Below are 60,948 nucleotides of genomic sequence, written 5' to 3'. Positions count from 1 at the left end.
CGCTGGGGAAGCTCCTTCCCGCACACGGAGCCCGAAACGCTGGGGAAGCTCCGTCTCCTTCCCGCACACGGAGCCCGAAACGCTCCCCCAGCGCCGCTTCACTCTTGCGGCACCTTCCCAGTTCTCTCCAATGGCCGCTAAGGTTCGAGGTCGGGAGCGGCGAGCAGGCAGGGGTGTGCCATCCTCGAGATACTCACCAGTAGTGAGAGGGCCAAGAATGGAGGGACCAGCTCCCTAAAAAAACCCCAAATGCAAACCCAAACTGTTTACTATTCAGGAAATTTAGTAATTATTGTTTCCCCTCCCTGTAGTAAAATTACCTTTCTTTAGATATTAGATACTTGGAGAGGCCCTTACGTTCACACTGCAAGGAGGAGACAAAGATTAAGACATTTTCAAGTATTTTGCAGCACAACAAAGAGTATCAAGGTAGAAATCAACAGCATACAGATTTCTGCGAAGCACACAACTCGGATACTTTCACTAAATGCGTTATTTACTAGCCTATACTGAACTGTCTGCCCTTCGCCACTTTTCACTGTTTACTTGCACCATAAGCATCACCAAAAGAGCATTACAGGAAGAAATACTATAACTCAGTGCCAAGCAAGGGCATCTTGAATTAGAGGGCTGAAAATGCTTAGTAGATATTAGTTTAGCCTCCCAATATATGTGTAACTCCTATGTAACTCCAATATATGTGAAATCTCCTATGCCTCATTTATAGTGGGGAAACTGAGGCAAAGCATCCTGCTCCAAGTTAAGCATCCTGCTCAAAAGCAAAAGAGAAATAAAAGTAAAACATGCTTTTAGATTTTCTTTGCTTAACCAAAGAGCAAAACTCTTTTTCCAGAGAAAGAAATAAAAGGACAGAAAACTGCAAGGCAGACAACAAAGGCTCAAATCAGATTAAAAACGATACACCAAAATAGCCTTTATGATGCACATTTTGCTGTTTTCTATGAAGCTGTAGCAATACATTCAATAAAAAAAATAGGGAATATTCAATATTTTCTATTTACTAAATTCTCATTTGCAACTACATTATTTTTTTTTTTATTTTTATTTTTATTTTTTTAAACTGGAGAGAGGCAAAGCATTCTCCCCAAAACCTGGCAGCATCCATTAAATCTTCTCAGGCCACCCAGAGATCTCCCTTGATAAACCACTCCTCAGCTACTGAAATACCCTCATAAACCATAAAGACAACATTTACACTCAAGCTAATCCACCTCCTCAAAGGCAAGCAAAAAGTAGAGTGAAGCCCTTTGGGTCAGAACTTGGTTGGCTTGAGGAAGAAAAAAAGTGGAGTTTCTACTCCTGTCAGTGTGTGATGCTGGTAAGCAAAGTGGATTAAAACAGCAGCAAAGCTCATCACTTCAACTTTGTTGTTATGCTACACAGATATTTTGGAACTCTAAAGTTTATTTTAACAAATCTGTAGAAATTAGGCCTATTAGATATAAGTCACCCAAAAAAGCACATTTAATCTTCAGGGGAGCCAGAACAACTCACATACAAATCAAAAACACATCCTAATTTACAAAATCACAGAATGGGTCAGGTTGGCAGGGATCAGAGCAGGTCAGCTCCTCCAGTTTCCCTGCTGAAGCAGGTTCATTCCAGAGCACATGGCAAGGGAATGTGTCCAGACAGTTCTGGAATACCTCCATGAGAGGGACTCTACAATACCTCTGGGCAATCTGGGTTCCAGTGCACCTGAACAGTAAAGAAGTTTTTTCTTGTGTTCAGGTGGAACTTCCTGCGCATCAGTTTCTGTCCATTGCCTCTCATCCCAGTGCTGGGCACCACCAAGAATGGTGTGACTGGATGCCTGGCTCCATCCTCTTGACAGCCTCCCTGCAGATAGTTACAGACATGGATGAGGCCCCCTCTCAGACATCTCAAGGCTGAACAAGCTCAACTCTTTCAGCTTTTCCCCATAAGATATTTGAGATCTTCAGAATCCCAGCACATCCTTGGGCCATTCTGGCAATGGTTATTAAACACCAAAATGATACTTTCCTAACAGGTCACACCAATACTATGGAACCTGCAGCACTCATGCAGTGTACACAGTAAATTCATCCACTTCACAGCTTCCTTCTAGGGGGGTTCATGTTGGTAAACTTACGGTAGGAGTGTCACAGTTTGGATCAGTTGTCTCAATGGTGACAGCAGGAATCCTCTCCCAAGCAGCAAGGCCCTTCCTCCTTGGGTGCCAATGTTCATGCATAGCAAAGACAGTAGCTCTGAGACAGAAATGGGTGTAGTCATTCACATCCAGTGCTTCTTCCCCCTGAATATTCACACAATTTCAGCTTTGGGGGTGTGCAAACAGATATACCAGATTTAAGAGAAAGTTAAGGAGGACTGTCTAAAAATAATGGATGCCACACTGCCACACGCAGTTTACATTTGGCCTTCAACCCTAAGGAGAAAATTTCTTTTTCCCATTCTTGCTGTAGGAACATCTGCCAGGCAGGCCATGAAGGAGTAAGTGTGGGCAGAGCAAACCCCAACCGACTCATATTTATTTCTTGGCTTAAATACTCAAGAGGCACTTATTGAAATCTTTGTTATTCATTCAGCAAACAAAGAGACTCTTCAAATATATTTGACAAACTGTTTCCAGTCACAATAAAAAGTCAGTCTCACAACATTCAACATACAGGTTTTACTTTACTCAGAGAAAGATGTGGCTTAGGGGATGAAGCATGAAGGTAAACAAGGTGAATGAAGCCAGAAACCACTGACACCAGAAACTCTGGATAATGCTAGAAAGTAGCCTTGTTTTGCTAAGTTTCTTCTATCTGCCTTAATGATTTCTTTCTATAAATCCTGGGGCATCAGGAAAGAACTTTTCACCAAAGATAGTAGAGAACATACATCCAGTGTTTAAACCAAAGTTCCACTGATTTTCTCAGCATGTGAACATCATTTCACATTGATGGATGACAATAAAGTTACGCCAAACTGAAAGTGGAGGAATTGCAGAGTCATAGATACAACAGCACGTGGGACAAGTGACACTGTCCATGCAGCATCTTCTCCATGCTTTGTGTCCCCACCTGAGCTGTGAACATCTGGTTTCAGAATGGTTCAGGACACAAGAGAGATGTGGTACTACCTTGCTCTGCCATAAGCTATTATTTCCCACCTGTGAGGGTTAATCCAGTAACCCCTCAAATTAGACTCATACTGTCTTTACATTATTGTACTGAGGAAGCAGATGGCTTACCTTATGCCACCATCAAACTCAGCTGTGTGACTGCTCCTGTCAGCTCTCTGAGGCTAAGACCATGCTATCACAGGCTTTATAAGCCAAGCTTTACAAGCATGCTGTTACTTCCAAACATTTAATAACTTTTAAGGATTTTTGTTCTGCAACTCTTGTCTTGACATTTCATCTTGCACATACAGCAAATGCAGCACATCTGGAACTGATTGAGCCTTCTGGTGTGGCACAGATTTGCTCTGCTCCCGTCTCACAGCCATGCTGGAATGCTGAGAGCACAACAGCACAACAGACGTTAAGCTCAGTGCTTAATTTTATGTCCACAGGCAGCACGAGCCCACTCCTGCAGTGGATAATCTCATCTTCAGTCATGGTGTTCTGTGACAGCAATTTACAACAGTGGTAGAACATCCTCCCAGGTGTTAAACTGTTTACTTTACCTGTGCAGGAGGTTGGCATTTGGTTTTATATAAAATAAAAACCAAGGCAGCTGCCTACAGGTAAAATGATCAGTGAATCTTCCATTTCCATAACAATATGGGATTTTTGCAGGTAAAATGATTTTTTATTGACACACAATAAATACTTATATGTCAATCTTTCCACAATATGACCATTAGCACAGCCAACAGAATAACAGTAAAGACAGTGAGAATCAGAGCAGAATCTTTTGTGATAATAAAGAGAATTTTCCATTACTTCAGCTGTCATCTGGACAGGACTGTGTGATAAAAAGCTTCATTGGGAATTCAATATTTAGTAAGTCTTCTGTCACAGCTGAGTGAGCAAAAAAAAAAAATCCAAACCAAAACACCAAAGCTTTAAGCACATAAATTAATGTCACATATGACTACAGTTTTGCTGCAGCATTTTTCCCAAAACTGGCTGATGCTAACAGTAAAGCCCCACTATTTAAGAGACTTTAGAAAAGATGAGAGATGTATGGGTCCTTCCAAGGCTTTTGACTATACAATACATTGACATTCTTCTTGCAGCTACTGTCAAATTTACCTAGAAAGAATGAACAGATCAAATAATTAAAAGGAAATTAGACAGTGCAACACAGCAGAAAGAAGGGTTTTGTTTTCCTGTCAAGAAGACAATATATTTCCTGAACAAAACCCCTTTTCCACTAGGTTTCCTCCACCAACTTGCTAGACTATTTCTCTGTACAGCAGTCCACCAGTCATAAAAAAAAAAAAAAAAAAGGTAGGCAGCATCCAGAAGCTTAAATGCATAGATCAAAATGGTGAAAGATCCATCCCTTGTACTGAACGTAAATCTAACCAAGCTGGACTGCTGAAAGAACACACTTTCATCATCAGTATTTACTGCTACACTGTTGGCAGGATCATAATGGCCCTAACCAAGGATAAGAAAACATTTGCTTTGCTAAACCTACGGTTCCCAAAACATTTAGATGCAGGTCAGTCCCCAAGGATCCCATTTCACTGTCCTTCCTTAGACTGTCAGCTCATTTTGATGAATTCTCTAGCCTTTAATGGATGCAGCCATAATCCTGCAAAGGAGCTCTGCTTGAACTGGTTGTAGATAAACACACACCAAATCAGAACTGCAGAAAGCCTTCTGGGGAATCTGAGAAGCCAGGTCATGGTGTTTGAAAACTAAGTATCATCTTTAAGAGTTACAATTAAATTCCAGTATAATGTACAATATCCAGGCACTCCAGCTATTTGAGGCAGGGACGTATGCTGGAGCAGTCTCAGAGTTAATTTATGGGGTCAACCATCATTTGGAATCTCTGCTGCAGAAAACATTGTTCCTGAATCTAAAATTCTCAGTAAACCCTGTGCTCTAAACTGAAAGCACAGAGCTGAGACTCACTATGTGATATCATGACTTCCTAGGAACAACCAGCTGGAAAAATGAAGTCTCAAGTGTATAAATATTTTTGTTAGATTTTTGCAAGTAATTCACTGTGGAGTTGATGTTTGACCTCTAAAGGTGAGTGAATCTTACCAGGAGATGCTATGTCTGACACATATGTAGTAGTTGGGATCTGCAGTGGGCCAGGAGCACAAACATACAGGAATGCAAAAGAGGAGATTTTGAGTCTAAGGCACAAATTACTGATGCCTTCTAAATAAAGGATCATTGTTTCTGCTTCCTTTTATTCAATGAGCAACACAGCACAGGGTAAGGATACCTCTCCACCTTTTGACTCTTTTTACTTCAATTAGGAAAGATATATTTGGACCTTTTTCTCACTCTGTCCTGAAGAACACCTTACAGTGACTTCCACAACAACACAGGGCATGTCTCTACCACTCTGCAGCTGGGATGAGAAGTGTGCTTCTGCAGAAAGTCCCCATCAACTGCACTTCAGCTGACATCACAGAGAAGTCTTAGAGAATGTGATTCGGACAAAAACAAAGATGAAAATGTGTTTCAGGAGTGCACCTATTTTGTTGCAAACAAACATTAAATCCCCAGCACTAGAGTTTGTGTGAAACAAAAAACTATGTGAAACAAATTTTTGTGAAACAAATAATATGAAACATAAAGCATCAAGTCTTCTCCAAAAATTTTTCCCTAAACAGCTATTCCAACTTAACTGCACTCCTTAGTAAACATTGCCACAGAATCCTATACAGAATGGGTGTTTACTAAGACATTCCCAAAGGGAGATAGGGAGGTAGGAGAGAGTCACTTGGAATCAACTCTTTGCTTCAAGCTCAGCTAAACCACCTGAGTGCCAAGATGGTTAATTTTGCAGAAAAAAACATGCTCTAAGAAAACTTAAATAGGCAACAGATACCTGCAAACATCTACATTTGTTGTCTTCTCTCAAGGGATTCTAAAGATCATGGTTGTTAATGGAATCGAGATTATTTCACTGGGCAAACATATGTTGAGAATTCCTCCACAGGAGCAACTAAATGAAAAGCTTAGTCAACCATCGGAAGGTTAATATACTCATTTTACACAATTTAACATTTTAACTTTTCTGAAGATGAAAAAATATGTATATTTCCTTACTGGTAGGAAATAGGTCAGGCAAATAAGACTTGTTTGACTGATAGGGGAAAGGGAAGGAAAAACCCCCAATGTATTATTGAATTAAAAAGAGGCAAATTAGTGAATTTGCTTGAAACACAGCTAAGTATGTAATGCTTTAAATCCTCACCTCCAAGAAAAGGCTCTATTGAAGTTTTTTTTCTTGCTTTACTTACACGATTTTCTGAAAAAGAATCTAACAGTTTTGGAAAGATTGCTCAGAACAGTTTAAGTAACAAACCAAAATTACCTGTTGGTGTCAACCCCTCCCATGAGTGCTCCTATTTTCCTTCCACTGCAGAGAAGGTGTGTTGAATGGCAACTCTATATATTAGGTGATTTGAGTATCAGAAGTGTAAAGAGACCTTGAAACTCTGAGTTGTCTTTTGAATATATGCTTCTATCTTTGCTAGTGAAAAAGAGGTAGAGGTAGAAACTAGATAAGCAAGTATTAAAGATTTTCATAGTCTTCATGAGGACAGTGTTAGCTTTTCTCAAGGTACATACTGTGGGACCTTTGCAGAAATCAATCTATATTAAAAAGTGCCACAGCAAACATTATAGGCCAAGTCAGGAAGCAGCAGTAATTGTGTGCCTTAAGTTTTCATCTTAGTGCTCAAATGCAGCTGTTAAACACTGACAAAAGCTTTGTAAAACTACGTAAATATGTACAGTTATAACATGTTCTTTCCTTATCCACTACAGCTTATTTAAAACCAGGGACAATTTTTGAGTATACTTATTCTTTCCAGAGGACAATACCTTAGGCTTGTCTACACTGAGTTTGGTTCCAATCAGTCTGTCTCCATCCACTCTGCTTCTCTAGTCTTGACTAATTTTAGAAAATCTGTCATCATCAAGCTCTTGCATGGCAGTTCTCTTCTCCAGATCCCTAACAAATAAATACAGGTCTCAGCACAGATCTGGCAACGCTCAGTCCTCAGCTTTATGTTTTGGAAAATTAAATATTTTTTTCTGAATTAACTCCCTATAATTAACTAAATACTGCTTTTTAGAAAACCCCAAAACAACCAACCAACCAACCAACTGCACTATGTAGAACCCTCTCCCCACGTTTTACTAACTCAGTCATGTAAGACTGCAATCCTTCATGACCAATGCCACAGGCATAGCGTGGTTATGAGCTGCCAGAGCACAGGATTAAGTCAGTTTACAGTACAGCAATTTCATATACAGCACCATGAAGTGTAACGACACAGCTAAATACTCTGGCACAGGATCAGTAGGGCTTTCATTACCTTTTAACATGTACTACTACCCCTCTTCAGAACATGGTGTCTCCTTTTGGCAATTCCCCTTTGCCACACATTCCCCAACAGGTGCCACAATCCGTGGGTCCAAGTCTGTGGATCTTGGGAAGCCCAAGATCAGGGCAGGCTAATATTGCTCTCCCATCACTACAGTTTCTCAAGGCTCAGTAGTGAAGAGTCCGTAAATATCTATTTAACTCTATTCTGGCTCTGACCTTAGCACAGCTTTCTAAAGAAGCAATTTTGTGAACTTTTACAGAGAGTTCTCTGATTCTCAACTCAAGATTTCTTTGATTCAGGATTACATCTTCTCTTCTACACCTTTTTTTAAGCAGTTCTACACTTGATGCTGAACTGAAAATCCTGGAGCTGCCTGTTAAACAGAGCAGCAGGTGAAACAGGAGCAGCTGAAGCACCTGTCATTTCTCACTGAAGCACCTTAGACCTGACCAGCAGGATGGCACAAATGGCAGAAGTGAAATTCATTTCAAACAAACTACATAAAAAAAGCAGTAAGTTCCCTTGTCATCATCCTGAGCATTTATTTTTAAGTCTCTGATTTTATTCTGGTCATCCAAGAACATGTTCAATCACCATATCAAAGCTGAATAGCCCCCAGTAGGATTAACTGTCCATCTGTAACAACAGCATATACACAGCTAAGTATGTTCTTGAGGGGATTACAAAGCCTTCTGCTAGATTCTGATCACCTTACCTACACTTCAGCTTCCTGCAGTGGTCAATGGAAAATTCCAAAAACCCACACAGGCAACCTTATAATCTGCTTTTGCACAATTTCTTTGTGAATTGTGATTGCTTCTGTCCTCCCTCTTTGACTAGCCAGACAAGCTTAATGCTGGTCCCACAGGAAATACCTGGCTTCATGCACATTTTTAATGCAATCACCTTCAGTGTTATCCTTGGATCTTCCAGGAAAAAAAAGTTTTTGTTTCAAAACAAAATGATTAATAATTAATAAATGATTTGTTACAAATAACAAAATCTCTGTCCCATGATACAAAAGTCCTTGCAACTACTCAGCAGCTTCTATTGAAATCCCACCAGTCTCCTTATTTCTTGATAGATAGGAGCAGCCAGTTCTTTGGCTTTCTCTGCTCCATCCTCTAAAACCTTTATCAGATGAGACTTGTCTTCCTGGAGTTTCTTGATTTCATTCCTGATAGGTGCAAATTTTTGGATAACAGCCTCTGCTACCACCATTTTGTAGTGAGCAGTGTCGAGACCAGTGGCTTGGTGCAGCACCTCTTTGATGCTCAGCCCCGCCACTGCAGCGTGGATGGACACCAGGTTGGAGACACCGGGGCGGGCGGCGGGCTCGTAGGTCACCTCCGAGGTAAAGTCAGTCACAGCTTTGCGAAACTTCAGCACTATTTCATCTGGGCTGTCTGCTATGGTAACAGTGGCTAACTTCTGTGGGTCTGACTTGGACATCTTTGCCGATGGATCTCTGAGGGATTTTATTTTCTTTGTTGTACCTTAAAAAAAAAAGTTATGAGCACAGACAACGGTTTCTTATGACAATTGCTAGGAACAGTGTGCAGCTATATGATGAAGCTGTTTATCCTTGCTCAAAAATGAGCTGTGAGCACAATCATGTATGCTCTGTTTAGTCCTTGCATCCTTCCTGTCCTTCTAAGAAGCCACCTTTCTCCTCTCATAAACTGAATGAAGCCTGTTCCATCTCTCCCATCCTCACTAAGGAGGAACTTCTGCGGGGCTACTTCTAATATTTTATGTGGCTTACATGCTGATTTCCCCCCAGATTTCTCCCCCCTTCCATTACTGCACCTTACTGAATGGTTCTGAGCAGTGGAGAAACAGGTTAACTCCACTGATAAAAAAAAAGAATCCCATAACAGTTAAACTCCTTATTTCAGGAAACTCTTCCACTCAAAATCTCTTGGAAATTCTCCTAAATCTCAGTAAAAACAGTTTTTAAAATTCTCTAACTCAACACTGACCAGCTCTCTAGATGTAAAGCACTGTTTAGATAAGAAAGGTGTGGGTGTTGTACAAACTGCTAAGATACATGCATGTACATGAAACAGATAAGTGGCATTAGGAGAATATTGCAAAGTACTTTAACAGCATCAATCCACACTGCTTCAGTTTTTCACCAAGAAAAACTGAAGTACCTAAAGTATCACTCACTTCATGGAGTACCTAAAGTATCACTTATCTACGGAGTACTCATACCAGCTGTTTTTAGACACCTAATACAGCCAACAAAATTACCTGCATACTGCTCATAGATGGCCTATGTACTCAGTGAAAGAATAAGGGTTCTTCCAGCATACAATTCAGATTGCCCCAGAAAGTGCTTTGTTCTGAAATCACCTTTTGGAAGGTCTCTTCTGCAAATTTCAAAGAGTCCAGGTAATTCAATTGTCTACAGCTAGTCAGTCTGAATAGGTCCCCTACCTTCTCCATTCATCTAGGATGTTTTGTTGGTTTGCATACACTTGTGAACTTAAGAAGGAATGCTTTTTGGGAGCAAAATGAAATGTTTTTTCCTTTTTTTTTTTTCCCAAATTGAGCTTATTATTAAATGGTAAACAGTCTCACCTGCGTCAGAGGCTACACTCAGCTCCTCTTTATAGTGCTTAGTACTCCATTAGAAACTGTAGCATTTGCAATCCATAATATTCTCAAAACACCACTCCAGGTCTAACACCATTTTTGTCACTGAGACTTGAAAATTGAGAAAGGTTTATTACTGCCTGTCTTTTCTAAGGTGAGAGCTCCTTGCCCTTTTGGGGGCGAAGGTCTCTGCTGTGCATTCCTCTACATTACTTACAACAAAGATGCAACGCTTCATCCTTGCCCAATTCTTCACGTTTCTTAGCAAACATGCCATTTGCGCCATCTGACTCCTCCTCACCCCCCGGCCTATGACCTTACAGCTCAAAAATGGCTGAGAAGATTTTCCTTCTAAGTCTTCCTGAGACTAAGATCAAAAACGTTAAGTCTTAAGCTCTGTGACAGACACATATTGAAATACTCAAGCATATATTAAACACCCTTAAAAAAAATTGGAGCACTGTACATATAAACCAACAGGCTGTTCAGCATCCCTAAAGTAAACATCTCTGACTTGGACACTGAAGAATTCTGCTTGCTAGAGGTCTCTTGCCGTGCCATGTCTTCTGAATGAGAAACATGGAATAGAGACCCTACTCTAAAAAGTCCTGTGCTTGAAGAGCAAGGCTGACTGGCAGCAGAGTGCATCTGGCCCGCTGGACTAGAATACCAGATGTCACGTACATTCCTCAACCATGGATTTCTAAAGCCTTATATCTATCTTGGGAGTTCATTTTCACAGCCTCTAGGCTCTTTTTGCCAGGTTTTAATTTTCCACTCCCTTAATATCAGTTTGCCCCCTTTTCTTGGTCCCTGAAACTATTTCCACAATGTTTAAATCCATCTTCAACTTCGAAGCGCAGTTAAGGGAAAAAAAATAACCAACTCACTTAAAATGGCTTTGGGCACAGGAAAGAATTCTCCATATTTCTTGTTGAAATGTTGTGCTATATCTTGGGCTAGTTCCAGGTGCAGGACTTGATCTTCTCCAACAGGAACACGTGTTGACCTTTTAATAAAAGACAGATACAGGAAACTCAGCAAAGCTCTCTGGTTCTGCTGAAATGTTACTCAAGACTGTAACAGCTTCTGCCATGACTGAGGGCCAGACTGAGCCAAACACTCAGTCCCAGCTAGATAAAGGTGCTGTGGGAGCAAGATCCCAAACTGAACATATTCAAGGATGACCCTGCTTTTTGTGCTGAACTGAAGCACATAACCAAGGGCAAAACCAGCCCTTTGTGAAGACATATATGGCAAAGATACCTGTAAGAGCAACTCATTAAACTCAGCCCAAAGAAAGGTTTCTTTAGTATCTCCTGCTGCCTCTTCAGAGATCAAAGAGCGCATGCTATAGAGTAAAAAAAAAAAGTAAGAAAGATCTGCAAGGCATAAAGTGCAAGCAGCTTGTCATGTCAAGTCTCAGGAAAACATAACTGTTGTTGAAGAGTTAGTACTGAGGATGTATCAAGGGAAGGAAAGAAGAGAGTGTTTCTTCTTCATCACAATTGTATAAATCATGTGGTCCAGTGCCTCTATTGTCACAAGTGTTATTAGAGGATTAAAACTGCTGGATTCAAAGGATAATTTGATCTTCTGCATTGAACTCAATGGCTTGAATACACTTCTGGAGGGAAACACAATCTGCATCAGAGGACATGAGGAGGTGAAGAATCCATTACTTCCCCTGGTGATTCTTTCCCACAGTTAATCATACTTGCTAAAAATGTATGATTCTTTTAGATGAGGCAGACTTGAAATCTTGCCAGCTTTTGATTACTCTCCCATCCCCCAGCAGATTTTTTTCCTAAGGCTTACAGGGTATTCAGCTATGAATACTGGACATGTTCCAAAATAAGGAAGTTCACCATGCATCTTTTAAGTTCCCAGAAAATTTCAGATCAACATGGTACGCTTTCCTTCCGATTCTGAATTACTGGGCTTACATCCAGGAATCAATTTGTCCACCTTTATTCTCAACCAGCCAGTAAGGCAACCTAAAAACAGTTACAGTAGGAATCAATAGGAAATCACAGTGCCCTATAACTGAGAGAAAATCAGTTACCATAATCAATATACTTTAAGCAGGTCAAAAGAAATGTTTCCATATGCCAAAATGGTTCCATATTCACAAAGTTTGCCACTAAACAGAAAACATATTATCTCCATAAAAGTCTCTGCACGATACCTTGCCTTTTTCCTTGCTGGCTTTTAAATTTTTTTTTCTATTCTGGTGCTATTTTTACTTCTTTCTGTCGTGCATTTACCTTCTGTCCATTTTCCTGTCTCTTTGATCCTTGGTTCATCTGAGCTAGTACTGTTTCTCCCCCTCCTCCAGCTCTAAATTCTACTTCATGACTGCTGTTCCCTTCCTGTGTTTCTGTTTCTCACCAATTCTTGTTTCTCATATTATTTTGTTTACATTAAGACATTTCTTATTAAAGGTATTAAGTCAAGTTTCTTCAAAGAGATATTGTTTCTCTTTCAATTCCTTGTTTTGTGCTCTGGGTGGACAGCCTGCTGTTAATACAGATAGTAGCCAACAAACCACTGGCTTTGCTAAGGAAAGATGAAACACCTGATCTTATTAGAGATGGAAGTGACAGACATGGTTGAGCTCAATCAAAACAATGTGATTTCTGATAATGTTGTCTAAATTTCACCCTTAAATACTTGATGCTCAAATCACTCAAATATTTGACAATCAAATGGGACTCACTTCAAATAAAATCATTATGATATTCAAAATAATTCTGCCTTTTGCTGCTTCCTGTTATTTTTAGTTAAAATTAGGTAAATTAGAAATACCATCTCTTAGTCTTTTAACAGTCCCATGTTCCCTAGTATGATCAATTAACATGAAATTTCTCTAGATACATTTTTCTGAATTCACAACTGGTTAATCTTGGTTAGTCTGACCTGACATCCTTGTCCTCAGTTCTGTGTTAATTCTCTGTCCCAGTCAATACTCACAAGTTCCTTCAGAACAATGCTACAAAGTACATATGCTCTGAACATAAAAAAAAAAATTCATATATGGTGCACTGTCTTCAACATTTACTTACTGAGACAGTTTAAATCATATTATGAAATACAACCAGTAATGACAATGCACTACAAATTCTATTAGCCAGGCTACAGGCTTAGGCATGCTGAGTCCCCAGTCCCTCACTAGGGGCTGTTTCCACTGCAGCACTAGCCAGGTACTACAAGCTGCAGTCAATAAGTTACTCTTTTTCATCAGTATGAACTGGCCTACACAGAATCCCCCACTAATATTGGTATGCTACATACAGATAGTTTAAGTACCTCTACAGTACACTGCATAAAATAAAGCATAACTACTTAAAAAAAGTGTATCAGTGTGAATGTGCAATATGTATAATTAAAAATCAGTCTGTTATAATTGCCTAAGAATTATTCTCACATGACCAGATTTTGCTCTTTACAGCCCTGTCAGTAGCTTTTTAACCAGGCTAGATTTCAACCAGCCTCTTGAGAGTCTGTCATCCATTTCCAGTCTTCTGATCTAATCACACCCAGCTCCCCTGCTCAAAAAGTTAGCATGTTGACCTGACAGGCATTCATTCCAATGTAGCTGAACAGACATTGCCCATGGGCTCACATTCTGCCTCTTACTTGTACAGCAAAATATCTGCTGCTTGAAGCACAGGGTAAGTCAACAAACCAACAGTTCCTTCGCTATTCTGGCTGGCACGCTTCATCTGTTTGGAAAAGAAAAACAGAACAATCACACTTTGACTAATGGTATCAAGGTCTGTGATTTTAATTAATTAGAATTCTGAATAATTGAGTAATTTACTACATAGCTCTACAGAAGACAGTGTCATGTAAAATCCACTCCTTATGAATATATTCTGGTTTATGTCTTGTATTTATGAATTTCTCTACACTGTTCTAATATTCTAGTGAGAAAGGAACATAGGGTTTCTTTTGTTTTCTTTTTGTAACCATATTAATGGAAATGATTTCAAATGCAAAACCATAAGGCTAAGTTATTAAACTTGAATATTACACATAAATCCTACTTTTTAAATAGTGTCTTCAGCAATAAATTTTTGAAACACTTCATAATGGAGATACAAAAAGGTATTAATACCTGTGTTAGAGATCAAGACACAGTGATCACACACAGTCACCAGGACAGCCAGTGACAGCTGGGAGAAGCCAGAACTACAGAGGCAGAGTCCAGTGCTGTCTCCATCAGTTCTCACTGCTCCCCACAATCTACCCAATGCATTCAAGTCCTCTACTGCTCCCTGATATGGATCACCTAGATCAAGACAGGCTACAAACACTAATTCTGTTCTAGCAACGACATACCTGTGTTTTACTTTTAGCAATACTTAAATATACTAACCCCCTTGAAATCTGAATTATTTCATTAGGACTGATCAAATATATTTCGACTTGTCTCACACTCTCCAATAGATCCTGAATTCTGTCTCCATCCTAAGTGCCTAGGGTTCACGGAACCTAATTTGCAAAGCCTAGCACCTGTAACACCTATCTGTAGGTCTGGAAAGTCAATCCAGTCAAAGTAGGATTTAGGAGCTTAACTTTAGAACCTCAGGTTTGAAAAGGTTTGCTTTAATCTATGCCATGCATTAACACTGGTTGCTGTATTTAAGTTTTACTGGTTTTATTTAATTAAGAAGGAAAACAGGAAAAAAGAAAACATCTGGAGGTATTTAAGATTGCTCTGAACTCTGCAAGCCCAAACTGCTCTTAAGCTGTTGGGTTTTTTTTTCCCCTCTTTCAGATACTTCTCTCTCTTGTCTTTTTCTGCTTACTAAATGTCAAAATAAAATACAAGGAAATTAAATGTAAGAACTCTATTGATGCAGTCAGGCTAATGTAACACCAAGATTAAGAAGATGAACATTTGACACTCGTAAAGGCAAATGTTTAAGATACAATATCACTCAGCACATTTTTAATATTTATAATTTCTATACTCCTCTTCAAACATATGCCTCTTTTGAACACTCTTCCATAAAATCTACAGAGCAGCCACTCTTTATAGTGGAAAATAAAAAGCTGTTTATGGGACTCCTTAATCGGCAAGGCCCAAGGTTTCCACTGCGATATCTTCCATTACTTCTGCATTATTAAAAAAACACTGAAATAACACTGAATGTTCTAGCAAAATCAGTTTAATAACAGCAAACAAGCCTCCTTTTTAGCACAGTTTTTCTGCAAATCTCTGCCAAAACCACAATTCTATAGCTTCCAGCAGGAAAATGTTCACTAAGGGGAACAGACCTAGAGAGGTATGTTTTACCCCTTCCACCACAGGACTACAGAATTACTTAAACCTAAAGCAAGAACAACCAAGGTAAAGTTGCTACTTCATAGATGACAAGTATTTCCAGGATAACATTTCTACTCAATTCCCATTAATTTCTTTTAAATTTACCAAACTGTCCATACCTTCCACTGGGGCAAACGTAGCAGACGTGGCACATTAGTTAAGCACCCAAGAATCCAGGCAAGTTCTGCATGCTCAGGAACCTGAAAGTATGACATTAGAATCTATTTAAATCTTCCTCGTTTATATGCATATTTTCTCAAAGTCAGTAACAATAAATTACATCAAAGATGAGAAAACCATTTATTTCTGTATATTACTTTTTCAGTAAAGTCAAGTGACAAGCTAATGGAAAGTGTTGGACACTGCCAGGATTGAATGCTCTATATTAAAATAGTATAGCAAGGTTCTTGATCCTATCCACTCATATTCTAAACAAGGAAGAAAATGCTTTAGCAATAGCAGAGTTGAGCACACATGTAAACTCCTTTGCTTGAATACTTGATTCACTCTCTGCAATATTGGCAGATTTGAATCTTTAAGAGGATGCTAACTGTCTCAAAGATGTTCAAAGCTTCATGCCTGCAATATAATATAACAACCCATATAGAAGGCAATAAAAAGTGTTTCTTAACAAGTAAGAACTACTAGGATTATTAATTGCAATTCTTTTGTTGTCACATTTTAAATACAGTAATTTCCTAGCTAGCAGTCATTCAACTACTTTGGTGACCAATGTGTAAAAGTATCCAACCTCCAGACTACAGCTCAGTGGTTAGAAATATTTCAGGTTGATTCTTCCCTTCTTTCTGCCTTTCCCACAGATTCAGGGTTTTTATTAATTCCCTCATGCTTATTTGACCTGTAATCTTCTGTGCACAAGACGAAGTGCAACAAAATACTGGAGTAAAATGAACTTCACGGAAAATACTGAGCACAAGACTCCTATTTCATCTAGAAGGAATCACCATCTGGTTGAAAGTGGTTTCTCATTTCTTTCTTCTAGTCACGGACAGAGAGGAGATGGTGCTCTGTTGCACTTGTGTTGACAAGAACCCTTTTTAAAAGCTATGCAGTCATTGATTCAGCTCTGTCAGATGTTGCTTTCACAGCCAAGACTGCACGTGCGTTTCACTGGATCAGTGGATTTGACATTACATCAGTTACCAAAACACCCAGTGATCTAAACAGCATTTGTTGGGTTGAATACACAGTTCTTGGTCCTACCAAGTCATACTCACTTCCCATCTTCAAACACAGTCCTTTCCTAAATATTACTAAAGTGCTGAATATGCTGAAGAAAAAGCCTGATAAAATGGGGACAAAATATGTAGAAGTATACCAAAGGGTAGAGATTTCAGCTGGAATAAAATTCAGTACTGGAGGCTAATGAGTCAGCATTCATCATCCAAATTGAAGTAACTGACTGTGTATTGGTGTGTGAATCAGGAGGTTCTAGGCTTAAACCACAAATAATTTGTCAGACTAAATCACAGTTTAAGCTACCGTGTTTTACTTGGCAAGAGGGGCAGGTAATTTGGTTGGTCATGGTGCATCTGCTCAAATGTTACTCATTTAGCTATTTTAGTATTTCATCACACTGATTGCACAAACCTGATACAAAGAAACTGGAAGACGTATATGATGATGCATATGACACCAGAAGAATAATGGCTCAGTCTACTCTTCCTTTCACTGAATAATATCCATGGATCACAATCAGGAGAAGCCATTCTCCCAGACAAACTCCATCTGCTTCTTGCTGCAGGTCCATTTAAAACTGCAGGCAAATGTCTTCATTAAACAACCAAAACACAAGAATGTAAGAAATAACTGTACTGGATCACAACAAAGGCAATGCAGCCTTGTGCCCTATTTCCAGGAGTAGCATTTGGGGCAAACACAGGAGACTACTGCTTCCTACAGTATCTTCCCCTCATACTTCTCCAGCATCCATAATTGTTGCACTAGGGAATATCAGAAGGAATATTAGAATTATCCCTGACCCAGTCCTGGTAATGTACCCAGATTCCCCAGGAATATGTCTAATCGTTTTCTGAACCAGCTGAGAGTGCCCACTTCACAACCCCATGGAGCAGCAAGCTCCAGAGGCTTAAACCTAATGTGTAGAGAAATAATTTATCCACTAATGTATCCATGTTTATTTACTGGTTTTGAATACCACCTGTTTATTATATTGCACAATTTCGTGAACAATTCCACATCCAGCTTATTCAGTGTTTTTCTGATTTTGTAAACTGTGATTGCATATACGCCTCAGCCTTCTCCTCTTCAAACTGAAGCAACCCTGACTTCTGAATTTTTCCTTCTAAAGGCAGCTACTCTATCACCTGCTGCATGAATTCCTCTCCTTTGTATCATATCTAAATCATTAGTTCATTCTGGAGACTCTAAAACTTCACCCAGTATTCAAAAAATGGGCACATTAAGGTTTTGCATGGTGACAAAACATCATCTCTGTCTTATTCACAATACCCTTTCTGGTGATGTGGTGATGATGACATATCATTAGCTTTTTTGAAAATTGCTTGTGCTGAGCCAATGATTTCAGAGAACTGCCAATGGTGACTCCAGGACTTTCTTTCCTGCATTTTGGGAAGAAGGTTTAGAATACTTTTACCCAGATATTTTGAAATATTTAAAGATCTTCTACCCCTTATTTGCCTGTCCACTCTGTTTTATGAGTTCTTTTGAAATTCCTTTCCTTGGCATAGCATTTGGCTACACATAAGGACTTAGCACTGCCAGTGAACTTCTGTTCACTACTTTCTTCAGGTCTTGAAGGAAAATGTTGACTAGAACTGCTCCCAGCAAGAATCCCTGAAGAACATGACTGCTGACTGTGCCATTCAAAAAAAAAGAGTGAGCATTACAGCCTATGTGGCTTTCAACAGTGATATGAAAGGAAACAGAGAAGAGAGATCTCATATTTGCATACATCTACAAAATGCTTTTCAGTTGATTCCTATTGTGTTAGGCAGTGTTTATTGTGGCATCACAAGGAAAACCTTAGTCAGAGAAGCATCACTTTTCACACAACATTCATTAAAAAGAGTATGACTGTTAGAGAGGCGTTCTGCTTGCTTTTTTAATTTATTTTTTTAAAGGAGGTTACCCAATAATCCAACAAGGATTTCAAGAAATAAAAGTATAAAAAGCTCCAATTAATTCAGGCTATTCTGTTTACTCTTTAACCAATGAAAAACTCAATTTTGTTTGTATTTTAAAATCTGACAACAAACTACTGTCTAGAGCTACAACGTACTTCAGGACCACCCAGTTTTTCAAGACAACAGATAAGAATAAACTTAACTCTTTTCCAATGAAGACATAATTTTCTCAGTGTGCCCTCTCCTCCAAGTACATCAGTAAAAAGTAATACAAATGGTAGAAAACCAGAATTACATCTCCAATTAACAAAACTCACAACCAGTGACAGTTGCTGAACTGTATGTCAAACCAAACTCCAAGAATGTCACAATCACTGGTAATTCTGAAAATCAGCTATCAATTAAATCCTTCAGGTCAACATCAGCTACTTTTATGTCCTGAAAAAAATATAATAGTCTGTTTTCAGTATAAACATTATTTTCTTGGGAAATATTTCTTGCAGCCTTGCTGAAAATATTTCCAGGAATAACAGTTTTAAGTGCTCTATTTATTGTTTCCCTTAATAAAGTCAACTATTTCCCATTTAAAATTTTCCAAAACTTCTTACCCATATCCATATAGCAATCTCCCCTTTTCAGGCAGCCCAAATCCTACCCTTTGCTCTTCTTGGTAAATATAGCAAGTTTCTCTCTCTTTTCCTGCTCTGTGCTCTTGCTTATTTTAACAATTTTTGTTTTCTAATCTCAAACAAGTCTGTAAAAACTATCAACATTTCTCAAAGGGTTGAGATGGCCACCTCTATGCTACTACCAGGGACATATTTCCTCCTTCAATCTCCATTGCATTAAGCATCCCTCACAACCTGGCTTACTAATCAGTAATCAAAGAGTTATTTCCAGAGCAAACTACTTATATTCCTTCCCTGTGACCTGACAAGGCCAAGGCTGCCTACCCAGATTTCTTTAATTTTTTTAAAGCGCAAATATTTAACAGAGGTGACCATTTCCAAATGATAATGAGCAGTTATCTAAAAGGCACAAACACTTCTGTTTCTTCACCTGAGCACCCTGCTCCTCCCTTTTTAAAGACAAATAGCTTCTTCATTATTTACTTGTGCAGCCATTTGAAGTTATTAAACTCAGGTCAAAATTCATACTTAGATCTCTGGAGCTTTATATGCAGGAGTACAATCTCAGGGCTTCTTTCTGTAAATCTATTTTTTTGTCCTTGATCCTAGCTATTCCTTACCAAATTCTTGTTGATATTCCCTTGCCACAGCCAATGATATATATATATATATGGAAAAGCAGTAGCTACTTTTAATCCAAATAATTCTACATGACTTTTTATGATGAAACATACAGCCGAGGAAGACAGCAAGCTGTGAGATTCAAGAACAGTGGGAGAGGCATGAATAGTGGAAGCAGATTTGAAAGCAGGCAAATCAGCAACACTGGGCCTCAGCTTTCTGAGGTTATAATACAAAGTTGTATGTTGGCAGCTGAAGTGGCTTTCTGCAAAAAGAGATGCAGGGTTTTATTTTCAGGATGGACTTCCTCAAGCTGCAACCTATAGCCCTTCTCTGTAAGGCACTGCCAATTTGCTGCATATCTATCATGTGGAAACAGCTTTCCTCAGCAGAGTAACCTCATTAAGGGCTACATTTTAAAGGGGCAGTAAATTTAAAATATTTAATTTTGATAGAGTAGAGTACAAACAAAGTCTCAGGAGGTAATTTGGATAGCTGTGTCCTAAAAGAAATTGAAACAGAGCGGGGAAAGAGTCCTACATTTAAAAAGAAATTAACCATTTTTTAGGACTTTTGTGTCTTCTAGAAGTACCAGTAAGAGCTTCTGCAAAATTCAAGAGGCCCTTTTCAAAAGCAAATGATGCTCACATTTTTCTTGAATAAGAGGTAAGGTTTTATTAATGTGTAAGGTTGCAGGCAATATATTCAAGATACTTAGCAATGTGTCTCTATATTACACAGCTAAAGAAAAAAAAGCCCATAATAAATAGACTACCCTTGAATCAAATGCACACAGTGCAGGTACTCTTATGACAGAAAATTTGCCAGAGTATCCCAAATTTGTGTTCAAAGAAATAATTGATTGGGTAGAATAAGTTTATGGTTACAAAGCAATATGGGATTTAAAGAACACGTTAAGCAATGTATTGAATTGGGGGGTGGTTATCTAGTTATTGTCAGTAAATGTGTTAGTATCTACCCCTCTCACCTTTACCTTGGAACAATTTAGTCACATATCCTTATTTATATTAGGTTAAAACATACAGAAATAAGATCTGCCTCTCCCTTCGGAAGAACCTGACCAAGAATATTCCTACTGGAATTAAGCTTTACTGGTTATAAACCCTGACAGACCACAGCAATTTGGCCAAAGCACCCTTTCCTCTCCTTTATTTATTATGAAATTAACTTATTTTCAGAAACATTCTCCTAGTATAACCCACAATACTGTTTGAAAAATTATTCTGGTGTGTCCAGAAGACTGGTGAAGAGAGGAAAATATAACAGCTACATAATAGTATAAGATGAAGAAGGTAAATTAAGGCAGAAAAGAAAAAAAAAAGAGAAATCCCAGTGAACCATGACTTTCCTTCCCACTGAGCTCTATTTATGTCTAGTCCAGTCCATGAGAGAGAAAACAGAGGAATGAGAGAAGCAGAATAATTTTCTAAATTAAACAGTCACATACTTCCTCTTATGACAGGAAGTTTTCAATGGACCGTGCTAAATTAATGTACTTTAATGAATTTATAAGCTATGATGCAATAGAAACTTTTCAGCCCCTCTGAAAATTGGATAAGGGGTAGTGTGAATCCATTCAAACTCTGCCCACAAAACAAAGCAGATGGATACTTCTGGAAAATAACAGCAGTGAAACAGTGCACACATTTATATTGTTGTATTTTGGCTTTTGGAGTTAAGGCTAAGACAAATTTGCAAATTCCCACCTCCCAGAGTTACTGCCTCAATTTGCTTGCACACTGCAAGAATACTGCAGCTGATTATACTCAGAAAATAAATCAGCCTATCCAGAAGGATGAAAACTGCAATTTTCCGCCCAGAAACGGAACATTATGTTGTCCAGAAACTCACAGGACTCCTCAGAGAAGTGTTCATGCAGCATATCAAGCACTGCCTGCTGAATCAACTCTGATGGAATTTTAGTTTCCCTTGGGACATTTGGCATGTGTCTGCTACAATAGATAGGTGGACAGGAAGAACAGCCTGAGACCACATAAAAGCAAAATAAGTTTCCAATATTGTTTTGACTGTGAAGCAGATGAGATACAAGATGGTTATGGGTAAGAACTGAAATGTGTAGTATATCCACCACGAATCAGAGAAAATGGGTTATATCATATAAGTTTACCATGTGTGCAGATTGCATACTGTCTTCCTTATTTACCCCCCCCATAATCCTTTTTGGTTTTTATTAAAGATCTAAGTTTTATGAAAGATGACTCTTACAGCTTTTATCAGTTATGGTACAATTTAAGGAATATATTTTCTGTTTCTTCTAATACTGTCACGATATGTTGTATAAGTCATTATTCCATAACTTCTTTTTTATGCCCCCTAGGCAAAGGCAGCCACTTAAAGCATATCTTGACATTATTTTCTCTAAGAGGGTTTCATACATCTTGCAGCTGTACTCCAAATAAAAATGCACTATTTTGAAATATGCATTTATTTTTATTTTTTATTCTTACTAAAATTGTCACTTTTCTATAACTTCCTACTTGAGAAAATATAATTAAACAAGTTGTAATGAAAGAGCTTCTCTTACTGGGAGGCCATTTTACGGTCAAACATACACCATAATTGTTTTTCTAGATATTCTAATTAAATGTGCTTGTTTATAACTCTTCACAGACAATATCGTTCCAAACACTACCCTAATTATTCATCGCTATTCTTCTTGCTTCTAAATATTTTCAAGTTATCATCACTTGCTCTTTGTAGCCACTACTTCCCTAGGCTGGAATTCAAGTTTTTATATGGTAATGGAAGTGTGGGAGATATTTGTTGAACTGCAATGTATTAAGACCAAATATACAGCCAGCCATTACCTTACTGTTCGTACATGTTTCAAAACAATATAATCTATAAATGGCAAATTCTGAAGCATACAAAACAAATTTTCATCCAACTAGCACTTTCCATTTATAGGTAATTTAGCTGTAAATCCAATACAAAAGAACACAGAACATATGCTCTCTAAACAATACTTGCCTATGCAAAATTTCTGTCACTTTTATATAGTTCTAATTGAAAGGCAAGGACATCACTGAAATCTGTTCTGGGATTCCAAGTGAACTTCACCCATATCCTTATCATAACAGCACCTTTTGGACCTAGTATAAGCATGAGAGGTATCTGTTCTCACCACACTTTCTCCCAGCAGTCAGTCTGTGATTCATATTGCTCAGCCTTTTGCCACTTGCTTGTATTGAAAAGGATGATAAAGTGTGTGAAAACTCTGGACTCTGAGGTATTTCACATATCACTGGATTAGAGATTTGAAAAAAAAAGCCTAAGTAAGTAAAATAAATGAAACCCTTACCAAAAGGCAGAGGCCTTTTGAGAAACCAAGTAGCATCATATTTTTTCACATATGGCCAACATATTCCAGAGAAGCAACACAAACAGCAAAATACAGAAAGAGTAAGCCAAACAAACAAGTAAAGAACAAAAAAACCCAAGCCCCTTTCAGCAATTCTAGACCACTCATACCCAGTGTAATCCAGAGAAAGTGAGAGGACACAACAGCATTTACATGAATGAATGCATGAGCAATTCCCTTAGTGGGGCTTACCACTACTAGCATACTTCTGTAGTGCAAGAATTTCATTCTGCTTTAATGCGACAGAATCAGGGTACAGAAAAAGTCATTAGTTGTGGTGGGTTTTGGTGATTAAAACTAGAAGTTCATAAACAATACATTTTTTTGCATGATGTTTCTTTTAAAAAAAGAACAGAAATGTCATTCAGGAGTAATTAAAGAAATATTTCTGTGATCTACAGATTTGGTAATTTTCTAGATAGAACTCAAAATACAACAATAATTACAGCATGCTAAGCTACTGAGAATTCTCATTCAGCAGTTTGATCTGCTATTGAAAAAACCTGCTCTGACCATAATTAAATACTTAATCCAGTTTTCTATTTGTGGCTGGATTTTCACTGCTTTCTTGCTATCTCTGGAAGTACACACCCTATTTCAGTATACAATCAGTTTTGGTCACTTTGCTTTACACCTCAGCCAAATGTTTGTAAACAAAAGTGGGACTCTTTTAGACCACCCCTGGAGACTGCTACAGTGGCTGAAAAGGAGGTGGTCAGCTCCTTTTTTTTTTTTTTGAAATCTGAGAAATTTCCAATCAAAATCCAGCAATAAACTTTCTTGATTAGCAATAGCTGTAATCCATCTTACACCTTCATTTTTAGGAACAATCATCTTGATATTATGACATTCCATAACGTACTATTTCATTATCATACTAAAACAATAATCACATTAGCAAGGTTCCTGTCTCCTTTCCTCACATCAAGAGCTACATGCAGATACTCCTTTTAATTGCTTCCAGAGAAACATCTGGTGCTGCCTATGTAAATGTAACAGATCACAGTGCATCTCTGGGTATACCTGACCACTTCATACAGTTTGCACAGACTTGGTTTGGCGAAGCTGACAAACCACTTCAGCCTGAACCAGTCCTGAAACAGTCTATGTTCACAAACAACTGTAATAGTTCTTTTGATTGCAGCGTGACAATGAGCTTTCAAAAATATGCTAGAATCAGCCACTTCTGAAAGTTGTATGGATACTTGTGTGGTAAGTATTGGTAAGAATAATCAAGACATCAGACATGGCTCAAATGTTTAATCTAATGGTTTAGATTTAATAAGAACAATGACCATTAGATCTGGACAGATAAGGACACAGACAAATTAAGGTAAAAAGGCAAATTAAAGTCTATTTAACTGAGGCCAGCCTAACCACCATAAGGAAAATCAGAATCATATTTGGTGGAAACTGTTGTTTAATAAAGCTGAACATGTTCAAGTTTAGCTATCTTAGGTTTTCATTGTTTTTTGATTGTATTGGTAGAAGCGCTGCACAAAGAGCCATAATTTACTGAGTCTGACACTTTCTCTTTGGGGGTTCAAAGATTCAATCTCTGCATTATTATATTTTGAAAGATACAACATACTTTCTGTGGCTGAGTGCAATATAAGATCCTCACTGATATTCTGCTGGCTTCAAGGGAAGCCTGAGTGTTGGTTTTAGCAAGACCTCAAACAGCACAAGTTTAGCTTTTAGACCAGTAGGAATATAAGAAAAGCAACACTGGACCAGATCAAATATCCACCTCTGACAGCAACCAACAAAAAAAAAAAGAATGTAAGTACAGAAAAGCATGGATACTCTCCCATCTGTGGTTTCACCACTTCCTGTAGAGGTGACTGCTCAGATATGCAACAGTCCCAAAGCAATTTTTCAGATTAATTTGTCGAGTCCCTTTCTGAATTCATAAAAATTTCAGCATGCACTGTATCCTGTGTCATGGGGTTTTGTAGCCCAGTTGTGGATTTTGTGAAATACAGCATTGTTATGCTTGTGTTGAATCTTCCAGGTTTTAACTTGTTTTAATATTTGTCAGTTCACATTCTTCAGTGGACAAAACAATTTCTCCGTATCACCTGCAGTTTTATAAACCTTCACTTTATTCCTCTTTAACCATAACCTGCAAAGCATTTATCCTTCATGCTGAAGAGTACTCTCTGTGTATCTAGTCACTGATCCTGTGTTGTAACTAATTGAATTGTTCACTTGCTTGAAAACAAGAAAAAAACCTCTCTAGACTGGTTTTTACTGCATCATTGGCTTGGAACTCACCTTGCAATTATTCCAGCTAATGACTTCATCATTTCGAGCTGACAAGTCAGAGTACAGGAAAATTAAAACCCAAGGCGGTAACATATTTAAAATTATAAACAAATTTGAAAAAATGGGGTGAATTTATTTAAACGTATTTCCACTAGAATTCTAAGCTCATCTATTTAGACTGGTTTTTTAATACAGAGGAAAAGTGAAGCAGGAAGTGTATCTGTCTTCATCAATTCATTATTCACCAGGGATATAGAGCTATGATTGCCATTTACAGTTTAACAACCCCGGGAAACTCTGCCTGTAAAGAATCATGTTGAAAGGGAGAATACAATACCATTTCAGCTTGCATTGATAAAATTCAGATCCTGTGTGCACATCACCTTTGCAGTTCTGTTGCAAAGATACTTGTGGGTGTCCTCACAAGAGTAGAAGCTATGACACATCTGTGTCTGTGGAAATTACAGAAGTTTGCCAGTTTAGAGTCAGTACCAGAAAGTTCATTAAGCAAGAAACTAAGTTGAGTTCCAGGAAAATGTAATATGTGATAGCTATATACCAAGTGGGAAGGTAAGCCCAGTACCCCTTGAGGTAGTCAAGAGAAGCACATGGTTTACATACATGAGCTACCAGATCAGATGGAAAAGCATCCACATGAAAAGGAGGTTATAGCAAAGAAGGGAAAGTAAGCCCCAGAGAAGATGTAACCTCCTGATGATCATGGTGGAACTGATACAAAACTTACCATGTTAATCACCTGTTACTTTGTGATTACTGTGCAGCTGGCAGAATAAGTGGCAATAGCTGATACAAAAGCATAGAAACATGTTTTCCTTATCTTTATGGTTCCACATAAACACAGGCCGTGTTTATGCATTTATGAGTTAACCTTTTGTGACTAAAGTGACACAGAGACAAATTAGTGGTCTTCTAAGAGGTCTATATTACTCATAATCTGTACAAACTCCTAGCTCTGCTTCAGAAATTTACGGTGTACTTATCCCTAAATGGGCTTCTCAGTCATGGTTGCAGCATGCAAAATTTCAAAACTGCAGCAAGGGATAAGTTTAAAATCCAACACTGCTAACATTTTCTAGGTCCACCAACACAAACACGATAAAGGAGTTCAGCAATGCTACACTCATTCATTAAGATCTGTGGAAAGCCACTTAATCAGAAAAAAATCCAACACAACAGGAGCACTCACCAGTGACTGCCGGAATAGGAGACACTTCTTGGGGTCAATCCCACAGGCAAGGATGGCAGCAGTGGTGTCCAGGATGTTCTGGCGCAGGACAGCTGGCTCCTTGGGCATGGTGAAAGAGTGCATATCCATAATGCTATAGAGCACTGAGCCGCACTCTTCCTGCAGATTCACCCAGTTCTGAATGGCTCCAAGGTAGTTCCCCAGATGAGGGGTCCCAGTTGGCTGGATACCAGAGAAAATCCGATCCATGACCATGTTCTGTGACAAAGCATTGGCAAGATTAACACACACATTTTTTTTGACAGATTCTTTTATATTTTAAAGTAATTTAAAAAGCCTCATTTATGCCTGTCTCTTCTCCCCACCTATCAGTGTATTAATGTATAAATGATGTCAGAACCAATAATTGCAGTAAGTCAGTTAAATACTCTATCTTACAGCAAAGAGATTAACAACTACCATAATTTTAATCTGTGAGACTGCATATGCAAAAAAAAATACAGCTGTAAACAAGACTGGTGAAAAACTGGTCTCAGAAACCAAGTGGTAGATTCTTTCATTTCTTTTGCACCAAAGCTGTATGTTTCTCTTTAGTTACTATATCCACACCTTGGTTTCTATATCCACTCTGATATAGAAACTTAGGGTCACAGAGCAGAGAAATTCAAACATTTGTGTTGTAAACTCATGCAATGTCCCAGTAGATTGCCATCTTAACTCCCATGAACATTGAAGTCTTATTTTTCTAGCTGCAAAGAACATTTTGAGCAATTCCTGAAAGAAACCTAATTCTTGACCCAAAGGTCAAAGAATAATGAAAGAGATCATCAAAGTTCTGAAACTCCCCATTTTGGCAGCAATAGAATTTCTAGAAGAGCTCAACAAAGAAATACGGCTATAGCTCAACATCACACCTGGAATACTGTCCATGCACCAGGACTAACATTGGAAAAGAGTTCACAGAGAAACAGGAAAAACAAAAAAGACTAAGAAGCTAAGGTTGTGAGCAAAGATTAAAAGGCTTGAAACATGTATAGCTTGGCTAAGTGACAGTTACCATCTTAGAAAGTTTGTTTTCCTGCATCCCAGCCCTCCATCTGACCATTTTCTCAGAGCCCCAAGCTGTCAGCATATGATCAATTACCTCCCTGACCTTCCCAAAGAATTCCACCATATTCAGAAGTAGCTCAGCAATGTTTTATGTGAAAATGCTTGTTACATGCCAAGTTTCAAGAGCATGCAAGACCGCTCAACTTATAAATGAGGGCCCCCCCCATCACAGCAAATACAATACAAATCCTCAGACTCGGTTGTGTGGCAGGATCATCAACTTCATTGTGCCTGTGGCTGCACAATTTTTTTCCTGCTAAATTTTATGAGAAAGATCTATAACTTAGCAGGAAGAATTTATTTACTGATGTATTCTGTTTTCTTTTCTGTGAATCTCTTACAAATGTGTGGGAGAAAAAAAAGTCAAACAACTATTAAACCACACAAAATGGCAGTAAAAGTCAAGGCCAAGTACAATTACTTTTAACTATTAAAAAAAGGACTTCAAATTGACTTAATTCATTTTGACTCAGATTTGAGAAAAATTAATGAGAAAGTGTTTCCAAGTGGAATGGGACTTCACTACTTTTAAGCATGATCTATAGCTCAGAAAAGCCTAGACTACTTCTTTCTAAATTTGCTGAAAAATTCTCTTTTCTTCTAAAATAATTCTGTTTTTCAGATCAAAACAATTTTCTTACCCATCATTTAAGTGATTGTGCTGACATACCAAGAGCAGCTTTGGGCTAGCTGCCATGCTAATTTCTCCTGCTCACATAAATGCCTACACATTTAAGTCTTGATAGCAACCCTTCACCCCATCCCAAATATCTTCTTGACTTCCAGTATATTCTTGAGTCAGTTTCTAAGTGTTCTTGGAGAACCTCCAGCACAGGAGCTTCAAGGTAGTCACTTGAAGCAATGAAAAGCACACCACTTCTTCCAACAGCAATTCCAGCTTCCAGTCCTTGTGCTCCAGTCCTCGACCACCCATGTGCCTCTTTTCTTCATTACACAAAAATGGAGTTATGATACTCAATCTCTCACTTGGCATTTGATTCCTTCTTTTCCTAGGAACCTATATCAGAGCACTTCTCACCCCTCACAGAATCCACTCACCTCCCACTAAGCTACTACCTGGCCCAGGACCGCAGACAGCTTCCTGTTAACACTGAGAAGGGCCAGGTGCTCTCTTGAAGTAGGAGGCATTCAACATTCCAATGTGTATAAATGAGATTAAGTCTAACCAAAACTTGGGTTTCACTAGACTTCAGAGCTGTACTTCTATTACTACGGGCCCAGAGCAGCTGCTAGGCAATGCAACAGGTACTTCACAGGCATAACATTTGTTTTTTGCTTACTATGTTTCTTAACTAAGACAATAAGAAGTCAGGGAGGAAATAGTTGACCAGTAATGTGGTGTTCTACCTCTACTGGGGTCCCAGAACAGTTGGTTGGTTGTCAGACCACATAACCTTTCTTCATGTCCGTATCTCCACTCACTAAGTTCAAATCCTGATGCTCCTTCCCACAACTACTTCTCCCCACAGTACTGGTTGCTTTCTGATGCTCATTTATATGCCTGTTTAACAGACCATAATTCTTACAGCCCTACTCTCCATTTTCTTATCAGACAATTTCATCCCTCCTGTATTCTTTTCTTCCTCCACTTGTTCTTTACACCCCTTGCTTCCCCAAAGAGCTCTTATATGCAGCTCTTGATATACAGCTCTTACTCTAAGAAGGCAGAGAGAATGCCATGTTAAGATTATTACTATTATTACTAATTAAGCTGTTAAGGCCTTGACTCCAGTCACTTCATATAAAATATGTTTCTTACCTGCACGGTTATAAAAGCTAAGAAATGTTATCATGTGCCAGAAATTCACTATGGACCAACATCAATTAAAGTATCTTAGGATGACCAAGTTAAAGCATAATGCAGAAACTTGCACATCTTCCAACTTCAGTCTAGTAAAAGACAGCATCACCTGACATGTCTCCTGATGTTACTGCTTCTTTTCCCTGAGACTTGAAGCTGGTGCTACTTCAGTGCAGGAGAAGCTCCACCCCCTGGGGTAACTGTGTGTTCTACCAGGGCACAGGAATTTCTGTGCACTCAGCACAGATCAGCTCATGTGCCAATACCTTGACCCAAGAAGTGCCAACACCCTGAGCCTGTGGAGAACAGTTCTATCTAGAAATTTTGTTGGTCCCCAAGTCAGGCAGACTCAGTTCCTTTGCAGCTGCAGTTCTTGCCTTGGATGTTTCCCATAGCAGGTTCATTATCTGCCTTTTCAACTCCTCAGATCACTGTCCAGTCTGTAGATAATGTTATTATGAACATATTGGATGTATTGGCAAAATTGTGTTCCTTAATGTGAGTATAATACACTCAATACATAAAAATGCAATAGTGGCATTTAAACAGGCAGTCTGAGAATGTCTTTCACCAAGAAAATACAAGATATCAGTGTCTCAGCATAAACTGCATGTTCAAATACTGTACTTACTCCAAATATTCAAAGGCTAACAATGAGCTAATGAAAGGTAGGTTTGTTGCAATACTACATAAGTTAGCATCTGGTGACACACTACATGTTGAAAAGAAAATACACAATGTACAATGTCAAATGGACACAGTTTCATATAAAGAAAGAATCAAGTTTTCTATCCATTAAAGAGAATACCTGTGAAGGCAAGCATGATATCTTTAATGGTGCTTTGTATGTTCAAATGGTAAACAAATACAAAAGGTTTGTTCAGTACAAGGGCAATAAATAGCAAGTGAAACATTAGAAGCAAACAGTAGCAGTATTATATTCAGTTTAAGCTCAGCAATTACTTAACCTGAAGTAGAGAATTCACAGAAATAAGTAACTCCAATAATGAAAACTGAGCTAGGCTGAACCTGAGTACAGCATTGGCAAATCCATTACAAAGAACAAACTCATACTGGCTCCCAGCTGAGGGACCAGTTGACTAGGAGTCTTTCATCTTTAACTCCTTTGATTCCATTTAACAACATAAAGCATGAGAAGTTAGAGCAAACAGGGTGGCATGAAATATTCTATTGTGTTAGCAGAAGTCTATATTAAAAAAAGCCCACACAAAACACCCTCAAATGAATCTTGGATTTCTTGCACTAAAAATATACAAAGAACATTGCTCCTTTGGAGAGAGTTTATGTTCCCTGTTTGTTCACTCTGTGAGAAGCAGCGGGCAGCATAGCAGCGTGGCAGGGGACTTCTGCCTGGTACCATGAAATCATGGGGCTGGAATGCATTTCAATGGAGCTGTTAGGTCAGGGGATGGGAGCTGTGTGCTCCAAAGTACTGGAGCTGGAAAAGGATAAAAACAAAAGGAGTGAAGACTTCCCAATGGAGCAGAGCGAAAGCCACAAGACATGCAGCTCCAGCCCACAGGCACTCACTCATTCAGACATCTGTAGTAAGCACAGTGTGAGCCTGCTGTTCGTGTGTTTAACTCTGTGTGGTGTGTGCACCTACACCAGTAGTGCTGCACGTTAATCCTCATGCCTGTTAAGAGTGCTGCATCTAACAGATGACTTAGCACCTATTTGTTTTCTCTCTTAAAGACCTCTGCAGGGCAATTCTAAACACCACAGTGCATTTCTCAGCTGCATTACCGAATGAAGCTTGGCCCCAAACCCACTAAGATTCAGGTGTTCTCTCACCTAACCTCCCTTTTGTCATGAGAACAACAACTGCCACTCCTTATACTGAAAAAATATCAACATCCAAATGCTCTCAAATAATCAGGAATAAGCATTACATCCTTATCCCAGAGTAGGATGGCTAAAATCTGGTCCTGCCATCCTATAGCATGGCCATATTCAATTTCAATGCAAAACAGGAAGGATGACAGCTTCCAAAAATCCAATTCTGCTCTCTTGGACCAAAGCAGAGCTTTTCTCTGTATGGAAGGCGAGCTACAACTGTCAAGGACTCAATTCAGCAGTCAAAACCACAATCATTCCCTCTCATGAGATAGATGTGCCAGAACTGGAAGATACACCAAAGCTGATAAAGGAAAAGATCCATGCAGATCCAAGCATCCCATGTTACAGACCATTCTTGGTATCCTGGCTATACATTTCATGTTTAGCTTTATGAATTCTGTCACTGCTGAACACAAGAATTTATTTACCTGTTGGATACACATATTTGCCTGGTACAGCCAAGAAAAAACTGCATCTCAAATATGTAGTAAAATGAGTTGTAAAATAGTTCCCCCTTCACAAAAAGTTACAGAAATAAAATCAAGTGAAAGCTTTCACAAAACATAGGTTTCCAGAATCTGTCTTCTTTACAACTCCACATAAATATTGCCATCACACACTTGAAATGACAGCAGACAAGCTACAATTATAGGGTAACCTTATGCCTATGCTTTAGTCTCTTTTGGGTTTTAAAAACAGAGAAATGTAGCGCCCATTCAAGGAGGTAGGAGAAAGCTGCCAGTAAACAAACAATTCTCAGGATTGTTTTCTCCTTTTATTTTGGCACAGGCATGTTATAAAATCACATAAAAGCATACATAAAAATGTGGCTGGTTGGAGTCCAGTTAAGACCTATTGTTTAACACAACAAACCATTAAATGATCACATTAATCTTGCCCTAGAAATACAGAGGCTGTGACTGTCAGCTTCTCAATCTACCCAGTCATGGGGGAGACAGACATGTCTTCAAAATCAAATTCAAAGGAGGCTTTTGCTAATTATATCCTTGGAGTGACTGAAGGTAAGGACAAAGCTTTGGACTAACTAGTTTCTTTGGACTTTGTAAATGACTTTATACCAGCAGCCTAACAGATGAGAGATAGGCTTATGCGTCCATCTAAATTATAACTTATAAATATTTTAATTTCTAAATAATACTGACCCACAAACTCACCCTGGGCTGAAACAAAGGCAAGAGATTTTAGACCCATACCCCACAATGTTACAAAAAATTATGACAGTATTACAAGAGCAGCTGCAACAGAAATCACCCCCCAAGCCACACCGATGGTTACCATTCACATGCCACAGCATTTAGCTGCTCTGCTTTATTTGAACAGCCATTTACTCGGGGCAGAACAGGTGAAGAGCCAAGTGAGATCCACAGCATCAGAGCTAATTCTAAACACAGGTGGTGGGCATGACAGAGAGAGCAGGAAGTCGACAGGAGAATCACTGCTGACATGTAGGACAGGGAAGATTGATGGCTTCCCTCTCTAGTTTTCCCCACTGTGTAGGCACGCAGGGGGTGGGGGAAAGGGACGGAGAAGCTGCTGTGCTGGCGACATAACACACCACAAGGCTCCACAGCACCAGCGCTGATTAATGACACTGGAACGACTCAGGAAACAGCAAAGGATCACTCACAGACTTCGCTCTTCTTGTCATAATTTTATTTGTGGGGATTCATTTTGCCCCAGCTGTCCCAAGCTGAAGCGAGTTCAAATTTGCCAGACGAAAAGAAAATGTGGAAGTCAAAGGGAAGAAAGAGCAGCATAAGCAAACACAGACATGCATAAAACACAAAAACTGGAAAATTTGAAATTTTGAAGAAATTTGAAGATCCTCTCAACAGGGATCAAAAAGGGAAGAAAAATAAAACCAAAACAACACAACCAAAACCTTTGCTCCAGCCTTAGAGACAAAAGAAATTCTTTGGCTGACAAAAGTCACCAACTACTGCATCTTTTGCATCTGTCTACAATTTTTTTATTTCCCTTATTAATACTTTGCAACTTCAAAGCTCTGGTTGCTAAAATAATATGCTCATCTGTTAACACTGGCTTAGCAAAACCTGTCTTGAGACAGTTATTAAGCAGCAAAATGAAGGGAAGCCAGACGAGTCACATTTTACGAGCTAAAGCATAAATTTTAAAGCCTAATTGCGACAATTCAAGTATTAATGTTGTTACAGAAAGAAAAAAAAATGAAGGAAAAGGGAAACTTAGGAGCAACATATGTATTACATACTTTGTTTCCTTTATTGTTTTTAATGCAATTACTTCTCTGCAAACTTGCTGTAGAAACTTTTAAACGTGCTTATTTTGATCTGATAATTTAATATGTCAAATTCATCTGGTACAAATGCTATTTCAACATGCTTAATTTTTAAAATGAGAGACTAAAGATCTAACATTAAATTAGAAAGAAACATATTTATACCAGAGAAAGTTTTCAGATAAATAGCTTCTGAGTAAAGATTAACATTGCCCAGAAACTGAACTAAATTAAGATTTAAACAGAACTGCCTAGTATCCCTTTCTTGAATGTCAAATGCACTCAAACTTCAGTAGGACTTTAATATTTATATTTCAAATGAAAAACACATTGGAAGGAGGAACATTTACAGCACATACTAACCCCACCCTATAAATTTAACTCTGCCTCTAGGGGTAGCAAAAGAACTCAATGAAGCTGCGGCTGGGTTAGGCTGCCCTCTCACGCTGCCTTGGTACAGATGACTCAGCAAATGGCTCCTTTCATGTGGCTCGCTGCATCCCGCAAGTGGATTCTCTCATTTGCTTTATGAGCCCCACGTGCCACTCCCGGTGCTAATGACAGCTGCACTGACAGACCCGAGCATTATCTACAGCCAGGCTGCCACAGCTCTGCCACCACACACCACAAGGTTCCTCTGGACCTGAGGCAGCCACGGACCCTCCCCTCCCATGGGGAGTGGAACAGGGGATACAACCTCTGGTGAGGGACCTGGAGGAAGCAGGCAGCTTCCTGGCTCAGAAGAGCTGGCTCCAGTTCTCTGCAGAGGCCTGGGACAAGCAAGAACCTGTGCTAACATTTCTGCAGAGCTGGTGAAGGAATGAAGCACTGGGTCTGCATGCAGCCAACAGTGGCCACCAACCTTACCCTAAACCACAATGCCTTCCTTAGCAAGGACACAGCCTGGTGGTTTTTATTTTTCCTGCTGTGCTCCTTACAGTTCTCCACATCAACTTGAAGGACAGCATGCTAAAGCTCCTGTTCAGAGGTGAACCATAACCCAGCTACAGAGGTCTAATGCACACTGAAACATGCACTACTTCTGCACCTCCTGGGTTTCAAAGGCATGCACAGAGCTGCAATTAATGGCCTCAGATAATGCCTGATGCAACCTTAACCCTGATTGCCTCACTGACAGGAAGCTGCAGCAGGAGCTAAGCCTGAACCATCAGCAGGAACATTCTGGCCAGTCAGGCAAGGCAAGGTCAGATTGATACACGCTGCTTCCAAAACCATCAGATGATACACTTAATGCTCAAAAGCTGAGAATTTGACAGTTCCAGTACTGCAGGCATTGCTTGGAAGAGATGGCACCAGGGAAAAGGAGAGGGATAAGCAGGACTACCTTTGTTACACTGTGAAGAACACCCCTAAGATACAAATCCATATAAAAAGTAGTTGACTGTTCATTGAACAACGTAGTTGAACCAGCAACAACTAAAAAAGTTTTCAGGCAGGGGTGCTTCCTGGAAGCAGCTGCCCAAAGCATCCATCAGGTTTGGCTTCTTTCTGATCCATATGCAGCCCCACAAAGCACACTGGCATGGAAGCACCAGGCCAGGGAGATCACAGAGAACCTTGTGTTCCACTCTGCAACCTCATGGAGTTACTCTGTATCAGTCAGCTCAACTTCAGTTCCTGGAAAGATACAGGAACAAATAATGAACTGCAAAGAAATTACAGAAATAACAGAAGACAGCAGTATTTATCAAGAACTGGTACCTCTCAAAAACACTGATAGCCTGCAACAGCACAAGAGATGCTAGAATAGAAATTAAATACTAAAGGTTATATCCTACTTTTCATTAAATTCCAATACTATCTCAGTTTCCAACAAGACAGAGAAATAGCACCTTGAATACAATATTATTCACTGGGGGTGAAACTCGAGAGAAAAAAATATCCTGAAAACAGCACTTATTGATGGTTTACAGTGGTTGGAGAAAGATATATCAAACACAGTTTTTCAGGGTTTTGTGCTGGTAAATTTGATATCTTTGTATCTCAAATTACGAAATCTAGATGATGAAAAGGAATATTCATTAAATCTGCAGACAAAACAAAGTTGGAAGGATGGTAAGAGCTCAAAATAATCTTTACAAAGCAGAGAAATGGTCTGAAAAAACAGTATGCTATTTACCAGGCAAAAGTACACAGATTTATACAGAAAAGTCTACTCAACCACATCAATACAGGAAGGAGAACAGCTGTCCAGGCAACAAGTACAGAACAGGGTCTGAGGTTTGTAGTATTTTAAAAGGTGAGCATGAATCAATATCATGCAGCTCCAAAACCACCACATTACTAACTACACCAAAAATTGCACAGGTATATATGAATAGGATGAAAATCCAGGAGACAGAAAACAATTTGCTCATTTTACTCAGGATGAGGATGGCCTCAAGTCGCAGAAGTTGGATAGTTTTAGGTCCTGTACTTCAAAAGAGTGGTAGAGAGACGCCATAGAATTTCAACCAAGTCCAATGAGTGACCCAAATAAAAAAGAGGAAAAGTCCAAAGGCTTTTTAGTCCAGTGGAAGGAAGATTGTGAAAGTAAAAGGTGTTAAACAATGAGCTTAAGATGAAGTAGAGAAAGATTCAGATCAAATGTAAAGAAAAGTTTCCAAGAGTAAGAAAAACAAAACTTTTCAGATGAGTGCTTAGAGAGGTTTTTTATTAATAAATAAATAAACAAATAAAGATGTTGTATGTTGATAAAGATGGGCACTTCATTTTTATTTTGGGCCAGGGGAAACAACGGATCACCCCAAACAGGGTCTCATCTAGTCCTCTGAGCCCATAATGTTACATAGGTGTGATTAAAGCTAAAGTGAGATGACCAAAGAGGATGGAAAAGGAATCAGAATTTTATTTAGATAGATTAGATCTTATGGCAGTTCAAGATTCAACTCCTTCTAATTGCATTAAACAAAAATGGAAGAATTGAGGCCTTTTCAGTGATAGCAGCTGAACACTGACAAGCTTTGAAAAACCATTCTATGTTGTTGAAAGATGGGAAATACAAGTTAACATTTAACACCTATAAACTGGCACACACCCACATTTAGAAATATACATTGCTCAACAAAATAAATGTAATAGCAACAAGTGAACAATTAGCATTTATTTTGCTACAAGATACATGTGGAACTATCAAAATGCAGTGAAAAGTGTAATATATTTATAAATTATAGACTATTTGATATATGAAAGGTTGCTGTGATTTTAATATATTACACTCTTCTAAGTACCAAAACCTTAACCATCTTGAAGCAAAACAAAACAGAAGGCTAAAGAATGCCCCCACAACTAAATACTTCCCTCACAGAGAAATTAGAGAAGTTTTATGTTTTTGATCACAGTAGTATCCAAATCTCTTAAAACCATCTGATTACTCTTGCTCTTTCTCTGACCTCTAGCTGAAAGAGATTTTATTGTATTTTTTTATATATTTTCTTCAAGTGAGGAGTCAGCTTGCTACTAAGATTGCCCTATGGGATATAAACAAAGAATATCAACTTACATCTAGAAGGATATTTTTTAAAAACTACTTTTTGTTTGGAATTACTACATTTCTTCAGAATATTGTCCTAGAAACTCAAAGAGTAGTTCATTTCCTCTCCATTATTTTATTTGGCAATTTCCTGTAGCACGGAAAAGTTGGCTTTGTTTCACATGGGGCCAAAATTAACACAGCTGTTCAAAAACTTTCACCTTGTGGTCACAGCATGAAATTCATCTCAGGTGAATAGAAAAGTTTTAAAACCACCTGATGGATGTTGAGAGGCCTTAGAATGTGGAAATCCCAGTAAATTCCCTCATGATGCACACATGCACAAAGAAAATGCTACAGCTGATCCTCCTTGTCTATACTGGAGAGAATTCTATGAATTTAAGTTTTTTAGACATAATAATCACACTTGCATAAGGGAATTCTAGAGAATTTAAAAAACTTTTTCTGGAGCTAGACAATACTCACAGACTGTTGTTATCGTCGCAGGTTGGTCCTGAAATCACCAGGCTGGGCTGTTTCCACAGAAAGGACAAACAACAGATGAGCAATGGATGAGGGGTACAATGAACACACAAGTGTTCATTTGTGCTCAGGTCAAGAGAATGCAGCCAAGTGGCATGAGAATGGTGACAGCAAGCTGTGACTTGCTTATTTGACAGCTTGAGGCCAGAAACATCAAATGAAAAGTTCCCTAGTTTGTGTGTGACACTCACTGTTTTTCTCGTCCTAAAGAGGAGATGAGATGTTCCTTGCTAACTTACCTGTATTATTCAAACTGGCCCACAGAAAGCCAGGCAAATCACCAACTCCCAGTTCGGATGTACCACATGGAGTATATCAGTGTAAAAAAAGCCAATTGTTTTTACTGTTAGTATCCCAGAGATGTACAGTGCTCCATTTTCTCTGGGTACTGGCAAGTATTCTGAATACTGGAGACTTACAATGTTTCATGGTCGTCTCTCTGGAGGGAGTGACAGCACCTCTGGCTGTTGTGATCTGGCTTAATCTTTGATGAGCAAGAGTCAGAGTGCTGACATTGCTTTAACTCTGCAAAGATCTAAAATGTAGATATCGTAAAAAAAGTACCCAACAAAACACTCCAGTGGAAGTGCACGAAGAGTAGAATGTGAACTTGACTGCAGAAATTACATGGGCTAATTTGTTGCCAGCAGAGATGCAAAATGAGATTCAGTCAGGAATTCAGAGGGCTGGACCCCTCATTCCCTTTACATAAGCAACAAAGAGGCTTTGAAATGTTTGAAACTGTTTTGTTCTTCCATGCAAACGGAAAGCACCCTATGGATGCCTATTAAGTAAAGTCTTTCCACATCTTGGCAAGTATGTGATTTCAAGAAAAATATTTGCAAATGGATAACCCAATTCAAGAAGAAGTCAAAGACCACCTTTGAAAGAAACTTTGATGTGGCTATAAAAAGATTATATTTAGGAAGGATAGCATAACGTGGTTCTGTTGTTAAAAGTTTGTACCTCCCTGTAGTTCTTTGCTGTTTTTCATGTAAAAAGCAATGCAGGTAAGCAGAGAAGTGAATGTCCATGGCACATAGGATTAAGGCAGAATCCCTGAAAAGAACTGCTCCCAACTGTTGGATAAAGACAAAACAAGCAATTTAGCAATCTCACTGCCAAAGGACAGGGATATTGGAGCATCCACAAGTGTGAAAGCAAACGACAGCAATAGTTGCTATGTGAATCTTAGGTGAGATCATCAGGAAGCCTGGAATCTTTTATTAACATGGAAACACTGCTATATCTTTCCAAAGGTACAGCTATCACACACAGATTTCAAAGTCAGAACTATGCACCTGGCAAAAGGAAAAGATGATGGTGAGACTAGGAAGTTGTGAAGACTTTTGCAGTTTACTTTCTTTTTTAACGCTGTCCAACAACCTTCAAATGAGATTAACAGGTCAGCCAGACTGAGGACAACACTATACAGACCAATATACAATAATCAATTGTTACAGAGTGTATGCAATCAGAAACAACAATGATGGGATTCAGAACAATGAATGTTCCATCTGTCAGAATGGAGAATGCATGCAATTTCATCTCCTTTCAGCTTCTGAATACTTCTGGGAACTGGAAGAATCTTACAGAAACTCTGCGCTTCAAAAATGGAAATATAGCCCTATCCAACCCTAGGATCTTTCTGCACAGAAATGTAAATATTGTCACCCACCTGTATAAGTGAATGAGATGGGTTTACCACACTTTGAAATACCAATAAGAAGCATTTAATTCACCTTCTAATCTGTACTGTAAAGCTCCAAACCACTTATCCATAAACAATACAGGTAGCCTAAACAAAAATAAATTCCTAGTGTGAACAGTTATGAAAGTGTAATCTAAATACAAATGAAGCATAGAAGGGTTTATAACATGAACTACGTGCAACACCACGAAAACTGAGGAAACCCCTATTTTTTAAACTTCACACAAGACTTATTCTTCATTCAGTTATTGTGCAGACATCACTGAAGCAGCTGGGTCAACTTCACCACTCTATTGCTTTGTCCAGCTCCAAGGAGCAGATGCATGCCCTAGCATATTTCAAAGAACTTGAAGCTAAAAGTAAAAGCAGATACTTCATTTCTGGTAGCAATCATCACATTTCAGCACAAGAATGAGGGAAATGAAAAACTAAGTATATATATTTTATAGTCTATTTTTGTGGGTATACTTATATACAAATAGGTATCTATTTCCTCTCCCATGCAACAAGAACTTCAGCGCACTCTCAAGGTGGATATCTATCTCATGGGGCAAAAATACATTTAATCCTGTCCAGTGGATATATAGATTTGCCTGATACAGGAGAAAATTATAAAATTCGCTATGTGATTTGTCTGAGTTGGGGCTTCCAAGAATGATACTGTTAGTCAAGGGCTCAATTAATCAAATTGAAAACAATTTCAATTCACTGATTACAAACACAGCAAAACTAAAAAAAAATTATGATCTAAGGTGACTTAACTGACTTGGGGTTCTTCTTCACTTCAGCTTCTGATCCTGCTGCAATTTGAGTCAACTCCACAAAATGTTTGTTCATCTAACATTAGAGTCGCAGCATAAACCACAACTTGTGTCATGGAAAAAGTAATTGTTAAGTGTCTAGAATAGCACTTGCTGTACTAGCAAATGGAAATTCTATCTGCCAATGAGCCAGCATTAAAATGGGACCTCAGTCTGCTGTCTAGAAACAGAGGTGATCTGCTGCAGACTGACTCACAACGCTTGTTCAGCATATGCACTGGAGAAATTCACACCAAACTTCAACATCCATGATGGCCAGAGTAGCATCCTTCATTAAACTCACTGTACAAAACCACGTTAATAAAATCAGAAGTCCCTCAAGAGAAAAAACAGGCTTAGTCAAGACACTAAAAGCAAGGGCCAGAGGAGGAAAGAATGGAGGGACTCTACCCAAGTCTTGTCAAAATGCCAGAATAAAGGGCTGTTTCCTGCTCAAACAATCTATATTTGCCAGATTTTATTATTAGAACTCCATTATGAAATGAATAGGATGCGTTCACGCCTCAAAGATACTCCATGTCTGTTTACAGTGGGGCTCTCTCTGTGCAGCTACAACAGTGGTCAAAAACCAGTAGAGGCAAGGCAGATCACAAGAAGTCTCTCTACAGCTGGAAGTCTAATAAATCTGTGTGGAAACCTGAGATCTCTCAAATCCAGTGAAAATCCAAGAAATGTATATTCTCACTGTATACTAACTTGCCTTCCATTCTGAAAATTATACAAAAGCTAATGATTTCATTCTTGCATAAAGAACTATTCCACTGCTTTATCTGAAAAAAAGCCAGTCTCCCCAGAGGATTAAATATATTTATATTATATAGCTATTGTTTACCTATTTATTTATTTAGCTAGTTAGTGATTAGAATAAAAACAAATGACTGATTAGGAAAAACTTCCATTCCAACCCGAATAGAAAACACCAGTTTTAATCCAAAGGCTGGAATATGTTGCTAAATCTAGTTGATTTCATAAGGATCTGAGTAACTAAATAACTTTCAGTATCTGTGCCCAATAACAATAGTAAAAAATGTTAAAATTCAGGAAAATAGGAAATAAAAAATAAAAGGCACCAATTTCTACAAATGAATCCACATAGAGGCTACCTTACTTGGAAAGAACTTCTCAAATCACTTCGATCTTTCCTAAAGCTCCTGTATATTACAATATATTTAACCAGCCCATATTGGACACCAGGAAACATAGGGGTATTTGCATTTCCAGCCTTTTTTCCTCAGTCAAAAGCATTTTGCTACTTCCAACCTTAATGTTCTCTAGAAGAAAGAGATGCAACACAGGGGACTGTCACAATCATAAATCCAGAGCAAGCACTTAAAAATCTGCCTGTTCATCCATCAATTTCAGCCCACAAGTGTCTGGACAGGCATTCTGAAGTTGACCTGCTGCAGTAACCTGTGTATGTGTGCAGCTTGTTACATGCACCTGGGGACTCATTTCATTAATTGTTAACAAAGTGACCCCTATGTGACAGCAACAAATTCAAGATGGGAACACGGATGCATTTAAATTGTTTGCATTTCATTCATAACACATCTGAATGATTCTGAAAACTAAGCTCTCTCTCCCACTGTAGTTTTAACTACAATCTTTGAAATCCTTAAGGATTAGGGTATGGTAATTTCAGTTACTTCCTTTCTTTGCAGCCCCATATGGTAACCATAGCTAAAAATTTTGAAGATTTTATTTGCAATCTGGTAAAAAGCATTTTAATGGTCTTCTCCAAAACAACCCTTCAATTTTTACCTAAATGCCTTTTTCACAACCATCTTTGTTAAAAAATATGAATATGAAACATGACCAGTCATTAACATGACTAGCACAGTAAAAATAAAGTGATCAGGTGGCTTGAATACAGAAGGAACAATACTTCCTCAAAAAAAGTAAATCAAATTTCACCAGACCCAAACAATCTGAAGATCTCCTCTTAAAGTACCAACAGTATTGGCCAGAATCACTGAGGTTCACAGAAGCCCAGCAAAGTATCAGAAAACCAAAAACAGAAAAATGGCATTCCCATCTTCAAAAATACAGGAAAAGAGGAACAGCCTGTGAAGTAGTCTGCTTACCATCAATACTCAGTGAACACAATCCATCTTTTGCAATTCCCTAGAAGATAACTAGAGGAAAACAACAGCAAATGTGGATTTGCTAAGAGCAAGGCATGCCAGACTAGTCTGACTGGCCTTGAGACTCATTAGGCTGCCACAGCAGGGGAAAATGCAGTAAAGGCTTCTTGATTTTAGCACCACCTTTGGCCACTGTAAAGCAAACCAGAGAAATTACATTCAGGGATTTATACTGTGGTATTTTTTAATAGATATTGACCCAGGTAAAGAAACAGATACATTCCTAAATGAACTGCTAAGATTACCACTATATTGGATTCCTTGGATTTGAAGATCCTGTACTTAGTCAGTGGTCCTGACTAAACATTCACCAGAGATATTTTCTGTGCAACACTCACCATTTTCTCTTTGTATAACCCGAACAGCATGCACTAGAGACTAGAGTCAGTGTCCTGAGCTCCATTACACCAAATCCAACTTGGAGTGCCAGAAAAAAAAAAAAAAAAGACTAAATTCTAGCACCAAAGAGGAAAGGATTTTGTGTTAAAAAAATATCAACACTTATGCCTGGAAGATGCAGTTCTGTACTACATAATGCTAACAGAGAATCCACTTTCTGATGCATCGCTCCTGTGAAAGCTGACAAGAGATGAAGGTTGTAGGACATCAAAATGTACAGCTTAGCAACAATAATACAGACACTGTAACAGATCATGTGTGGAGGCAAGGCAAGGCTTTCCTACCAAAGAGGGAGACTAGGGTAGGAGAAAAGGTAGCAAAATGAAAAGTTCTTGTTTTCTTTAAAGGATATTCTCAGGAAGAAAAGCAATACAGGCATTAGAGTATCCTTACAGTAATTGTAATAGTGATAGCTACTCTGATACTAGAAAAGAAAAATTATGCACAAGACTCCTGATTTCTTGAAGGCAAATAACATCTAAATGTGTCCTTCCAGCTGAGTGTCTTGAAAGCCATCTAGTGATGCATGAGACCATCAAAAGCAAGACCTTGCCATTCTTCTACTTCCCCTTCGCAGCCAGGACTAAACCCAATCCATGTTTCATCAGGACATACACCAACAACCAACTGACTCATTTTAGATTAAATTTTCCTACCGACAGGTTATGCCATAGTTGGATTTCTCATGATTTTATCAGTAATTCCCTGGAGTTCCTGTAGTTGCCATTTTTAAGAGTGTCTCATCAAAGAAACAGACTTGATGAAATGACTTTCTATAACCCTGGCTTAGAGAGCACTGAAGAACAGTAAATCAGGGAATTTGAAAAAAAGCTCTTAAAAGTTAAGAAACCCCAAATGTAATGAATCTCTCCAACAAAACATTACTTTCTTGTTAATCACATTTATTATGCCTACATATTTAAGTTGTGTGCTAGAAATATGTAAAACAAAATGTACAGAGCAACTTTTCCACAGCATGGTAAATCAAGCAGAGGGATGAACTGTGCACTACAGAGAAACAAAGCTGAAGCCACATAAATTATGTCTTCTGGTGACTATGACTGCATTATTGAACACTTAAACATCAAAACTATAAGGGTGCCAGTAGACACACTGCTCAAGCTTGAAGGCAAACTTTTTTTTTCCGGCTTGAAATTTGAATATTCCTCATCAGCAGGCAGCAAATACATGACCTGTTCCAATTTGTCTATTATAGTAGCTGGACCACTCCCGAGTCCAGCCTGGCAACAGGAAGAGCGCAAACAAGGAAGCCATTTTTCCTCCTCAATTCTTTTGAAGATGCAGTGAAAGTACCACTGCAATTCCAGTGCAATTCTTTCCAGACAGACATAAGAGGGGACTTAAAAGTGAGAAAGAAAAGGGACAAAATCCCACAACACACTGGACTCGCAAATTTAGCACCAGAGGAACAACTTAAATTACTGCTGTTACTTGAGTGTGGGTGACCTGAAGCTACACAAAACTGGTCAGAGCACGGTGCTAATAACACCAGGGTTGTGGCTTCAATTCCCATATGGGGTTTTACTTAAGAGTTGAACTGGATGATCCTTGTGGGTCCCTTCCAACCCAGAATACTCTGTGAATCTGTGAAGCAACACTAACTTTGTGGGGGTTTTATTTATTTATTTTTTTAATGAAAACATTAAAGAATAACAGGAAGGAATTACATTTTCAGACCTATCACACCTTTAAGACATCATGGCAACAGCAACCAGGCTATAAAGCACCTGGTAAGTAATCTTGACCTGATAGGTGACTCAGAGGTCGCAAAGAAATGCACATCAGAGTAAATATTAAAATACAACACGAGCCATGTTCACTCAGAGCAGATTTCTTTATTATGCAAGAAAAATGAGATTTCTTTGCTGGAGGAATGAAAGCAGGGGAGGGCATCTGTTGTGATACTGAACAGAGCCAAAAGAGTCACCATTTGCATCAGGAAAGATAAGCATATTCAAATCCTTTCAACATTTTTCAAGGAACATTTGAGTTCTAAAAATAATGAGTGGTTTGAGGTATCTTTGGCAGACCTGCTTTGCTGCATATTACAGGGGCAGTGTAACTGTTCACATTTTAAGTGTGAGAAATCTAAGAAGACTTAGGCACATGTAAATGAAATTAAATCAAAGCACCTCAAGACAGGGAAACACCCAACAAGCTTATTGAGGATGCCACACTGAGATTCTTTAGCTCTTCTATATTGCTACAATTCAACATAGTCTTAAATATATATTTTTTGTTCCAGAATTCATTTAAGCAGAAACCTTACTTCTGCCTCACACTAACAACTAATAGGAAGAACACAGCTGCTAAGTGAAATATCAGTTATCAGAGCTTCATATGGCATAATCTTCCTCTTTTGCTTTCACTCTACCTCCTCAATAGAAAGGGCAGAATCAAGGTCATCAGCTGTTTTAGAACAAAACGAAATATGCCTTGGCTTTTTAATTTTAAGAATCCTGGTTCTGAAATAGTCCTGCAATGTGTAGTTTACCCGGTTCACTACCATATACACCAACTTTTTGTGCATTAGTGTGTGTTACAGCTTGATGCGCTCAAAATATCAACTCCATGGCTGAGAGTAACAGAACCCACTTGCTGCAAAATCACAGACAATACAGATTACACCATGAAACGGAAAGGAATCTTTGATCTTCTGCTTACCCTATTTCTTCTCACAAGTAACACGAGACATATCTACCCTGGCAACCATTCTGAATAATGTGTTCCATTATTGAAACATACCATACTATCCAGGATTTGGATGACATGCCAAAAGCAAGATTTTAATGAAAAAGCCAATTGTCCAACTAGGGGAAACATTCTCTAAAATGATGTAATGTTAGTACTACTGTCATCAAATTCTTCCACTTATTTTAAAAACAAGGCTACGAGCTACAGAAAAATTTAGATTTCTAAGGCAAACCATTCATAGGTGTAAAACTATGAAGGAGGCTGCCTACAAAGATGACACTGAATATATACTTACCTGACCTGGCTGATTGCTTGAGGTTATCTTACAAAATACAATCAAAGCAATCAGTTGACCCTTTATTTCAATTTTCTAAGAGAATGGGGCGAAATGAGAGCGGGGAAGGCTCCTGATAGGTTACAGTGAAAATCCCAAGTATATTAAAGAAATTCAAACACTACAGCCCGCTGAGGTCGTGTAAGTACCAAGGGGAGGGGCTGACATACATCCTTTCAGACACTTATGAGGTTTGGTTTCTGCCTTCCTGCTGTAGAAGACAGGAGTTTGTAGCCAGTAGGTGCATTTCAAATCGAAAGGCAAGAAGCAAAGACCAACGCTGAAATCTCGCACAACCGCAGCGGTACCGCAGCGCTTGAGCGACCCCCACGACGCCGGCACTTGCCGGCTCAGGCCTCCCTCTCTCCCGCTCCCCGAGTGCCCCGCGGAGTCAAAGGCCCTACGGCTGAGCGGAGCCAGCGAGAACCAGCCGGGAAGCGGGAAGGACGAGTCGAGAAGCGGGAGAGACAGACAGAGAACCGGGAATGCCGGCGGGGAGCGCGGCTCCCTGAGGGGAGGCAGAGCCGGCCCAGCCCCGCCCCGCGCCCCCCCGCTCTGCGCATGCGCGGAGCCGGCCCGCGGCACGGAGCGGGATGGCGGCCGCGGCTGGAGCGCGGGGCTCGTCCCAGGCCGGGCACACCGGGAAGCGGCGGGGGAGATGCCCCAGGCCGGTTACCTGGCCGAGGGTCCCGCGGTGTAGGGCCCGGATCAGGCCACTCGGTGTCGCCATGGCAAAGGCGGGAAGGAAGAGGCGGGGGGGAGGGACACGGGGCAGGAGCCCCGCAGGTTCCGCGCATGTCCCGCAGGCGCGGTGCAGGAGCGGCCGCTGGCGGGGCGCGGTTACCGGGAAGGGGCGGCGCTGGCAGCGGCATGGGCACAGGCCCTTGTGGGAGTGAAGGTAATCGCTTCCCGGATTCCATGGCTCCTGCTTCACCTGCGGGGTGCCCTTGGAACGGCTCCTCTCAGCAGCGCGTCCCATCCGAGGCCTCCTCCACCCCTGCATCCTTCCGGCTGCCTGGGCTTGCCCACGGCAGCTTTTCCACGGAGAGATAGGCAGCGAGGCCGCTGCTGGAAAGTGCCCGCCTCTCCATGTCCTGTCAAACTAACTAAAGCCAGCCCCCGCAGAACCCCCCCCAAGCTGCTTTCTGCCCGCAGTCTGCTCTGCTCTGCCCGAAAGCCGAGGCAGTAGCAGCTCTCGCTGTCCAGCACCTCAGACGCAGCGTGTCCCCAAATCCAGTCTTTGTGCCATGTCTCTTCCATTGTGCCACGTAATAGAACCAAAGCGAGAAGCACCGAAGTTATTAATGAGGTATGGCAAGTTCCTGAAGAAGTTGTACATGAACTCCTCTTGTCAGCTCCTGTGCAAAAGGTGCCTGGTTTCTCCCCAGTTCATTTCCCCAGTTCAATGCCCAGGCTGGGAAGCCACAAAAGGCTTGTTGCCAGTTGTCCCGGTGATGCGAACCCAAGCTCTTCTGCAGGTCTGCTAACATGTGAGACAGTGTCTGTGGGAATCTGCTATTGCAGCCTCTGGGAAAACAAACCAGCCATCAGGAAAGAAGGAGCGCTTGTAGCTCTGTTACCAGTGGCACCGTGCATTGGACTGGTGATTATTTCCAGTAGCCCACTCCAACCCTGTCACTGAGGATGTTGTTGTGGAATGTTCCCAACTCTAAAATCTGGGTTTAAAAGTTAAACACTCTATAGATTTACATAACTGCTTATTTATTTTCACTTTGATGCATTGATTAGTGACAATTTTTTTATTTTAAAACCATATATGAAGAGTGCTTAGTACATAAGAGCGTAATCTTAATTTACGTTCCCAGGCACTGCTCTGATACAAATTGTAAAAAATTGATTTGATTTTTTAAGAACTTCTACTTGTACTCAAAAATAATATATATAATTTTTTTCATCATTTGCATCATCACTATAAATATTTTGCATAATTTGAGCTGAAAACTTCTATGTATGATGTTCATCTTTGATGGTTTTTTTCAGTGTTTCAGGAAAAATGTATCAGCCTTTTTTGAGAACATAACTAGGCAAAAATGACGTGAAACTCGACGTGGGAAACATCAGGGAAGAAGCTGAAAAATTGAATGTTCTGAGATTTTCTAGTTCTAAGACCTAAAAATGGTTGGACAAAAGCCTGTGGCTGCTTCACTAATGTGAGACTGAAGATATGATCTGAGTGGAGCATTAGGCAGTATCCCTGATGGTGGGAGGGATGGACAGCTGCCCTACCCCATCTCCCAACTAGAACTAATCTCTTTTGGAGATTAAATGGAGCAGGTAGAGCTGTCTTAAACTCATGCCATGAAGAGCATGATGCTGGAGACAAATGGAATATAAACTTACCTTCAAAAAGTTGTGAAGAATATTGATGTAATGTGATAAGAAAACGTTAAGAAAATTTTTCAGTTGCAGATAATTCAAACCAAAAATCTTTTTCCAGTATGTTTACCAGGGAGAAAGCTTTCAGAATTCAATAAATATCAATATTATAATGTGGTTATAAATCAATAAGTTAAATATTGGTTTGAGTCAAAATTATGAAGAAAAAAACTATGTAGAATTCAGCAATAAAAAACTAAAAAATGAAGATGAAGTTAATACTACTGAGAAAGCATTAGTGCTAATTTTCAAGGTTATTGGAATTTGAGTTAATAAATGGAACAATAAAAGGTGAAATTTTTGAGACTTTTGTAATACCTTTGACTTAGTATCACAGAGATTTCTGATAAACATACATGAAATGGCTAAGGCCTGATCAGATGACAGGTCTTCAAAAGTACCCATTATAGTAGAGTTGTATGGTGAGCTGTGCTTTTTCCTGCTCAATACTGCTGCTGGGAATCTGGAAATAGATTCTGAATAATTTATGTTTAAATATGCTGTTGACACAAATATTGTCAAACTTGTAAATAACACTAAAAACATCATGATCATACAGATAATAGGACTCTATTAAAGCAAAGCATGTTCTGAAATCAAATCGAAACTGAAGTAATACGTTGAATTAAAGTTGGATTTTTTTCTTTAACAAGAACTGAGCCTGTGTTATTACTTTTAGATCTTATTTAACCCTGAACAAAAAAAAAAATCAATACAATATTTACAACAGCTGTTACACAAGAAGAGCCCACTGCTATGGCAGAAATTTAGGCAGGGGTAGAAGAATAAGTATGGGATGTTCTCAGTGCAGGCAGAGAGGGAGAGTGGTGTGAACGTGTAAGGCAGGTAAGATGAGGAAGAGGCTGGCTTGAGAATCCCCGAGGAGATGACAGCTTGCATCCTGAAAGATAGGCAAGTTAGGAAAGGAGAAGGATTCACTGCTAGTATTTATTGTCCTCTGAAATCTCCCACTGCTGCCAAAACACCTCTGGCCTCTCTTGTGCATTATTCCTAGACACTTTCCCCTACCCTTATTATCCCAATGCACATTATGAATACATTCATGACTGTTGAGATGTGAGGAATTTGCTACAGAGCCCAAATTAGGAAAATTTGGTAAACCAGACCTCAGTCAAAATATCACCAGTGCAATTTGCTGGTTTTAATACTACCAAACTGACAGTGGATTTAAAAACAAGAGTTTTATACCAAGTCTTTCAGATCAGTGTGTCCCATGGGACAGGGTGATTTTGCAAGAGATCTAGAGATTGTGTTGGACAAATAAATTGATTTCTAATGCTGTCCTGTAGCTCATATAGTCAAGTTTTTAGTACTGGGTTACTAGTCAGAAATTGCAAAGTCCACCTTGGATTTCCATGCTTAGAAAGCAATCAAAATCAGGGAAATAACTACATATGATAGCTGTAAAATTATTTAAGAAAAGACTAGGCACATGCACAGTTAAGTAATTAGTGACAATGCGGGAAGTCCTAGAAGCAGAACAGAAAGTCTGATTCTTTTTTTCCAGGTACGAAGACCTCTGTGGCTGGGATACAGGCCACAGAACTTTTATTTTTATGAAGCCTTCAGGAGACAGTGCTTTACATAGGAGCATGTAACATTCTATGATGTGAACAGGCTTCTGGGGATCAGTTAGGGATGTGTAGAGAGATTTTATGCACAGCCTTCTTGTCTTACCGAACATAGAAATTAGAAGTTTGGATTTTAGCAGCAGAGTGTAAAATGGAAGAATTGTTCAAGAAGTTGAATAAATTTTGAAAACTTGCCTTTGTTTCTTTCCAGTGTGAAAAATCATGTGTGCTGAAGTATTTTTTGTACCTCACCTGAAAAAATATCAGAAATTCTGTGCACTCCAAGCTAAAAGCTATTTTTTTGTCACTATGCTTCCAATTTACCATATGCTAGAAACATGAAACAATATAAAATATTGGAAAGATATCTCTTAATTTAACATGTAAGATTTATGTTTTATGCTTACTCTATCTGCACTTTATCTCCCATCTTTAAGATAGAGCGACAGGTCTGCAAGTCAGCATTGCCAAAATAATTTCACTAATATTCTTGAATCATTCACATCCTCTGATAAAAATAACAAAAAAAAAATGTATAAGGAAATTAGTAACTTTCTACTCAATGACGGGATTATGACAGGAAATCCTATGGTAAGAAAGATTTGGACACCATTTTGGATAAAAAAATTATTTAAAAAAATTAACAATACTCAATGAAGCAAGACATTTGCAGAAAATGTCTACTATGATATTGCTAGAGACAGTATCATCATACTTACACAAAAGAAGAGAGGGAAATTAATTAAATTACATCACAGGATTGATGCTGTCATTTCTCAATATCTGAGTGATCATGTATTTTAATGTAGCTTGTGGGAGGGGTAATTATAATTGTTTTTATTGTTTGCTACAGCATTTCTCAAATACTGTCTAAAATAGGATGCCTTTGTGCTGTGCATTATTCAAGCACACACCAGATGACAGCCCCTGCCCCAAATATCTCTCAGTTAAAAAAAACTGAACACAGATCAAAGATTGCATCACACACAGAGTGGTAAATGAATTTGCAGAAATCAGTATGCAAATATTGTTGTTTTTGACAAGTAAAGATTGTCATTAGCAAGGTAATACTTGAATGAAAGAGCAAGGAAAAGGGATTTAGGCAAGCTGGAGAAGGGAGACCAGGGAGGTTGTGATGTGAAGAAGAGTGAGAGGAGAAGTTTGAACAGGCAGCCAAACAGCATGGGAAAGAGCCCAGTCAAACCCTTCACACTGTCATACATGAAGAACTTCACTTGAGATGTGTAGTTTGGTGTAGTTTAAAAAGCACATCTTCATAATTCTTGAGAGCCTAGAGGTTAGCAGCAAGACTGGCTGAAGAGGGTGAATCAATTACTCTTACCTGCTTCATTTTGCATTTTACACATGCTATGGAAGAATCTTTTGGCCATTTTTATACATCTGTCTGTTCAGTGAAGCTTTAGCAGGGGAGTCACTTGGAAGTGCTGAAGATGTGGCAGAGAGCAGGAAGAAGAGCTGTACTGTCTCTTGTATGCTGAAACTGTTGGTAGTATCAAAGCATTGTTGAGATCTGTATCCTCTGAAGTTAATGGAACAACAGTGTTGGTAGCCACTGAGAAATAAAAATATCTAAAATTCTCTGAAATCTGTAAACCTTTTCTCCCTATAATATGTTGGGAAAAAGAAATCTTTCCTACGTGTTCTTTTGTATTATCATCAGTTATGGTGACTGTGTTCTTTACATTCATTTTGAATCTGTGTTTCCTGTCATGAGCAGATTAAAAACATAAGAGAGTGGAGTGAAAGTTTTCTATTGCAAACATCTGTTTCTGAAAAAGGATTGTATTTCCATGTCCTGGAACATCAAGGGGAAAACCTTGCCCTCCCCAGACACACACCTTTGGTTTGCAGCAATAAGGAGTTTATAGACAAGGTTGCTTTACTACAGTAAATAGAAAACCCATTTCTGTATTTCCGGTGAGTAATACAGCCTGGATGTCTGAGGAGACCTTCAATTATTCCCAGCAGAGAGCTATCTTTTTGTATATCTTTAAAATGGTTAACAATTTTTTGGGGGTAACATGAGCAATGCTTTTAATAACTTCTGTCTTTTGTATCTGAAACTGTGTTTTATATGCAAATATTGTTGTCCAGATAAGTGTTCTTAGGGAGTGTCATTAGAAATGGTGAACGGACATACTTACTCCATGAAAGTCAAATGAAATCCACAGAAAAAAAACCCCAAAACTACAGTGTCAACAGACTCCAGAAAGAAAAAAAAAAAGATGCTGATATATAGTCCATATCTGTCTCCTTTTAAATAACACAAGGCTGGAAAAGGAGAGAAAAGATGTAAGAAACACTTAGGGCCAGATATACAGTACTTTCTCATAGTTTTTGGTATTCTTACAGGAATTTAGCCCTGGAAAGGAGGAAATTTATTTGTTTAGAAGCTACCCTGAGAACTTCCTATCTCCTACATAAATGCCTTCCTTTTAAAATTTCAATATACTAATATCAATCAGTGCAAATATCATCCAAAATATATTGCACTAGATTAATGTACTCCCTCACCCCTTTGAACCCAGAGATCTGTTGTTTGCAAAACTGGAGCAAATTTGGGACACAATTTGATAGAATCGTCATCTGGGTTGGTTCTTAATTTGTAATTGTCTCGGGCAGTGAGGAGACTTTTGCTGGTATACAGCAGTGATTTTTCCTTTCCAAAGGGAAGCACATCTTCAAGTAATAGTTTCACTTAGGGCAACATTATTAGTGAGGATGGTCTTCTGTCTCCAAAATATTTCCCTCATCTGCCAAATCTCCTTCACGTATACACAACTGATTGTGATCTTTCCATATCTGTGAACATATTAAAAACTCAAGGCTTCAAATATTAATACTAGAATTAATAGAAAAAAAACAAAGAAAACGCAAAATTAGAAAATTCTTGTAAGCAAACAGATTTGGAAAATTCAGGAATAGGTAGGAATTCACGGTCTGAACCTGTGCTTTGTAACTCTGGTTGTTCAGTTTAGTAAGAGAACTGGCAGTTGGCTGTTTACAGTGGTAATTAATATGACATCTCTCTCACCTTCTCTAGAGGATATATTACAGTGTGAACATCTGCCCGTGACTTACATGGTTGTCCAAGATACTCAGAAGACAATCTAGAAAGAATAAAGAAGTGAATCCTTCATCCTGCTTGTTGGAATAAGGATCCTTTGAGATGTGAGAGGAGGGTACAGGGAGATCTGCTTTTCTAATTTGCATTTAAATTGGGGGTCATTAGACACCAGACACTTACGTAAAGACGTTGATGTAAACCTTATTATTTATTTTTATAAATAGTTCCAGTTTCCATTAAATATACCCCATTTCCAATATAAATTAGTCTACTTTCCAGTTTTAGATTGTGTAACCTCATTGCCTTTTAAGCTAAAACATATTTTAGTTTAAGAAATCTCCCCTTATAATCAAAGACTGCTTTTATTTTTGTTTCTTAAAGAAACAGCACAGACTTTTTTCTCCCCCCCGCAACTGTTGTAAAATAGGCTTTACACATTTTAAATTACAATTGTGACTCCTTAATCTTTTCAGCTTTTTAAGCTCTTCTGTTCAGGGTAAGCACCAAAATGTGCTGCAATGCTATTGCTATTCTCATTATCATTCATCTGCTCCTTCTCAACAATATGCTAAGAAAAAAATAGAAGCTTTACTGAGAAAGTTTGCAGATGATGCACAGATTGATAGAACAATAAATAACATTTATGTGTTTGAGAATAGGGTTACCTGATGCACCAAACTGAGCTCAATTTTTTAAATCTAATATCAATCAATTTCAGTGTCATTGTTTACCACAGTCCCACAATTTGTAAGGGTGACAGGTATTTTAGTTTCTAGGTGTGTGACCTTCCCCATTTATGTGTGTTCAGACTCATTGCTTGAATGTGTTCCCCTTCCTACCAAACTAGCACAATGCAGTTTATCATTCCACTAAGCTGTGTATCAACTGCAAACTTTATTAGCAGCACTTTCCTGTTTTTTTCCTTGTGGTTAATAAAAATGCTAATTGCTAAAATGAGATTAGAAGCTTAACACCTGTTGACCCGGTAATGATTTAACATCCAGTTAATGTACAGTTCAATATACACTTTACTGATTATTTCACATTAATCTAAAAAATAAGACTATAATGAAGTACCAAAATAAACTCTTTTCAAAAAATGTAGCTATGGCACAGCCAAGTGTATTTCTAGAAAGAATGAAGTACGTAAAATGCAGAATTGTTATAATTATCTCTAAAAAGATCACTGTCATGTGAATATTTAATGACATTCCTAGACAAAGTTTTTCAAAATTGTTCTGGTTTTTATTTTACCTTTTATATGCACTTTTGTGGCTATGCTGTGACTATTGTGTTCTCTTCTGGGGAACACAAACCACCTATGGTTTATGGGACACTTTGACTGGGTATGCAGCTGCTTTGTTTCATCAGAGCAATGAAAGGCTGCTGAAAGAGATTCTAGCACCCTTTCCTTTCTGAACTCCAAATCCTTCCAGATTTGTAGCCCCCCATCATCAATTGTTCTTCATACCCCCTTGTTTGCATTCCCTTATCTTGGCTTTATCTGCAAATATTAGGACTTCCCCTGGCTCACATGATTCTTCTCCCCTTGTATGCCGAACTGGTACTTAATTCTGGTGGAGTGACCAGCTGCTGAGGGCACCAGATTTGTTGGGGGTGACAGCAAAACCTCCCTGCTCTGCCACCTTCTTATCTTGTGCAGAGAATGCACATGTCCACTTTTCTCTTCACCACTCCTCCAGGGAGAGGGCTCCTGGTTTCCCCTTTGGTGCAGAAGACAAGCATAGTGCCTCCCACCTTCCTCTCAGCTTGCCTGTAAAGAGGGCCTGGCACAATAGGTGCTTTCCTCCCAGAGGCTTCATATGAATGGCCATACTTGCTGTTGGTTTTTGTAACTAAAAGAAGTTGTTTGGTTGTTGTTGTTGTTGTTGTTTTTCCCCCCATGCAGAGATGTTCCCTTTTGTACTGGCCACCATCATCCATTGTTCTCCATGAAACAGAAACTGCCATTGCCCTCGGGGGAGATGGCGGCTGCCTATACTGTGAGGCATCATAAAACACAGACCCCGTTGGGAACAATGGGGAAAAGCCTTCTCAACGTGGCCACCAGCTGAGGCCCACGCTGAGCCCTGGGGAGCAGCAGCCACGCTGAGGGGAGGCAGCTGTCCACCAAGGAGCCTCTTGGCCCTGCCCGAGGGAAAGCGAGATTACATGCAACAGGAAAAACATCCAAACCAAACCAGCTTAATTACAAGAAGCAAGTGAAATAAAGTCTTTGTGCAAGGTTACAAAGAGTTCTACTTCTGTGTGAGCTAGCAGAGCTCTTAGCCAGTTTTGTAAGGGGGGTTGAAATTCTTTTTGCCGCTTTCTCTTTTGGTTGCCTTAACTCCCACTTAAAAACTAAGTGAACAAAATTCTCATTTGACAGTTTTAATAGGCAACAATTTTTGTCACAGAATAATAAGCATTTTGTCTATGAAAATATTATATTTTTCCACCCTCACTCCCTTTTTACTGGACAGCCTTCTTCCTCATAAACTCTTGGCTCTATGGACTTCGTATTATTTTTTTAACAAGATTGGAGATAAAGAAAGGTCTAATAATGGGTGGTTCATTTTCAATCTCTAAGTAAATCAATATATTCAAACATGTCTTTCAAGTCACTGTAAAATATGTAACCAAACTGTATGCATTGTTCTGCTAAGGAGAGTACACTGGATTTTTTTAATGGAGAGTAAGGAATCCAGAAAGCATGCCTGAGTCTGAAAATTCTATCTAACTCTAGAATATTTTGTTTTCTCTGAAACTTGAATTTAGTGAGAGAAAATATTTTAAAATATGAAAAATTTGAGAGCAAACATCATCAAAAATTTTGCACAAACCATACTGTAGGAATGTTGCGATTATTTTTGAAAATAAGCATTGTGAGTGATGGAAAAAAATTGGAAGACCTCTTTTAACAGGAATTCAAACTGTTCAGGTAATTAAAATCACGGTTAGCATACTCAACCAAGTCAAACTGTAATCTGTTAAAATGTCTTGTACATAAGCCTCCAGATCTCCATTCTTGTACATTTACATTTCTGTAGGATGAACAGTCACTTGCTGCCATTATTCTTTTTAGCAGAAAATTTCTTCTTGAGCAGAAGTCTTAACCCTGCCACAGAGTGACACTTTATGATTATGGCCTGCGGCCATCTCAGTGTCCTTGTAATTCAGTTGATAAAGTTGATCTGTAAAGGTTTAGCATATGCTCTCTGCTCTGCAGAGTAGGGACAGTAATTTTACTTTGAAAGTAGCAATTGATCTAGAATGAAGAAGCCGCATTCTCAACAGAGACAGTAAGTATTTACTGGTACTGTACACTTATTAATGTGACTTTGGGAGCTGAAAGGCAGAGTTTTGGTTTTAAATCACCATAAATCCCACTCAGCGTGCTAGGTGTGCTGGTCACCTTCCACAGTGACTAAGAGAGTGTTTAGGAAAAGCTTAAAAAATTGAGTCTGTTACCCCAACATAAGCATTGAATGCAGGGTCAGAAGATCGATGAGAGTGATTGAAACAATGGAAAGCTGGAGGAAGCAAGAAGGGAGCAAACCCAAAAATCGTGATACAAGAAATGAAGTGAATACACAATGGTCTTGAAAGAAAGCCAAGGAAAGGAGTTTTTTGAGCAGAGCCCTGATGGCAAGCAGATCTGGGATCATGAGCAAAGCAACACATTCTTGTTCAATCTTACTGTTATTTCAAGAAGTGGGACTTTTTTTGTAGTAAAACAAGATTACTTCAAAGAAATACCTGGCTCTTGTAACCAATTTCTCATTCTAATGGAAACAGCCTGCTATATCATGCATACAGGCGAACTGCTCAGGCCACGGTGGAGTTAGACACTAAAACCAGAGAGGGCAAACAGTGAAGAAAAACAGGGAAAGAGACAGAGGGAGATTTTAGAAAAAGACATGGCAAAGTGGGAGAAATGAAAACTTGCAGGAAATTAACCTAAGGCACAGAGATATAAAAGAATGTAGTCAGGATGTAATCTCTAGTATGATAGACAGTCAACCAAGAGATGTTAATGTCTGGGGGAAAGAGTAAACCCTAAAGTGTACCCATGTTCAAATTTCTGATAAAAAAAGAGCCTGTCCCTCCAACCCCTTTGCCATTTCAGAAGAGCAGCCCTTTCTGCCTGACAGGCAGCCAGGCATCATGATGGAGGGCTATAACACACGAAGCTGCTGCCCATTTGGAACACACTCTGTCTCCTTTCACATCTGCAGAGCATTTAGCTGCTTGCATCTGGTTGTGTTTGCGCAAATATAATTCCATATTCACTAATAATTCCCGAGGCTAAAGGCCCCTCTCCTGTAACCTTGTTAATATTCTCACAAGGCCTGGTGTGAACGCCTCACAGCATTTGGATTAGAATTCAGTCTGGTGGGTTTCCCCCCCGCCCCCGTCTCTTACTCCTTCTCTCACTCGTACTTTTCTGGCCTCCAGTTTCCTGGCCACCCACATGACGAGACACTCTCCCTCCCGCTCTCTCCCCATTCTCAGTTTCAAGGAATTTCCTTTTGTCAAAGGCGAAGTGTGATTGACATATTTTCCCCCTCTTAAGTGCAGTCTTCTTAATACTTGATTTAACTATGTCCTTATGGGGCTCGTATAATCATTACCTAGGTGAGAAAGAGACCCCCTGCTCCCTCACTAGCATCCAATCTTGGCCTTCAAGCGCCAGACAACTGGCTACTTAGCGCTTTTTACATGGTTTTTATTCACATTTAAAGACATTTTTATTAATTTGCTGATGATGAGGTGTTCCAGATTGACAGCATTGGAAACTGAAGTAATTTGTTTGTCCACAAAACGGGTACCACTGAAGCAGCAGAATTGCTGGCTCCCCTACCAGTGTTCATGAGGATCCCCTTTCAAAGCACCTCAGCAAAGCCAGAAAAATTGCCTTCTCCTCTGGCCTTTGTGGAAAGAAGGCAATTCAATTTTCTAATCAGTACTCAACCCTGATGCTAACAGTGATAAAAAACTGAGCTGGAGCTCACTCTGACCACAGCGTCACAGGAATGAGGAACACAAGCATTTTGCTGGCCTGCTTCTGGTTTTTGAACTCTTTAGCACAAGAAATGGTTTCCTGTTGTTCTCCAGACTATTTTCCATATGACCTGCATAGCACAGGCTGTGGACACATGTCCACCCCAGGTAGAGTCAAGGTGTGTTAGTGGGCGGACAAAGAGTTAAAGGAAAATGGCTGTGGGATTTGGGAAGGCAGGTGGACTACTGGCAGAAAAAGAGGAAGGTGACTCCCCAGGCTGGTAGTTTGGAGTTCTTAATGATTCCCTGGTTGATCTATGTTGGACACCCTGCTGCAATGCTCTGTTTTCATCCATGTCTTGTATACAGGAAAGTAAAATTCTGGATTATGATGTCTGTGTGTTGGCTGTGGGAATGGAGTTTAAGAGATTGCTCAGACCGAACCAAAAATTTTCAATACAATGTAGGAAGGGCTACTAATGAGTTTTTGAATTGAGATTTGCAAGATTTTAAGACACCTTTTAATCCATATGAGACACGTTTTAATCCAACCAGAGTTTTGTATTGAATTTAACAGTAATAGTCCTGAAAACTGATTGGTATAACCAACATATAAGGAAATGTTTCTAATAATGCATGTTGAAAATTTTTGCCACATCACTGTAACACCTTGTTTTCTCTTTGCTGCATTTGAAATAACTACAATGAAATTTCCCATATCAGGGATTAATCTCTGTATCTTGCATCCTTCTCTTGCCCCTTCTGTGAAAAATGGAGGAAAAATAAATAACTGAGTTTTCCGAAAATATTTTAGGAGACTATTCTCACATATGCTGAAAAAACCTGAATGGGATGCTGGTAACAATTAATAATCCGTACCTAATTTGGATGAAAGAGTTGTCTTTTGATCAGTAGATGGTGTGGAAGATCCCTCTGATGTCAGGAATGTATTCTTGCCCATTTCCACAAAAAAGTTCCCACATTTAGTCAAGTTGTGAGCCTCAGGAAGTCTCACTTCACGCAAAGACATTAGAAATGCATGGAAGGAAGGATTCTTGGAAGGATTTCTGCCTGCTCTCAACCCCAGAGGTGGATGGCAATCTTCTCTCCCAGTGGCGCAGCAGGGTACATGCTGTGCCCATGCTGTCTCAACTCAGGGGAGATGAGCAGTGCTGCTCCCTCCACTGTGCTTGCAATGTTTGTCTGACAGACCCTGGGAGAGGAGAAGAACCTTCCTGACAAGACTGCAAAAGGTAGGGACCTGGGACTGAGGTACTGTGAATTAAGGCATTGAGACAAAAATCTGCTGAGCTCAATGTCTTGATATTCTGAGAAAGGGGTGGGAGGCTTACAGCGTGATGAGGGAGAGGCATGGACCTCAGATACTTGGCTCCAGAAACAGAACAGAAATTTCCACACATTGGAATTTCATCAATATAAGAGGGGAAAAAACCACCCAAAACTAGATCTAGAAAATTAATGGTTCAGGCTTCAGAGCAGTTTTTGGATAATATGCAGAGTAAGACATGAGGCACATATTGAACAATGAGTATAAAAGAAGACCTTGAACATCCAGAATCTTCAGCTGTGGTCCAGTGGAAAATTGTGTGGTTATGGAATCAAACATGGTAAGGTAGCTCACGGATAGAGCTGACATAACGTCAGGCTTGATCCTTGACATCTGAGTGTTTGACTTTGCAACATTAATAGTTTATCAGCATATTATTATTCATAAAGTACATTGACCTGGTATAGCCTGTAGGCCAGGAACTCACTGCTGCAAAGTGAGTTAGGTTCTTTATCTCATTAACAGATTAAATTAAATTAATTAACAACCTTAGCTCTGGTTTCAAGCTGTAAGGATTCAAAAGAACACATCCTTTGCACAGCCATATTCTGTGTTTTCTGCAATGAGATCGGACCAAATGGTAATGATATAAAAAAATCCTTTCATTCTTGTCTTCCTTTCTTCACACAAACATGTGCAGCTGTGGCCCATATCTGCTGAAAATAGTCATCACCACAATATGGCAATGAATATTTTCAACCATTCTTTTAAGAAAGCTTTTATCTTTTCTTGGCCTCACAATGTCTCCAGGCAATCTATCTCCATTGTCAGGGACTTGTTTTGTGAAGTATTGTTTCAAGAAGCATAGCCCAGAACTTTTTTTTTTCCTGGTATGTGCCTGGGAAGGAGTTAATTTGTAGATGGCTTAAGCAGTGTATCAGATCACAGTCCTCAGCCTTGCTGCTGCCATGTGCCAACTGCTTCCCTTGCCACAAACACCTATGACCTGTTTTGCCCTGGCTTTGCATGCATTTGGTTTGCAAACTGGCCAGAAACTCACATTGGGTACTTGACTACAGATATTGGTAAAATACTGTGTTTATGAGTTAGAGGAATGTGCCAGATTCCATTGCTGTGGAGCAAATGTGTCAGTGCTTCCAGAAGGTGAGGAGAGAACTGTTGTTTCCAGCTCCAAGGCAGCTCTGTGTTGCTGCAATGGTTTGCCCCTGGTTCTGGTTCTCACAGTTATTTCTGTAACTGCAATAGTCAGAAGTTTTTTCTTAAAATCAAAGCTATAATTTCTAGAGCATGGTTTATGGTAGGTGGGTTGTCCATGGCTGCAGAGCTTGGGAAGCAGAGTCTCTGAGTGGGCAGCAGAGCAGGCTGTGCCCCCGGAGCAGCTCACACCACACAGGATTATTGCTGTTCTGCCTTTTCCTCCGAGACATTTCTGTTGAACACCTTATGCCACACATTGTTGTGCATGCCCCCGTGAGATGAATTCTCCACCCTTGTGTCCTGTTGGCCCAGTTCTTTTGTCTAATGTTAGGTGAAGCATGGCTCACTTTCCTGCCTGCTCAGCCTCAGGGCTGTGGTGTGGTGTTTGGAGGGGTTCTCAGGCTTATAGGAC

At 39.2% G+C, this 60,948-nt stretch overlaps 1 protein-coding gene across 2 annotated transcripts; it reads right to left on the bottom strand.

The window, feature by feature from the left end:
• Positions 1–1,405: 1,405 nt before the first annotated feature.
• On the bottom strand, positions 1,406–46,988 carry WARS2 (tryptophanyl tRNA synthetase 2, mitochondrial). 2 transcript variants are annotated; one of them, XR_004980653.2, is made up of 7 exons: positions 46,626–46,988; positions 26,720–26,977; positions 15,583–15,663; positions 13,768–13,853; positions 11,019–11,137; positions 7,019–9,023; positions 2,563–4,249 (listed from the first exon to the last, which is right to left on the bottom strand). XR_004980653.2 is itself a non-coding variant. In XM_036387968.2 (6 exons), exons 1-6 carry the CDS (start codon positions 46,950–46,952, stop codon positions 8,575–8,577), a joined length of 1,320 nt encoding a protein of 439 aa, XP_036243861.1. In that variant the 5' UTR covers positions 46,953–46,988; the 3' UTR covers positions 1,406–8,574. The 2 variants fall into 2 exon arrangements, 1 of the variants encoding a protein (XP_036243861.1); XM_036387968.2 differs by having other exon boundaries at positions 1,406–9,023.
• Positions 46,989–60,948: the final 13,960 nt, after the last annotated feature.

This window comes from Molothrus ater, chromosome 2 (assembly GCF_012460135.2).
Source record: "Molothrus ater isolate BHLD 08-10-18 breed brown headed cowbird chromosome 2, BPBGC_Mater_1.1, whole genome shotgun sequence".
Classification (NCBI taxonomy): domain Eukaryota; kingdom Metazoa; phylum Chordata; class Aves; order Passeriformes; family Icteridae; genus Molothrus; species Molothrus ater.
This window is presented reverse-complemented; position numbering and strand designations above follow the sequence as displayed.

Coding starts and splice junctions, on each gene's coding strand:
- WARS2 (XM_036387968.2), bottom strand. CDS start 46,952: ATGCAGGGGTGGAGGAGGCCTCGGATGGGACGCGCTGCTGAGAGGAGC. Junction 26,978..46,625: donor ACCGCGGGACCCTCGGCCAG/GTAACCGGCCTG, acceptor GCTTTGTCACAG/AACATGGTCATGGATCGGAT. Junction 9,024..11,018: donor TGTGCCCAAAGCCATTTTAA/GTGAGTTGGTTA, acceptor TTTTTTTTTAAG/GTACAACAAAGAAAATAAAA.